This window comes from Cornus florida, unplaced genomic scaffold (assembly GCF_030987335.1).
Source record: "Cornus florida cultivar Cherokee Brave unplaced genomic scaffold, ASM3098733v1 CherokeeBrave_3.0.0_Hap2_Chr03, whole genome shotgun sequence".
NCBI classification, from domain to species: domain Eukaryota; kingdom Viridiplantae; phylum Streptophyta; class Magnoliopsida; order Cornales; family Cornaceae; genus Cornus; species Cornus florida.
The window spans coordinates 39,521,083-39,593,171 of record NW_026775573.1 but is presented as its reverse complement, the minus strand read 5'-3'; the positions used below and the strand labels follow the sequence as shown (position 1 = coordinate 39,593,171).

The 72,089-nt window shown below is 35.1% G+C and overlaps 1 pseudogene; it reads right to left on the bottom strand.

Moving 5' to 3' along the window:
• Window positions 1–25,861: 25,861 nt before the first annotated feature.
• On the bottom strand, window positions 25,862–58,971 carry LOC132300324 (loganic acid O-methyltransferase-like; annotated as a pseudogene).
• Window positions 58,972–72,089: the final 13,118 nt, after the last annotated feature.

The window sequence follows — 72,089 nt, the reverse complement described above, 5'->3', positions numbered from 1 at the left end:
TTGGACATAAACGTTAGGTGGAATGAACCACAAGGATTGATTTATATCAACTTGTGAAACTTGTAAAACTTAGGTTATACGCATGTATATTTCCTCCAAGTAATGTAAGTTACTCACCCCCGTTAAATGCAATTTGTTTCAGGCAAGAAGACGTGGTTTCGGGACGTACAAAATCCCTAAGTTGTTTTGTTAATTTGGAGTACTTCTAATGTATTTTTGCTCACATGCAAGTGTTAACATGTTTAAGTTTTACTTATAAAGTTGTAAGGCTTAGTTAGGTTTAATATGCCATTATTGCCTTGTTTTATGTAAAGTGTACTTTCATGCACTCTTTGAAATTTATTTAACATGTATGTAAAGAGGCTAAGGGCATTTACTTTTAAGTACTTTGGTTTCAAGTTTAATTATAGAAAAATGAAGAAATATGATGCTTTAACATGTCATTTTCATTACAGGACGTGTAAAGTGTGCATAAGCACAACCTTTATGTTTCTTTGTATATGCATGAAGTGTGGCCAAGGGTCAAACAGTCTTTTGAATGCATCTATGATTTTTAGTTTCAAGTTTTTCTTTTAAAAGTCATTTTAGGTAAATTTGAGGTTTGATAGGTCATTTTATGCATTGGGCATATTTGGGGGCTATGAACCATTCCCGTGCACTTTAAAACACTTATTACGTTTGCGTGCACAATCGTTTCAACACATAACTTCATATTTGACCAAATGAACACTTGAAACAAAATTGTATTTTTAAGTTTTATATAAAAATTGAACAAAGGGCATTTTAGGGATTTCACATCAAAAATAATTTTTCCTTTTGATATGGTCAGCTAGAAAACATGATTTTAAAGGGGGTTTCTTCTTTGAGTTTTTCCAAAAAAATTCATTTAAGGGTCCAAAATTAGCTCTCTGTTCTACAAAAATCAGCAAAATGGGCATTGCTGTTGTCACAGCCATGTCGCATGCACAGCTCACGCTCGAGGTGCACAGGGGCATGCGCGCTCGGCCCGCGCGCATGGGGACTGCCTTGGGTGCCCCCTTGGCCACATCGACATTGATTTTTATTTTGCCTTTTCTTCTACGTCCAGACTTCAAATCAAGTGATTTTTGAGTCTAACTTTATTAATTTTTCGTCGTCTATCCAACGATGTGCTCGATAGTACCGATATATTTTTGGAAATGACCATTTTGCACCTAGGGCTAAACTTATCCGTTTTTAAAACGTTGCTTCTACATTTGTTTTGGTTTTGGGTTCACGTGAGTTATGAGAGGTCACATTGGTGTCTTAGGGATGACGTACATCTCTAGAGACTTGGTTTCTATTTTTGCTTTCGCATTCGGGATCCGTTATCGGGTCAAACTTTGGGTCATCACTGGACGCGCTGGCTTGAAAAACCAGGGCTGTCATTGGTGGTATCAGAGCTCCTACGTTCGAAAACCTTGGACGACGAATTTTGGGTGTATATCATGCTTTTATTGACATGCTCTACTTGTTTATATGCTTCTTAATAACATATTTAGTATGATAACATGTTTACATGCTTATGTAGCTATGTGTTTAGAAGCATTTTTTAATAATCACAGCATGACTTATATGTTACATATGGTAGTATGCTTTGCATTTGCTTAGCACTTGTATACTTATGTGCTTATATGATTATATGTTTAAGGGTAGTTTTATTTGACATGTACATTTGTATGCCTATGTGCTTAAGTGTTTCCGTATTACGCGCTTATCTTATTTAACGTTGTTTGTTATTCATGCTCGGTCAGGTGAGATTAATGCTAGGGTATTATCTCTTGGGGTCCGTAGTACCCTTAGGTGCATCTTTGTCTTGTAGGATTCCTACCTTGCATAGGAAGGATCCGTTTTGTTGGGCCTCCACGTTGGAAACCCTTTTGTCCGTTTAACGTCTTAGTAGCCTTGATGTCATGGGATGTTGGTGGTGTTTGAGTCGAGTAATTAATTTTATGGGTGTAATTAATCACTCGCTTTTGTGTCATTATAGGGTGTAGGCATGATGGATGACGAGTTTGAGTTGACGAGGAATGTTGCTAAAGATAGAGCTTGGACTGTCTTGCTTGGCTTCATAGAGTTGAAGCCTCCTTTGTTTTCGGGTAAATCGGGTTCCTTAGAGGTGATCTAGTGGGTGGATTAAATCTCGAGGACATTTGGGATATTGCAGATTGAGGATGGAGACATGAGGTTTAGACTTGCCACTTCATAATTCTGGGGTGTAGCAGGCGTGTGGTGGAAGTTGATTAACAGTACTCGCGTCATTGAGGGAATTGGTTGGGAGACTTTTCAGAGATTGTTTCTTAACAAAAACTTCCCAGTTACGGTCAGAAGTGAGTTAAGAAAGAAGTTTGTCATGCTAATTCAAGGTATGATGAGCGTTATAGAGTGTGAGACAGAGTTTACCTCCTTATCTCGTTTTAGATCGGAGGTAGTTGCAAACCAAGACCTTAAAGGTCAATAAGTTTGTGGATGGCCTAAGATGTAATGACCCGGTCATTTTCCTTCTTTTCATTCTCTCAAATTTTACGGATAATTTTTTTTCGTTGATTTCTTTTTCCGAGTTTTCTTTTTCCGTCACTTTTTCACTATCTTTTTATTTTACGTAACCTATCGGGTCGTGCTCGAATTTGATTCTGACCTTGAATGCATTCGTTTTACTTGATTTCTATGTGATCCACATTTTTACTTTTATAGAAAAGCATGTTAGATGTTTACTTTTGCCCGTAGGGGGTATAAATGCAAAGATTCTTGAAAATTATTTTCTTTACTTGGTGTGTTTTTTGTAATTATCTTTTGATGAAATTTTGTATTTACGGTTCTTTTAAATGTATCTTTTGAATGGCACTTCATTTTGAGCTTTCTAAGAAATTCACTTTTTGAGTTATTTAGTGGACGAGTGTTTGTGTAATTATGGAAAGTTTTCAGAAAAATTTCTTGTTTTGGGTTCAAACTTTCATGAAGGGTTTATTTTCACTTTTTATGGACTTTGGCACTTCCGGAATATTTTTTAGATTTTTATTTCATTTATTTTGAATTTTCGAACCTTGTTAGTCGTCAATCTTGTCTGGCATATATCTCCTTGCTTGTGTCTCAGTTTTGTACTCTGTTTCTTCCGTTAACCTTAGAATTTCATTCTGAAACTTTTTCGTTCACGGACCATCGACACTTAAGCACGTCTTCACTTACTTCACTTTTTGGACCTAGACTTCAGGACACCTTTTTAACCTATTTAGGGTTAGTGGATGAGAGAGAAACCATCTCTAACTTTTTATTTCCTAAAATAGCAACAGCAACCACCATTTTTAGAGCTTGGAGGGTGCCTCTTCTCTCTCCTCTTTTCATCTATTTCCTCTTTGAATTTCATCTTCGCGGTTTATATTTTGATCTCTTCGACGACGTGGTCATTTCTATCCGATTGGTTTTCGATTTGTAGCACTTTGATTTTTGGGCTGAGAGTTCAAGCTTGGATTTGGTTCTTGTTCTTGAAGGTTTCTTGCTTTCCTTGTTGTCCCCGCCAAAATCCCGAAGTTTCGTCTCATTTTGTAGAGTTTGATTTTGGTGGGATTTGAGATTTTCATCTCAAGTGAGGTAGGGTGTTTCATGTTTATAATCTTAGTGTTTTACATGTTTTTTAGGTTTATATAACTTATATGCAAGTTTAAAGTTTAGATTTATAAATGATTTTTGTTTTAATTAAATGATGATTTAATTTCATAGTTGAAGCATGCTTGGATTTAATTAATAATATGATATTTGGAGAGCCCATGACTTGTAGTTCATCATATATTATTTTTGGACGACTTTTGAAATCAAGAGATTTTTAATTAATTAAGTTAATTAAAAATTAATTAAGTGTTTTAGTGGCTTAATTAGACTTTTGATTTGATATTTGAGTTCTTCATAATATGTTGCTTATTATGTGTTAATTTAATATCATTTGGTGATGTTTTGCAACCTTGAGGAATTAACTAATTTTTATTTTATTAGCTTCCATTTAATGAAAGTATGATTTATTTTCACCTTTGATGTTTTCAAGGCCTATTATGTTACATGCCATAGTAGTTGAGGACCTAGAGCATGTTTTGTATGTTTTCACAATTTGATTGTGTATGATATTTGATTAAGTGCATTTAGTATATGTGTAAATACTTGTTGTGCACTATTTGTTGATTTTGGAAGCTTCGGGATGTCATAAGTTTGACTATGGCTAGGGCTCGGCTCTAGTACAGGGGATTTGAGAGCCCTCTATTTTAGTGCGCACTTAGGGGCAAGCACCCACGGGCTAGTAACCCTAATGATGCTTAGTGTTGGTTTTATTCCAGCGTGACGTCCAAGATTCCACTTGTTTGATTTCGTATTTTAAATTCCAAGTTGTTGAATTTATGAATTTATATTTTGTTATTTGGCATTTGATGTTCAACGTTGTTTAGTTGTTTATATATTGTGATTTATGATATGAATGTTCTAATGTAGCTTAAGATGATCCCTTAGTTTCACCTTGGACATAGACATTAGGTGGCATGAACCATATGGATTGATTTATATCAACTTATAAGGACTTGCAAAACTTCAAGTTATACATATGTTCATTTCCTACGAGTAAACTTGTTCACTCACCCTCGTTGTTGGGACATTTTTCAGGTAAAGAACCTTGTTTTAAGGATGTACAACATCCTTGAGCTTACTTATGGATTGATGAGATTGGAGTATTTCCGTTTATGCACTTACTCGCATGATTTTGCTTTATTTTGGGTTAAATATGTCAAAACTTGTAGCTTCTATTTGGGTTATGTAATAAGTACCTAAATGCATCATTTAAGACTTATTTGACATGTATGTGATGAGGCCAAGGGCCAAGAACCTCATGCTTTACTTTTATATTATTTGATATTATGCTTAAAAATGAGAAAAATTGAAAAATGCGAAGCTTTAACATGACAATTTCAGCTTGGATGGTGGGAATTGTGTTTTATCATTTTTCATAGTGTTCTTATATCATAGATGACGTGTGGTCATGGACAAATAATTCTTTAAATGCATCAATGATAGTTGACTTCAAATTTTGCTTAAAAGGGCCATTTTTCATGATTTTGGGGCTTCGACATGTCATATTTTGCATATGGTGTATTTTGAGGCCATGGGATATTGGGACGCATTTTATTATATATATTACACTTGCTAGAATGATCACATTACACAAAATATCATTGTTGTACGTTATAGTTGATGGTAGGCTTCAAATTTCCCATTTTAAGGCATTTTTGAGGTTAAATAGGTCGGATTTTGCATTGGGCATAATTGGGGCTCATGGACCATTCCCGCACACTTTAAAACACTTATTACATTTGCGTACACAATTGTTTTAGCCCATAACTTCATATTTAGTTATTTGAATACTTGGTTACTCTCATTTTTACATTTTTCGCAAAATCTGGTTTAGGGGCATTTGGGGAATTTTTATTCAAAAATAAATTCTTGTCTTGACATATTCACTTAGAAAATGTGATTTTAGGGGGGGGGGGGGGGGGTCTCTTTACAACATTTTTCCAAAAATGTCATCTCGGCCTCCAAAACCCCGCGTCAAATTTGATTTCTTGGTGCGCACTTCTTCAAGAAAAAAAGTGTGATCTCAAGGGTATTTTGGGAATTTTACGTAAAAAATAAATTTCCTTTTGACATGGTCAGCCTGGAAAAATTATTTTAAGGGGGGTTTCTTCTTCGTATTTTTCCAAAAAAATGTCGTTTAGTACCTCAAAATGGCACAATGTTTCAGCATTTTATTTGCCCAGCACTATTCACTGTTGTCAAAACACTATTCATGGCTGCGACGATACTCACTTTGTTTCAACTTTTCTCCTCTGTCCGGAATCTGAATCAAGTGAGTTTTTAGTCTAACTTCATTAACTTTTCGCTGTCTATCCAATGGTGTGCTTGGTAGCACCCATAACTTTTTAAAAATTACAATTTTGCCCCTAGATATAAACTTGTCCGTTTTTAAAACTTCATTTCCGCATTTGTTCTTGTTTCCGCTTCCGCATTCTGGATCCATTATCGGGTCAACTTTCAGGTCACATTGACTAATCCGAGTTGTGAAAATTCGGATCGTCACATAAGATTTGGCATAAAAAGAAGGATTGTGGCTTTAGCTTTGCCTACTTACTCAGTAGTGGTTGAGTGGGCACAATTGATTGAAATGAAGGATTTGGCGATAAAAAGGATTAAACAGGCAAGGAAGGATAAAAGGAAAGAGAAAAGGGAGTTAGCTTTGCATCGTAGTAGTGTGAGCTTGGCGTTTTTAGCAGTACCTGGGCATGTGCCTACGGGGTCTTGGCGGACTATTGTGGTTTGCTTCTGATGTCAGCAGTCTAAGCACTATGAAGTTAATTGCCCGCTTTCTTAGTCTTCACCAATGGTTAGGGTGGAAAGATGTCACAGGTGTGGTTGGACGAGACACTTTAAGCGGAAATGTCCCTTAAGGAAGGGTGGTCGTAGTACCTCTGGGTTGTATTAGGACTTGTGGAGTCTCAACTAAACTCATCTGTGTTTTAGGGTACGTTCTTCTTCTTTGTGAGATAGTCCATTCGAGAGGCACTTCATTTTCTTTACGTTTGATTTCGTGGCATTACTTTTACGTATTCACCTTGCATGTTTATATGCGCCTTCATTTTCGAGCATGCCTTAGAAACATGTTTAGGATATTTGACTATATGGTAGTTTGTGTGATGATATAGATGATGTGTTTTTCATATACTATAACTGTTTATCATGCTTGTGTCATTTGTGACGTATAGCGTGTCATTGCTTAATTGACCCCTATGTGATAGGTAGCTTATTTGATTTGCCTTATGTATACTATGTGCTTAATATTAAGGTATTATTTGATTTATGTGATTTGATTTTGTGAGTATGTGCTACGTGGGTGTCGAATGCATACATGGGTACATTGTGTTGCATTAGAGTTGCATACATAGTGTACATTTACCTGGAATTGTGACTTGGTCACTATATTTGTTTTATGACGGGGGACATGGTCCTAAGTCAACATTTTCGGTGTTTCATCATAACATGGGCTCATAACTGCATGTTACATCTGGTTCATACTGTTTTATCTTTCCTGCACTGGCATGTGGGGTTTTGTGATCATAGTTATCTAGATTGTAATGTGTGAGCTTCGTGGTAGATTCGAGTCCTTGAGGATTTTTTTGTTTCCAATAATGATTTGATCCAGTATCTTGATTCCTATGTGTAGCCTCGTCGTGGGTCTACCTTAGGATGGTGTGTAGGATCTTTGATGTAGTACCCTGTAGTGAAAGTCCTTATGACCAGGGAGGTGATGATGTTGTTTGATTTTGTAATATCCGATCCATTGGCTTGAGGGCACAGACTTATCAGGCTTTGGATTCGGGATTGGTGTTGTTAACAATGATGTTTTGAAACGTGGGAGTTGCCGGTTGTTCTAGATTGAGGATTTAAGGCCTTAAGCGTAACGGTGCCTATGACATAGTTGTCAGAGTTTTGGGATTGGACCAGAATGGTCCGGCCGGACATCTTTGGACCATACCCCAACTCTCACAAAATGCTTGGTTCCCGTAGTGCTTCTGGTAATGATTATTTTCAACATTGATGCCATTTGTATCAAGAGGTTTCACGGGTAAACTTAGTGGGGGCATGTTATGAATTCGGGTTATTTACTGTCAATGCTACCATATCAAGTTGCATACTATGGGCGGGTGTTAGTCATTGGCAATGTTACCTAACTGACGAGTTTATGTGGGAGGGTGCTAGTCACTATCAATGCCACCAGCATTGGGGTACGCTGTGGGCGGCTACTAGTCACTATTCATTTTACCAATTCACCTTTAGCTTAGTGCCTTCATACTAGGCATTTGTCGTTCGATTCGTATGTCGATTCAGTAGGTGATGTGTTTCATAATTCAGTGATATGTTCCCTTGTTTAGTTTTGAGACCTTAGGAGTTGTCCTTTAGTATTTATTGATTCATTCCTAGGTATGGCCTTGTGTCAGATTCTTGTTTCGCCCTCCATAGGATGTGTCTGATTTCGGAGACAAAATCTCTTTAAGGAGGGTAGGTTGTAATGACCTGGTAATTTTCTCCTTTATTGGCTATTTTCTTTTTCGTGAAATTTTATTTATTTATTTGTCGGTTTCCTTCGTGTAACCTCACTTTTTGTGCTCAGATTTGGTTCCGGTTTTGTATGCATCCATGATATTTAATTTCTATGATATGTGTATTTTTACTTTTGTAGAAAAGCATGCTAGTTGCTTACTTTTTCGTAAAGGGCGTGGATGCATAGTTTCTTCGGAAACATTCTTGTTTTGGGGGTTTTAATGTAATTAAATAAAGTAATTATTTTTCGTCTTAGAGACCATTTTATAAATTAATTTGGAAGATTTTTGGAAAACGACCTTTTTGCAATTTCTGAAAAGTGTGACAAGAGTCACACTCTCATTGGTCCACTTGTAGGCATCTCAATGGTTTACACTTGGGAGCCTTGGATGATGACATGTGGATAACGAGGATTGACTCACTTATAGACCTAGGATAGGTGCACTTGTTGGCTTGGATAGTTGACAAGTGTACGCTTAAGATAAGCCTAGGAAGGATACTTAGGATTGCGATAAGTGTAGGCTCCAAATTATGTCTTACATTTTGTGTGTGTGAGGAGGTAGTGTATGTGTAAATGTTTGACCAACAACCTTTAGTTAGTGGAGAAATACACATTCTCCACTAACTTTGCTTCTTCCTCACAAAACCTCTTAGCTACCATTGAAGGAAAACTTAACCTAGGCTTTGAACCTAGTTTTAGTTCCCTTCCACTCACCTTAGACCTAAAAGTTCGGAATATAAAAGGTTCCCCTCACCTTCCTCTACAAAACTCTTGAAGGATTCCTTGGAATTCCTTTGCTTCCTTTGGATTCAAGAGAAACAATACTCTTGTGAGGTAGGGGATGATATATGTTTATAATCTTAGTGTTTTAAATGCTTTTGTTGCTTAACATAAATTGTATGCATGTCTTTAACTTAATTATAAAAATTATTGGTAGTAGTACCTTGTATGAAATTAAGCTAAAGAATGATATTATTAAAGGTCATGACTTGATCTATAACTCGTGTTAATCTGAGATCATTTACAGTTGTTTTGAATTATAGAGAAATTAATTAATTAACTTAATTAATTTTTATTTATATGTTCTTTTGATTTAAATTAAGTTTTGATATGATATTAAATTAGGCATTGACTTGTTCTTTAATATATATTAATTTGAGAATATTTGGATTAGTGTTAAAATCTAGAGATTTTAATTAAATGAATTAATTAAAATCTATTTAATGGTTCCATTAATTTGATTATGCTTTTAACTTGATTTATGTAATGACCTTGACTTATTCTTCATCATATATTAATTTGGAATCATTTAGAGTTGTTTTAAGATCTAAAGATTTAATTATTTTAATTTAATTAAATTATATTTAATTGTTCAAATGATGTAATTAAGTTTTTGAGTTGATATATGTAGTAATCATGATACAATCTTTGACATATAATTATTTGAAGTCATTTGAAGTTGATTTAAATTCTAGAAAAATTAACTAATTAGTTTATTTAATTTTTATTTAAGTGTTCCATTCATTTAAATAAATATTTGACTTGATATATGTAATGACTATGCTATAATCTTTGACATATATTAATTAGGGATTATTTGGATGAGATTTGAAATCTAGATAAATTAATTATTTTATTTAATTAATTTCCATTTTGTTGTATTAACAATTTAATCATGTATTTTGTAATGTGGACTTGAAACTTGCTTCATAATTAGATTAATGTATTTCATAAGTTGACTTATATTGTAACTTAGATATTTACATTATGACTTGTAGATATATAGTGTTAATGTATAAATTATGTTGTGTGTGTGCCACTCGGACATTAGGAGCATTGTGGTCACCATTCAGTTCATAAACATGCATTTGATTTTAACCTTTGTATGCATGCCATACATAATGAGTTTGAAGGATGGATGCCATCTGAATATTGAAAAAAGTGGACATCGCGTCCAGTGGATTGGAAGTCCTGCAATACACTTGGCCAGTAGGGTGTGGAAGTGCAACACTTTGTTTTCGTGTTCTACATTTGATTCCGACATTTATCATTCATCACATTGCATCATGGAGTACATGTGTGAGTTGCATCATAGTAGAGTCTATGTGCAAACTATGTGGTTACTCTTGACGTGTTATATACCTTACATTGATTTGCTTTCAATTAGAAGTTAACTCTGCCTTGTTGTATATCTTCTAGTTCTACTAGCTATGTGGTAGTTATTTGTATAAGTATATGCTTTGTGTTTGATTCATCTTCATTTACAAGTTAACTATGCCTTGTCGTATATCTTGTTTTTTTCTACTATGTGGTAGTTATTTGTACAAGGACGTACTTAGTGTTGATTTCGTCCATTTTTCTTACAATTTTGCATTGCCCCTTTAAATTGTAATTTGTGTTAAATTGTTCTAATGTAGCTTAGGATGATCCCTTATTTCATTTCGGAGATAGACGTAAGGTGGAATAAACCACATGGATTGATTTATAACAACTTGTGAAACTTGTAAAGCATAGGTTATACGCATGTACATTTTCTACGAGTAATGTAAGTTACTCACCCCCGCTGAATGCGATTTGTTTCAGGCAAGAAGACGTGATTTCGGGACATACAACATCCCTAGGTTGTTTTGTTAAATTGGAGTACTTCTATGTATTTTTGCTAACATGCAAGTGTTAGCATGTTTAAGTTTTACTTATAAAGTTGTAAGGCTTAGCTAGGTTCAATATGCCGTTTTGGCCTTGTGTTATGTAAAGTGTACTTTGATACACTCTTTGAAATTTATTTGACATGTATGTAAAGAGGCCAACGGCCATTTACTTTTAAGTTGGTTTTTTTTTTAGCACTTTGGTTTCATGTTTAATTATGGAAAAATGAAGAAATAGGATGCTTTAACATGTCATTTTCATTACAGGAAGTGTAAAGTGTGCATAAGCACAACCTTTAGGTCTCTTTGTATATGCATGAAGTGTGGCCAAGGGCCAAAAGGTCTTTTGAATGCATCTATGATTTTTAGTTTGAATTTTTCTTTTAAAAGTTATTTTAGGCAAATTTGAGGTTTGATATGTCATTTTATGCGTTGGGCATATTTGGGGGCTATGAACCATTCCCGCGCACTTTAAAACACTGATTACGTTTGCATGCACAATCGTTTCAATAGACAACTTCATATTTGACCAAATGAACACTTGAAGCAAAATAGAATTTTTAAGTTTTATGTAAAAATTGAACAGATGGGCATTTTAGGGATTTCACGTCAAAATTAATTTTTCCTTTTGAGATAGTTAGCTAGAAAACATGATTTTAAGGGGGGTTTCTTCTTTGAGGTTTTCCAAAAAAATTCATTTAAGGGTCCAAATTAGCTCTATGTTCTACAAAATGGGCACTGTTGTTGTCACAGCCATTCCGCGTGCACAGCACGCGCGCGGCGCTCATGGGGGCTGCCTTAGGTGCCCTCTTGGCCGCGTTAACACCAATTTTTGTTTTGCCTTTTCTTCTACGTCCGGACTCCAAATCAACTGATTTTTGAGTCTAACTTAATTAATTTTTCATCGTCTATCCAACGGTGTGCTCGGTAGCACCCACATCTTTTTGAAAATGATCATTTTGCCCTAGGGCTAAACTTGTCAGTTTTTAAAACGTTGCTTCCGCATTTGTTTTCCTTTTGGGTTCCTGTGACTCACGGGAGGTCACATTGGTGTCTTAGGGATGACATACATCTCTAAAGACTTGGTTTCTATTTCGGCTTCCACATTCGAGATCCGTTATCGGGTCAAACTTCGGGTCATTACAGGACGCACTGGCTTGCAAAACCAGGGTTGTCACATCATGGTTATCACACATATCAAGTCAAAAACTTAATTAAATCATTGAAACCATTAAATAGAATTTTAATTAAATTAAATAATTAAGTTCTCTACATTCCAAAACAAGTCCAAATGATTCTAAGTTTATATATATTAAAGATCAAGTCAAGGCCTTTAATAATATTATGTCAAAGCTTATTTTCATGCAAGGTACAACTATATACTGTCGCGCTCGGATTTTTCCGACTCCCTATAAGGGTTATACTAAACTTGAGGGAAGAAAAGAGGCTCAATGCGACGAGTGGCTATTGCCAAGTATTATTTATTTTTGGAGTCGCCACCTAACATGGGGTTTTGGTGTGTTAGGTCACCCTAGGATGTCTAAGGACTTTAGAAAATATTTAAATATTATTATTTGACCTCCATTTTAGTTTATGAAACCAGAGTAAAGAGTTCGGGGGTTTGATTGTGTGTGGGGAAGGTGTTAGGCACCCCACGACACCCGTGGAACACGGTTACCTTATTTTTTATATTGTATTCCTAAAAGATAAACATGTGTATAATTTGGTAATAAAGATAATTTATTTAAATAAAATTAACCTTACTTATATGAAGATAAGATCATTGTTTATGAATTTTATAAGAAAATATAAACAAATATAAATCTTAGATGATGACATGACCGAACCTAAGAGTGACCCAGGTTGCCTACATACCTCATCGCATAAATGGATAGGATTAGGTCAAATGTAGTTCAATTTGTATTCACTAAATATCTTAGGAGAATTATATTAAAGAATAAATATTTCTAAAGAAAACTTGTACTTCAGGAAAAATATACATATTCCAACCAGATTTGTATTTTTTAAAGATGTTTCTAAGGAATCTTTATAATGGAAGAAAGTATGTCCTAAGGAAACTTGTATCTTTAAAATGTTTAAAAGGAAACTTTATTATTTAAGAAAGTATATATATTTGTAAATAAATTTTTGTATCTTAAAAAGGAACATGAATTTTGGGAATACAAGAATAACTAAACTTTAAGCATAGTCTCTCAACATTATTTATTTTATTTTTATAAGAGGACCTTCTTATTAAAAGGTTCAGGAGAAAATAATATTACTTGCAAAACTCTACACAAGGGACTTAAAATATTCTCATATGTCTATATACAAAAAAAGGCATACTGTTTAAGTAAATTAACAAGGTGGATCTAAAGATGACTTCCCTAGTGAGGCGAGGAGCTAGGTAAGAGATAGTATAATCACTCAAAAGTGATATTTCAGGAAGATGGCAATTAAAGTTTAGGAGAATTGTTACCCAGACTGTGTAAGTTATATTATATATATATATATATATATATATATAGAAGTATATCAAAAGTGATAACCATTATGCAATTCTAATGAAAAATATCCTTTATGAACTTTAGAAAGGTTCTAGATGACGTTAAACAAGTTCAATAAAGAGGGAAAGAAAAAATAAACAAATAATTTATATGAATTTGATCTATTAGTCTTAAAATTGATAAGGCGAATATGTTTAAAAGTATATATATTTTTTAGTTACCTTGAAAGCAAAAACCTAAAACAAATAGTTTATTTAACAAAAATATAAAGAAAGATATTACTTAAATAAAACTGGATTATAGAAAAATAAAATACCCATATATAAATTGGATTAGGTAATTTTTCTTAGATATAAGATTTATTCGTTAGGAAAAGTAATGATTGTTTTAAAGATAATACTAATCTTTTTTTAGGAAAAGAGATAAGACCACTTTTTTTTAGTTTAGAAGGACAATTCTAGTTCCAGGATCAATTTGCTGATAGAACATGCTACTGAGGAAACACTATTTTTCAGTACAAATTGGGTTAAAAAAAGAAAAAAAACAAAACAATAAGATGATTCTTTTTAAAGTCAAAGAGCATTGGCTTATACTTTAATGACCATTTAGTATTTTAAAACAATTTTTTCATGGTTTGAAACAAATATCATTGAAATGGGTTATTTCTAATTTAATAAAAAAACAAAACATAGTTCAAATCATGCATTCATTTCGGACATAAGAGATCCTGTACATGATAGTCGAATTTAATAAGCTTAAATTGCAAATGTAGCTTGACTTGGGAGATGATATATTAGAAAACTCCAATGGTGACTTACCATATACACACTGGGAATAGGACTTACAAACCAAAGTCAAATTCAATATGTAATATAACTACCTTATTTGTTTAAACAAAGTTATTTCAAAAATCAACCATACGATTTACTAAGAACCCATCATGATTTTAAAAAAATAGGATTTTATCACCCTTTTTTTTTTTTTTGTTTTAAAAGATAAAAATTATTTTAGAAATTTATGAAAATAAACTCACTTTGCGACAATTTAAACCGTTCACCTATTATTATTTGTGATAGTTTAACGATCCAAGTGAAGGTTTTAGTACAAACCTCACATTAATCATAGGGCTCCGGTAGTATGACTTTAATGACGACTGAGGCGTCACAAAACCATACTCCCCTTTAGAAAAAGAATAGTAATAATATAACATGATAATTTGAATATATATCCATAGTAAATATTCTATACAAAAGAATGTACAAATATAATAATAACATGTAGAAGGTACCAGTAGTACCCAAGCGTCCCAGAAAAAAACAAATGGATAGACAAATGTATGCCAATAAAAGGAAACAATAAATAGACAATGTTCATATGTATTATACATCAGAGAATAGGGATAAATAAACACAACATAAAATAATGCCAATGGAGATATACATGAAACATAAGAGCAATACAAAAGAGCAACAACTACAAAACGTGAAGAAAAGTCCTAAGAAGGGGTACCTTTTGATTGGTACACAACTTGTTTTTTTTTTTGCTCTTGATTCCGGGAGACTGCCAAGCCGATCGTCACCAGGCCATAGGAAAACAAAGATCAAAATGGATGGAGGATGGCTAAGCCTTCAGGAACAGAGAAGGATTTTTGCAAATAAAGGGAGTATTTATGAGTATCTCTAATGCTTTTTTTCTTTTTTTCTTCTGTCTCCTTCCCCTGTATTTATACTGTTCTAGTGCGTGGGCAATAAGAACTTAAATTTCTAGAGATATCTGTCACTAACAGAAATGAAAGAATGAATTGAAATTTAACTTGCTCCTATATATCTGAGATTTATCTTGTTTCTATATATCTTATTAGAAGACAATACTTAGCTATTATAATAAAATAATATATAACATAAATGTAATAATATTGTGAAATATGATCTATCACTAATGCTACGTTTGGTGTGTAGGAATGGAATGGAATGTAAGTGAGAATGAAATGAGAATGGGAATGGAATGGAATGGTCATTCTCATTCTATTGTTTGGTTGTAAATATGAAATGTGTAGGAATGGAATGATAATAACCATTCTAGTGTTTGGTTGGACCAATTTAAAATTTAGAATGGAATAAATTTCTAATTGAATTCTCTAAAATATCATTCTTAGTAACAAATAAATTAAATTAAAATAACAAAATGATATTCTCTAATAATTTTTTTAAAATAAATGGTGGCAGTGGCGGTAGTGGATGGTAGAAAGCGGTAGTAATGTAGGTGGTGGTGTTGGAAGGCGGCAGCGGTGGCAATGGTGGAAATTGGTGGTAGCAGTGGTGGTGAAAGGTGATAGTGGTGCTGGTGGAAGGCAGTGGCAGTAGTGTGGTGGTTGTGGTGGAAGGAGATAGTGGTGTGACTATGGTGGTGGTGGAAGGCAGTGGAAGTGGCGGCGGTGGTAGTGGTGGAAGGTGGTGACAATGGTGGTGGTGGTGGAAGGAGGCGGCAGTGGTGATAGTGGTGGCGGTGGCGGTGGTGGTGGTGGTGGTGAAAAGTGATGGCGGTGGCGGTGGCGGTGGTGGAAAGTGGTGATGGAAGGTGGTAAAAGGTGATGGCGGTGGTGGAAGGCGATGGCGGTGGCGTTGGTGGTTGTGGAAGGCTGCGGCAGTGACGGTGGTGGAAGGCGATGGCGGTGGCGTTGGTGGTTGTGGAAGGCTGCGGTGGAAGGTGGTGGTGGTAGTGAAAGGCGGTTGCAGTGGTGGTGGTGAAAGGTGGTGGCAGTGATGAAAGGAGATGGCGGCGGTGGTGGTAGAAAGTGGTGAAAGGCAATGGCAGTGGTGGTGGTGGAAGGTGGTGGCGATAGCAGTGGTGAAAGGTGGCGGTGGTGGTTGTGGCAAACAATGGCGGTAGCAGTGGTGAAAGGCAGTGGCGGTGGTGGTGGTGGAAAGTGGTGGGCGATGGTGAAAGTCGGTGATGGTGGAAGGCAGTGATAGTGGTGGTAGTGGTGAAAGGCGGAGATGATTGTGGTGGAAGGTAATGGTGGTTTTTTGACTTAAAATATGAGGGTGTTTTGGAAAGTCGATTTTTTTAAATAAATTACTTGGGAATGGAATGGTCATTCCATAGGTTTAGTTATGGAATTGATTTTCATTCCCAAGAATGGATTTTCATTCCAATGGAATGGCCATTCCCACTTTAAGTTGCATACCAAACAAATGAATGGTTGAAATGAATGTTCCATTCCATTCTATTCCTGCACACCAAACGTAACATAACAGAAATGAAAGAATGAACTGAAATTTAACTTACTCCTATATATCTGAGATTTATCTTGTTTCTATATATCTTATTAGAAGATAATAGTTAGCTATTATAAGAGAACAATATACAACATAAATGTAGTAATATTGCATCATTTAGTTATTTAGTTTAAAATTTTATTATTGTTATATTCTATTTATTTACTATTGTCATCATATTTATTTTATTATCATTGTTACTATATATATATATATATATATATATATATATAATGAACAAATCGATTTGCAAATAACTAACATGTCTATGGAGCCTTGGTCACACCTTTTGGACAAACCAAATTTACACCTATCTAATGAACCTAATATAGCATGGAGGAATTAGACAAAAGGTTGAAACATAAGCCCATTTTAATAACTGGCATTGGCAAAAAATGGAAATTAGTAGAAACCCTAGGCATTATTTTCCTCATTTTTTATTTTATCTTATTATATAATATATAAAATGCAAAGATCATTTGTAAAGCTTTGCAACGCCTTTAGTTGTGTGCCAGAATATTAACCAACAACAACAATATTATTACTCTATTTTATTATTATTGTTTTTATTATTATTATTATTATTATACTATTGTTTTATTTTTTCATTTATTAATTCATATAAACCTACTCCTGAGAAAATGATGGAGTCCATTTATTAATCTGATTATATCATTTTTCTTAAGTTTTAATCAGATTTGAACGAGTTTAGGGTGTAAAATTATGCACTCGCCCTTTTCTTAATTGAGCCCTACGAGTTCGATTACGAACAAAACTCTAAGTGCACCCCAAGGTTTTTGGGACTTTTCCGGACTCAATAGTGACATGTATTTTATAATCTAGCTAATCGAATTTTCTTATTATTCTATTTTCTAATTTGGCTAAAGTAGTAAAAATTTTCACTAATGTGAAAATACAAACAACAATAAGATTACGATCCTTAGTAGGTTTTGTAATAAAATTTGTAGGGAAAAATGGGGTGTCTACATATACAATTCAAAAATTCATAAATAGACATGCATACAAGTTATATAAACTCCAAAAATAATTAAGACACTAAGATTGTAAACATATAAACACCCCTACCTCACTAAAGAAGTGTCTCTCTAGAATCCAAGGCAAACTTAGGAATTTCAATAATTTCTTCAAGGGTTATGTAGAGGAGGATGAGAAGAAGCTAAAGTCTTCTAAGACTTAAGCTCAATGTCAAGGGAATGTGGCTTAAAATCAAGGTTTAAGGCTAGGTTAAGGCTTACAACAATGGAGGCAAGAGAAGGAAAATGATGAAGAAGACTAAGCCAAAAAGAAAATGTGTATTCCTCCACTCACATTTGTTGGTCAAAAATATACACTCACACACTACCTCTCACACACACAAAGGTAAGACACAATCAAGGCCCTCCATTTGTCACCATCCAAAGTCCCCTCTCAAGGCTTAATCCTAAGCCTACACTTGTCAACCATCTAAGCCAACAAGTGCACCTATCCTAGGCCGACAAGTGGGTGAATCTCCACCCTCCACATGTCATCATCCAATGCATCCAAGTGTCTCCACACAAATGCTTACAAGTGGACCAATGAGAGTGTGACACTTATCACACTTTTCGGAAATTACAAAAAGGTTTTTTTCTAAAATATCTTCTAAATTAAATTACAAAATGGTCCCTAAGATGAAAAATAATTACAAAATTAATTACACAAAAATCCCAAAACAAATAATATTTTCGAAGAAACTATGCATTCATGCCCTTTATGAAAAACTAAACAAGTAGCATGCTTTTCTAAAAAAGAAAAACTTTGTATTTCATAGAAATTAAATATTATGGATGCGTGCAAAGCGGAGATCAAATCATGTAATACCTCTGATTTTAAAAGGATAGTCTCGGTATTATTTTAGTTATTTTAATTACATTCTTAATTGTTTATTTGATTTCTTGGCTAATTGTTTACTTATTTAATTTATTTGATTGTTTATGTGTTAATTGATAATTGAATTATTTGTTTAAATTAAATTGTGTGCTAAAATTATGTATATTTGATTTCTTTGTTTAATTTAAATTGTATTTGATTGCCTGTATTTGTTTAGAAATTTAATTATTTTATTTTTATTTTTATCTTATTTTATTTTTATATATTTTTATTTTTTTTAAGGAATTGGTTATGGATAGTAGTAATGGACCAACCAATTGGGTCCCACGGACTACTTTGATAAAGGGTTTAATGGGTACGGATAATTACCCATGGATAGTTGTATGTGTATATATAATAAATAAATAAATAAATATATATATATATATATATATAAAACGAAAGTCCTTTAGTAATAATATGATGTATATTTATATATTATATAAAAAAAGGAATATACATAGATTATACATAACAAATATTTTAGTTACCTTTTTAATATTTTTTTTTATTTTTTTTATTAGTTTGCTTGGATTAAAAAAGGAGTAGAGTTATTATTTAGCTTATAAATATATAATTATGGGGTTGGAAAAGAGGGCTAGAAATATATCACGTAATATATTTTAGAGAGAGAAAGAAAGAAGAGAAAGAGGAAGAAGGAGGTTAGGGTTTTTATCAAATCCCTAAATGCAAGTTTTAATTCTTATATTCTCCTTTGATTCATACCCTATGCATGCTAGATTAATTCTAGATTCTAGAAATAAATTAATTGGATCTAATTACATGGGTTGATTTGGAAATTTCAGTTCATGTGTTTTAATAATGGGTTGTAATGAATTGTTATATCTTCATAAAAAAATGCATAAATTATGGTTATGATATTCAAGTTGTGTTTATATAATGTTTAATTGCTATTAGGACAATTCTAGAACATAGATTGGTTTATAGAATAATTAACAATGTGAAAGAAAAATAATAATAATAATAATAATGAAGAAATTAGCATGTATCAATTCGCATATTGTATCAGTTTGCATGTTTATGTGAGAACTCATAGGCACGCCGAACGAGGAAGTGAAAACAAAAGTCTAAGGCTGTTATGTGTTAATATTTGGTTTGTATCAGTTTGTAGCTTTGTATACAATAACTAAAGTCAAAAAAATTGTGATACTTCATAGACTAGGAGGCACGCCGAACGAGGAAGGCTCCAAAAGTATCAATTGGTGTAAATTAAATCAAAATTGGTATTTGCCTTCATGCACGCTGAACAGGAAGGAATGAAAAATCATTGATATAATGAGATTTAGTTAATTATTTAAGTAACTCTTTAAATTGTCTATGTATATTTGTTTATTTGGTTTGTATCAGTTTGTAGCTTTGTATACAATAACTAAAGTCAAAAAAATTGTGATACTTCATAGACTAGGAGGCACGCCGAACGAGGAAGGCTCCAAAAGTATCAATTGGTGTAAATTAAATCAAAATTGGTATTTGCCTTCATGCACGCTGAACAGGAAGGAATGAAAAATCATTGATATAATGAGATTTAGTTAATTATTTAAGTAACTCTTTAAATTGTCTATGTATATTTGTTTGTTCCGTTTGATTAGATGATTTTTGCATTAAATAAATTTGTATGCGAATTTGATTAGTGCTGAAATATTAAATTAATATTTTTTTTAATTGATTGATCAGTATTAAATATTATTTAATGAAAATAGATTCATTAAGAATTGAATTGCATGATTTAATGTAAATAAATTCATTAAATATTTATTTAATATATATATATGTGATTGATATTATGGTTGCACCATTATGGAATAGGGGCACCTTAGGAATGGATTAACGGAGTAGTTAACTCCTATATTTATAAGGGAACGGAATTAACTATATAGTTAAGTCCTACTTATTCCTGTTAGGTCAACGGAATAGTTGGATGACATATTATTAAAATAATATTTGAATAGTTCATTTTAATGGTTGGATAGGACGGATTATATATATATATATATATAATTATACGCCATGATATGAGCTTAAGTCTCAGGATCAGTTGTTAAGGTGCGTATATGGCCAAGGATGTGTAGTTAGATATAGTATAGTTGTGTACCCTGGTAGATCTAGGTAGTCATGCACACTATATGTGTGTTTTGCATGTTGCCTACTATTTAGGTTGAGACAACTCTATAGTCTAGTGGGATTCCTTTAGTGTGAATATATTTATATATGGACTATTTAGTTATTGTTAAATTAATTAGGATGTGTACGTGTATCAGGTCTCTGTTTGGGATGTAGTAGATTAGAACTTGTTTGTGGGCCGACCCACCATTATTTTTCAGGTGTTCGTCAGTTCCAGTCTTAGAGATTGTTCGTGCCGAGCAGAGACAGTCATTCACTCTTCCGACTCTACGTAGGACTCTTCTTCATGTTTTAGTTATTAGTTTTATTTCAGTTAGGAGATTATTAGGGGTCCACAGTATGGATTCCCGAGTTGTAGTTTAATTAATTACTGGTATCAAAGGATTGGAGGATTTTATTATGGGATTTTTAATTATTATTTATTTGAGGATTTTTAAATAAGGATTTATTATTTAGTTCCCTTCAGCTTACTATTTATTTATTTATTTTTTATTCAAATGCTTGATCACTCGTGGCTTTAGAATCGAGGGGTATCACAAATCGTAACACAAAAAATGAGGTTGCGCAAAAGGAAACGTTAATAAAAAAAAAAGACGAAAAAGAAAAATGCTAAAAAAATAAAATGTGAAGATGACACGGTCCTGACTTAGATGATATCAATCCAAAAAAAAGACCCTCGGGAACTATTCCCGAGTACTCAAGACAACCCAAAGGGACAAAAACCAGAACTCGGGAAAAAAAAAAAAAAAAAAAAAAAATCAACGGAAAAAGAAAATCCGTAAAAATGGAAAAAAAAAATGAAGGAAAATGACCGGGTCATTACAAATTTGCCAAATTTTTGTGATTGATTAATCTACCTAATCAATATGATTAATTAAATATTCACAATCATAAAGATAGGGTACTTGCAATTTGCCCAACTTGTGCCTCTAGCTTGGCTATTGCTTGAGAATGAATGTGAAGAAGTTCGGTGTTTGCTTTAACTTCAGCAAGAGTACTTATTACTTATTCTTCAAAAATAGATGAATACTTAGGAAGAGTAGGAAGAGGAGCTGGATTAGCTAGATTCCAAAGTTGTGGGGGAAGATATATAGAAGATTGATTGAAAGAATTACTTTAAGATGAAAGATTTGTTGAATTGTGCTACTGTCCCTGAGATTGGGGAACAATATTGCCTTGGCTTTGATTCCTTTGAGATTTCGGATTAAAATCTTAACGTTGTCTTCCTTGATTTTTCCAGCAATTCCTTAACTGTTCACAACTCCTTTGTTGCCCTTGGTTCAATTCACAAGCAACCCTTTTTCCTTACTCCTTGGTCCGACCTTCAATCCCCGGCCAAAACCCTATCTTTCCCTCTTAGTTTTTCTCGCAAAACCCTCTGTAATCTCTTCACCTCTATGTGTATGTGAATAGGGTTTCTAACCCTTGACAAACATATAACGACATATATATAGACTAAAAAACCTAATTCTAATTATACTTAGAGAAGGAAAAGAAAATAAAATAAAAATATAACTAAGTCGGCTAACCCACCACGTGATTTCATAAAAATATATAAAACCCTAATACTATATGATACATATATAATGAATAATAATACTAATTTAATCATTAATAATAATTAATAATTAAACTAACCCTATATACATATATACCCATATATATATGTATAACCATCCATGGGTATAAACTATACCCATTTAACCTCATATCCAAGCCCAACTCCTTAAAATAAAATAAACATTTAATCACATAATTAATTAACCAATTTATTCATTTATTCAAAAAAAACTATTATTTTAATTTCCACATAATCATACAATGTAAATGAAAACAAATAATTAAATTAAACAATTAAACAATTACACAATTAATCAATTAAACATATAATCAAATCATCAATTAATCAATTAAATAAATGAAATGCAAATAAAAGAATTAAAAGAAATACCAAGACTATCCTTTGAACTTAGGGGTATTCCAGCAATGCTACCTTACTGACGAGTAAGTGTAGGCGAGTTCTAGACACTATATATTACCATACATTTGAGTACGTTTTGGGCGGGTTCTAGTCGTTATTCATTATGCCACATTGCCTTTTTCGAGGTACCTTGATTCAATTTGTTGTTGTTTTGGAGTTCTTTAGATAATTGTCTTTGGATTCGTACATTGATTTAGTCGGTGACGTGTTTCACGGTTTTGTAGTTCCCTGTTCTTTTGTTTGCTCTTAAGGTTTTGGGAGTTGTCCTTTGGTACTTGACGATGTATTTCCGGATGTGACCTTGTGGTTGGTCCTTGTTTTGTTCTCCATAGGATGTGTATGATTTTGGAGACGAAATCTCTTTAAGGAGGGTAGGTTTTGATAACCGTGTCATCTTTGTCCTTTTTCCGATATTCATTATTTATTTGTTCAATTCTTTTCTTGTTGCCTTATGCTTTTGTGTTCAGAAATGTTTTCTGACATCGCATGCATTCACTTTAATTTAATTTATTGTTAATGCCTAAATTAATTGTGTAGAAAATCATGCTCATTTAATTTCATTTCCTAGGGGTATGAATGCATAGTTTATTCAGAAACATTTTCATTTTTCGAGGTTAATTATGCAATTAACTTTTTGAGATATTTTGGCTTATGAACCTTTTGTAATTATTTTTGTGAGATGTTTAGAAGAGGGGCCATTTTACAATTTTTGAAAAGTGTGACAAGTGTCACCTTTTCCTTAGACCATTTGTTGACTTTTGGTTGGAGACACTTGGAAGCACTAGATGATGACAAGTCAAGGTGGTGATTGAACATTGTGAGGATGCCCAAGATCATGACAAGTGGAGAGGTGTGATGTGTGTGTGTGAGAGAGAGGTAGTGTTGGCATTATATTTGTGCCTAACAACTTCATTAGTTAGTGGAACCATTGAAACTTGAAACCCTAACCTTGGAAGCTTATTTTCAACCCTCTTCCACTAAGCTTTTGGTCTTGCACTTGGAAGACAAAAGCTTCCCCTCACCATTGTTTTCCAAACCTTGTCTTGGATTTTCACTTTGCTTCCATTTTCCATTGGTTTCTAGAGATACAATTCTCTAGTGAGGTATAAGGTGTTTTATGTTTATACCCTTAGTGTTCTAATGTGTTATTTGAGGTTAATATACATTTTATGCATGTTATTTAAATTCTAGGGTTGCATATAGATGAAAGTTGTATGTAACTAACCTAGGGTTTCATATTGTTCAAAGCTTGTATGTGATTTACTTCTTTTATGGATGTTATTTCATTTGGTGGAGAATTAAAATCTAGTGAATTATTATATTACAGCTATAGACTTTTACATGATTCTTGCCAATGAATTAGTTGTGAAATTGATACTATGTTGTTGTGCGATTAAGGAATTGAAATTCACTATATATTAGCATGAATGGATTTCTTATGTTGATAATTTTGTAGTAGCTTAGTTTCACTCACATTGTGAACTTGTCATTGCAAAGGCCATTGTAGTTTTGAAGACTTAGAGTGTGGATTGTGTTTACATGTTTAAGACTTATAAAACTAGCATGATTAAATCCCTTATGTGAATAACATAATATTCGTTTACATTTGTACAAATTAAGGACTTGATTAAAGGACTATTGAGTAGTCTACATTGTTTTAATTTCACAATTTATACCTGCCTTGTTAAGAGGTGAGTGTACCCATGCCTATCTTGCCCACCACGTTTACTTTTTTTTTTGGTTATCCACATAAATAAATTAATAAAATCTATAAATTTTATACAATGTAAATAATGATATATATATATATATATATGAATACAATAATGTGCATACATCTATAACACATACATACATCTATATATATAGAAAAAAAAAAAAAAAATTAAAAAGTTTAAAGAACGGGACGGGACGGGACGGGACGGGGCGGATGTTTCTCAAAACTCATACCTACCCTGTAACCCATGATGGGTTTAAAATCTAAATTCATACCCACCCCTACAGTAAATAAACAATTCCCATAGGTAATACCATTAAGGGCAGGACAGAGCAGGGTTCCCATATCCGTACCATTAGGGGCGGGACAGAGCAGGGCTCCAGCGGGACGGTACAAATTGTCATCCTTAACTATACATAGAAATCACACTTTGAAAGGGTCAACAAGCTAGAGCATTGGTGCTGAGGTTTGAAACTAAACTTCTATCTAAGTAGATAGATGGGGCAATTTAGGTGAAATTCTTGTAGATCTAACTTTCGATTCACTCATGAGATTTGGGTAGTCCAGTGGGAACCAGCATGGTTAGGAGGCTCTCTCTGGTTATGGCTCTCTCTAGTTATAATACTTTATACTAATTCACAAATGGGAGAAGAAGTGCAAGACTAGAGAGAGCTGGAGAAAATAATTTTGTTTCAATATTACTAAATATGGCTAAGTGGCCTTATAATGTCTTCTATACATGTGCGATGTCATTTTTATTTGATTGGATAGAAATTTGCATATACATTCATATGAATAATTTGTAATAAACTTGTACTTCATATAATTCAACCTTCTAATTAGCAAGCCGAATCATTAATAGTCTATCAAATTTTCAGCTAGCAAATATATATCATCACTATTATCATCATCCTTGCCTTAAGTCCAAATAAATGGGGTTGGCCAGCTAGTAAATAGTACCTATACTCTAAAACTAGTGGATACTCAAACTATCCAAAATAATAAGTTAAATATTTCAAATATAAGAATTTATTGATTCTATAAATGCAATAATAGAACAAGAAATATAACTACATAAACAAGTAAAAGAGTTGTCTGAAAAATGTAATACTTGTTACAGTAACCATATCAAAGGTTTTGAAATCTGAAGAAAAAATTATGTGACACTCCATTGCTTAAATCCAAATATTATAAAATAAAAATAAGAATAATAAATAAATTCTGAGACACTTCTTAGAATGCCAATATCAGTTCCTTTTCCATACTTTCAAATAGATAGTCTTATTATACATATCTATCTTGGTGATGATTTTCACTAAAGAAGTACATATTGTAGTTTTATGTGTTTCCATTTGAACTCAAATCGCATCACAATATGTTTAATTCATCAGCATAACATTGTCCAAGCAAAAGGGTTCTTGCAGAGCCTTTGGGAAAAAAAAGAGGGGAAAGAGTTATCTTCTCGTCAATCAAATTCAAAATCTGCCAAATTCTAGATTTCAACACAAAATCTAAATTTCTTATTGATTGTTGACAATAAATAAGTCACAGGCTTTAGTTTAAACCATTTTATCTAGGCACAAGTATATTATTTCTTTTTTTTTTTCCCTAAATAACATTATATTACTTCTCTATCTACCCAAAAATAAATAAATAAATAAATAAATCCCCGGAAAAGATAGCAACGACATGTAAATTACCCTTATAATGAGGCCAACACCATCCTAACTCACATCATTTATGCTTCAAAACAAAAAATACTCGATTTCTTTCATTGTAGACTTTGTCCAGCAGGCAAGAAAACTCTGCACTTTTTTTAGAAATCCTTTCAAATATTTCGCCGACAATCTCACTTCCAAAATGTTTGGTGAAAACTCCTTCCATGCCAGCTCTTAGGTGCATTATAAATATATGCGCATCAAACGGGGAATTCGTCTTTGACCTCGGATCCATCATCTGCATTTTCTCAATACTGAAACACCCGTTTTCTTCTACAAGCCTTGAAATTTCCTTGGGGGAGGGACAATACATAGGTATGTTAAATGAATCCACTTCAGCGTCACAGACTAATCCCTATAATAACAGTTTGCATTAAGGGGTTACACTGAAAATATAATGGAAATATGATTTAAATGCAACATAGATTTATCAAAATGTAATGCATAATGTATATTCTATGAGATATAAAATTGTAATATTGGAGAGTTTTGGAGTCAAACTTAATGATCGAGTTGTAATATTTGTTTATCTTAAGTCTTGGTCTTTTGTAGCTATAGAGCAAGTGCCTCTTACTGTTGCATCCATTTAGAACATCATGTAGTACAGGTAAGTGTGTGAGGAACACTTGTGAATATTTTTAAGGTTGGGTACAAGAGCTAAGGTTGGAATTGTCATTCATCACAGTCCAACCGGTTGCACTTTATGTTCGAACGTGTAGCATTTTCTGAGCAAAAATAGCTTTCAGGAAAAATACAACCGGTTGCACTTGATAATCCAACTAGTTGCACTTTCGGACGAGCAACACATCAATTGGTTACACCATCAAGTCCAACCGGTTGCATTATCCCGGAGATGCGAAAAATTAGATTTTGGTAACTTTACAGTTCCCTATTTGTACCCAAACTTGTAGGACAGTCCTTTAAAATCTTTTTCCACTTATTGTAAGGACTTACTACTATATATATATATATATATCAGCTTTCTAAAAATCTAGGGAGAGATGCTGCTGGCTTCAATAGAAAATTAAAGTATTCATGTTTTACTAATCATTGAAGCTTTTTGAGAGATTTTTAAGAGAAATCTGATTGTTTATTTTTGGGAGTACACACTTAAACACAAGAGTGATTAGGAGTGATTAGGGTGATGTTCTACTGATCAATATGGAATATTTAGAGTTTACATCATATTACAATTTGATCAAAGCATCATATTTTCTTACCAACTTCAGAAAATCAATTTTTGAAGAAAATGAGAAGAAGATCATAACTTGAAGGGATCAAGACAGTTGTGGAGTGTTGATTGATCTACCAGCGATCTTTCTACAGAAATCAAGAGTAATCCTGAGGTCGAGAGTTGTAGGACGAAAGAGTCGCAAAGTTAGGGATCGTCAGCAATAGGTTTTTGATAGAGTGAAAGTGTGTGAGCCTAAGTCAGAGTCGATTATACTTTGCTTCATACATGTGGATCTTTTTGTTCTGGACAACATAGTTCACGAGATTTTTCCCACAATGATTGGTCTCTTCTGCCAATCAGGGTTTCCTACCTAAAAATTTGGTGTCATCTCTCAAATTATACTTACTTGTTTTCATTATTCTTGTGATTATGTATGTTTAATTGATCATAATTGTGTGACATTTATTCAATCACAAAAATTGGACAAGTTGACCCATTCGCCCCCTCTAGGTCATTTAGAAAGTTAATCACGACTTAATCAACTCACACCTTCCGCACCGTATAACTCACGTGTTCCTACTGTATTAGTGCAATAAGAGTTATAGTTTTAACAAATTTCTCCATTCTCAAAATTGAATTGAACAAAACCTGTCGTTTTATAAGCTTAATGTGATTGTATCATCAGTAATTTCAAAATCATTAACGAGTTATAAAAAAGAAAATCTCAAAATCATTGAGTTTATTACCAATAACCCCCAACATTGTCTAGAAAAGGTTTCCCCTTTATTTTAGGTCATCCCAAACTACTTCACTTTGGGAAGATGTATTTTAATTAGTAGATATTATTTTTTTCAGAAAATTACAACCTTGTCCTACTTTTGCACCCTTGTGGGGGCAAAAAATACCCACCAACCAAAGTTTGACACCAGTACAAATGAAGTGCCAATCACAACCAACGTGTGTCCAGGTTTGAAACCCAAGTTCTAATTACAAGTTTGGCCCGTACCAAGGGAATGGGCCATTCCACCCCATAGCATCAGTTTAACCCAAATAGGTGAGCTAAACAAGCCATTACGTTTAGAAGGAGACCTTCTCCTAATAAAAGACGGATTCAGTAAGATAAGGAAAGAGATAGAAAGGTAAGAAAGACTTGAACAAGAGATTTGAGTCCGAGAATGACTCAATTAGTGTTTTCCTGTATATAAAGAGTTCAAGACCCTCAATGAAAGGGAAACAGAAAAAAGGGCAAATGTAATGTCCCGGATTTTTTTGAAATTTTATTTTATTTATTTTTTGCCCCTCGTTTTGCATTCCACGGGGGTCTTAAGGTCCGTTTTGGTCATTTTCTTGAGCCGTGGATTTTAAAAGGGTATTTTAATTATTTTAATTCAATTAGAGATGCGAGATTGATTTTAGAATCTTTCAGAAGTCAGGACAATTTTCGAGGGTTCGAGAACCTCTCCCTGTTCTCTTATTTTAAGTGAGGGGCATTGTAGACATTTTACACATGTATATATCTATATTTCTACATTAGAGGAGATATTTTGGGGATCTTGTTGGCATTGAAATAGAAGTGCAAGGGCAAGATGGTAATTGGACCATAAGTAACCATAGGATGTTGACACTTGGCAAATGGAGGGCCATACAAGCTTTGGAAGACATGGCAGCCCCCCCCCCCCCCCCCCTCTTTCTTCTCATTCTTGGCTCCTTCCTCTCTCTCTCTAAGTTTTCTATTTATCTTTCTATATCTATCTATAGACCATATACACCAATGTTTAAAATTTAGATTTGGGAGGTTTAAAGTGAGAATTTGAGGAAAAGCAAGAAGGGAGAATTGGTCTATACATTAAGGGCTTTCTTTTGTGACCATTATTGCTAGGGCTTATAGGGATTTCAAATTTGGGGTTATAAATAGGGCTTGTTTAGCTAGCCAAGGGCATATTTAGGTACACACAATTAAGGTAGGGATTCCTAATATTCTATACTTTGCCTTTTGTTGAGTAATCTTCCATTGATTCTTTACTTGGCTATATTGAATGCATGGTTATGAATGGAATGAAATAACTTTCCAAAAAAAAAAAAGTTATGAATGAAATGATAATTGAAGAAGATGTGATGAAAGCATGCTATCAATGATGTATAAAATGTTTTCATTCCTTGCTAATGAAGTGTTGTTATTGAATAATTGAAGAATTGTTTAATTGTGCCAAGGTGCTAGCATGATTTTGTTGATATGATTTACATGGGAAGCATGTTTTTTATTGAAGTATTGAGAATGCTATATTTGTGCTTAAATTGTAAGGAATGCCATGCTTGTGCTTGAATTCTAGAGAATGCTATGCTTATGCTATGGTTATCAAAGATATGAAATTGAAAGTTATTAGATTCAATTAAATCATATGCATGTCATGGCGGGAAAGATGTAATTAGAGGGATATTAGGCCATCTTAGAATGGTGAGGAAATTGAATAAGATTTGACAAGCTAACCATCGTAGGATGGGCATAAAAGAGAAAAATTTATAAATGGACCGGGTATTGTGAACCCAGTGCTAACTCGACCTAGTGGAGGCGCGGTCCGGTGTAGGACGTGAAAAAGTTGATACTAGGTTCCAAAAGGTCAAGTGTCTAAGGATAGTGTCAATCCTAGCTCAGGAAAGTTGGTTAGTGTAGGTGGGAATTAGGGCCGATAAAGACCAAGTTTTGGAGTCGGTTAAGACAAAGGTTGGCAAAATATGGGAAATTGCATTGCATTCTATGCATACTTGTATTAAAATGCCTAAACACCATTATTGAGATTGATTTGTAAATTAGATGTTATGAAATCCCCAAGTATGATCCCGACTTTCTTTTATACCAGATGAGTCCAAAGTTGGTGCCTTAGGCATCTTTTACTGAACCTCCTCCGTGCTTACCCCTTCCTTCAAAAAAATTTCAGTCATGATGGTGACGTGGTTGATGACAAACCCTCATATGTGTAGTTAGGGTTGACAGAAGCTTACTTTTATTATTTTTGTATCAAATGTATAGTTGATGTAAATCCTTGTAAAGCATTGTAATTGTGACTAGAAGGGTCTAAACTTGTATCTTTATTCCATTGGACTATGTTTTAATGTAAATGATGTAACTCAAAGGTTTAAATGGATTTCTTGCTTACATTTTCCATACTTATGCATGTTGATTATATAAGTATCTAAATTGATGAGTTATGTTGTCAAATGCATGCTAGTGAGTTGGGACAGGGGCAAGGAGGTCAAAAATGACCAACGAATGTCTTGGAATGGAGTCGGAAACAAGGACGGGACAAGAAAGGACAATGAGCCCATTTTTATTGTAGGTCGAGCACTCTAAGTAGGTAGACGAGCGCTCATCTAGCAAGGCCTGCACGCAGGGAGGGGCTGGGGTGCCCTACGAGCGCTTGTAGGGCACTGAATGAGTGCTTGTAATTAGGGGTTAGGTATTATTTTTTTTAGGTCTTTCTGAGGGCTTGAAAACTCCTCATATGGGTGCTACAAGGTATTTGAAAGGTTGGGATTCCTACGGCCCCACCGGGAAATGAGCAGAGTGGCCAAAAATGACATTCTTACCCTTTTTAGCCCTAAATGGGGCAACCTTGAACCAATTCATTTTCCTTCAATTCTAATTGACCCTAAGTGACCACACATGGCCTAGAAGACAATTATAAGGTCCCCAATGCAATGAATGATCCAAAAAGACCGATTTACCCTTGTAACCCTAAGTGACTTGAATGGTGATCGATGTCGGTTCCTTTATTTGTAAGCATTCTAAAGTGATTAAAAATGACTTCTAATACTTCATTTAGATTTTGAATGCTAGGTGCGGGTCATATAGACTATTTTACACTTAGTGTTCTCGGGTTAGGTCGGGTCAGGTCATGACCCGGTTAACGATTCGGACCCTCGGGTTTGGGCCGTTACAGATTTAGTATTAGAGCGTGATTCGAAAACCTTTTGGACAATGCATAGTGCTTACTAAGATGGGGTAGAAGTTTGACTTGCATTAAATAGATGTTTTGTGCTTAAAAGTTTATGATTTTAAGAGGCATGCTAACTTATTAAGTGCTTTGGTATTTAAATGCCGGTATATGTTAAATGCATGTCTATGTGAATGAAAGGATGACTTGATTCATGAAAATAATTAGTCATTTAAAGAATGATCTTTGAACTACGCGTTTATATGTTAAGTTGTTTATTAATGACAAAAGTATGTTATTTGTGATTAAATAGCAAGTAGTGAGCATACTTTATTCAAGCATGTTATGCATGGGAAGATAGTGAAGATTAAAGTGATGTTTAATTTCACATGATGATTTAATGATTCCGGAATTTAATTAAATGTGATAGGACACGATTATGTCAAGTTGTATGTTCCTGTAATGGTATGCAGACATGTGTGTATAGACATATATATATATACATATATGCGGTTGAGCATTTGGTATACACTACAATGGTAGGGTGCTTGATGGTATGTAACTTACTGTGTGGGCTATGATTTGAGTACACAGGGAGCTCGGTCGCTCCAAGGGTTGTTTGGGGTGCTAGTTCTTATTGAACGAATGGCGTGGGTTTCTTGCTCGTGGATTGAGCTATTGAGTGCGTGGTTATTCCAGTATTCTCATTGTTTTCATAGTGTGATGTTTGGGGCATGACTTTAGAATGATTAAATATCACATAGTGCGGTGTCCAGGTTGATGTGTGTGAACTTCATGTGTTAGCGTATAGGGTCTTATGACCGTGGAGGTCAGGCATACAACATTGGATCTTCAAAAGGGACGTGTGATTTTAAGAATTCAGTGTTTGTGAATTAGGCCACGATTTGTGGTAAGTATAATAGAGATTAGGAGAGTTGGGAGTATGGCATAGGGATGTTTGTTTCGGGTACTTTAGTACGATCTAATGAGACGCATTGGCTATAGTTAGTAGGAGGAATTGTTAGATCCTAGTAGGTATAGATTGACCTAAGTGTTGTATGGGATTATGCCAGTGCCAGGTAACTGACTAGTTGATAAAACTCGTTTAGTGGTCTTGTAAGAGTTTATTCTAGAGATTGATTAGTTAAAGGGTGGTTTTCATTTTGGAAAGCTACAGGGATGTGTTAAGGATGTTTTAACTCTTGGTGAGTTGATTGTATAGCGCGATTGTCTAAAGAGTCTTGAGGTTATGTGTAGTGATCAGTTTTAGTTGGGCGATGCGAAATTGCATAAGATAGTTAGTATGTGGTTGTTGAAACGTCCGGTTGTTTACAAGTGAGGTAAGGGATGGTAGGTACTATGTTACTATGTAAATCATGTTTTAGAATTTAAAAATTGTGAACAGGAGTCGTATTCCAGATGTGTTTAGAGTATCGGAAGGTAGTACTAGTGGTTGAGGATCCAAAGGGATAGATTATTGAATTAAGTGATTTCGGGCGAGTATGACCTCGTAGGTTTAGCAGGTGGCCCCATTTGATCTTTTGTCGGGGCCAATAGTGTTCTAAGGAACGGTAAGGAGAAAATGTAATGGTGTTGACACTAGGGCGTGAGGTTTCTTCGACTGGGTACTTAGGTTGCCTTGTGAAGAATAGTTCGGGTAACCAGTTATGTATTAGCAGCTGATTATTACTGTAGTTGGTTTTGAGGGGACGGTTAAGTGTTGAGCGCTCTGGCTACTGTGCCCATTTCTCTTTTTGGGATTTGTCGGCATGGCGTTGTCACATATGTATTCTTTTTCTCGTGACGGGTTAATGGTCACTGTGGAGAATGTCGAGGGTAATATATATATACTCTCGCATTATGTTTATATCATCTTAGTGATGCTAAAGGGAAAATAATCTAGTGAAAGCTCATTAATTTGAGTTATCATTCGGAAAGAATGGGGATAGAGGTGATAAAACGTAAGGTTCTTATGTTGTGTAGAAGGACGGTTGAGAATATAATTCGAATTTTTGGCTAAATTAAGTGGTTGCTTGCTGGCCATAGTCAAGCATGAGGTTAGTTATGTGTCAGTTGGGACGATGGTGGACTATTTCATTTTTTAGAGCCACAAAGGGCGGTATTACCATATAGGCACGTCATTCTTCTGATGGGTCAGTGGGTTGCTATAACTAAAGTCACAAGACTTATGTACGCAGTGTTCATGGTTTTATCATCTGGGAGGTCGAGATGAAAAAAATGTCGAGGTGTCATTTTATGGCACAGAGGTTACCATTTAGGGAAGATTGTTTCTACGTAGAACAGGATGCAGTGTCCGGTAGGTAGTGATCGTCCTTAGTGTTAAAGTGTTGCGAACATTAATGATCTTGTTTGGTAGTCTCGTTGCGAACGGTATTCTAGCACTTGGCGTGCAGATGTTGCGTATCAGATTTGTTTTGTCTAGCATCTGTATTACGGTATTGCGTATGCGAGGTTTCGGTGTTGAGATTCCTAGGTGTTTTCCAATAGGCATTGACAGTGCGAGATGGTTGATTACTAGCGAGATCACCTAGATTTAAGTCCGTAGTTTCATACGGGTATCATATTTGGTTCTCCTCATTATGTGTGACAGGGTATTAGGTATGCCCGGATTCAGTTGTCAATCAATTATAAGAGCGAGATTTGTTAGCCTTTTTGTTTGCTCTGGTCCTGACAAGGACATTGACGGTACAAGTGTCGTTTCTCCATTTAGGAGTTGTGCACGGCCACATATGAGCGGGTCTATAGAAGTTTATCTCTATTGTATGAGGTATCCGATAAAAGTTGGATTTGACTTACTTCCACGAAGGGAGGCGAAGTCTCTAGGTTTAATAGTGTCTGATTTAAGGATGGTTTTAACCGGTAGGGTGTGAGGCATGAGTTGTAGAGTTATGATTGTATGCTTCTGTTGTCTATTGCTAACGGTGATGGCTAGGAGATGTGTCATGAATGGTAAGTTCGAGGATGATGAAGCGATGTGATGTGGGTCGTGTACCCGGATGCATTCATAGAAGTTTGGTTTATGGAGTACTTTGAGGACAGGTGTCGATATAGTCTTAGGACTATGTAATTGGAGGTGTGAATGTAGGATTCTCTTGAGGAGTATTTATGATGATTGATTTTGGGTTTGAGATTCCAGGCATGAGATAGTCTTATGAGGTGTTTTGATGAGGTAAGTGTTGGATCGAATGATGTCATGGAGTTTTTCTTTAGTATGGGTTGTTAGGAGTGGACCAAAAGGCTTTTACGTATGGTCGATGAGTGTGGTAATTGGTATTGGGTTGTTTTTAACTCGTTGTGAGTTATATGATTAAGGTATGATTGAAATTTTTAGGGTAAGATATAGGACAGTATAGCTATTGAGGTTACTTAGAGTGATGAATGGATCATGAGTGAATCTCATGGTTGTCTTGTGGTTGTGTGAGACTGTATTTCAGGTTTGGACATGACAACGGGAACGATATTAGTGTTAAGGTCGGATTGATGATGAGAGTGGCCTGGACGACCATTTTTCCTGAATCAGTCCCTCTTTAACACGATGTCGGGTCAAAGGTTAACAATTATTCTAAACGATTAGTGACAATGAGAGCGTGGTGTGGCATGTTATGTAAGTGTAAGTGTGATGATATGAATTTGGTCTGAAATAGACTTTTAATTAGTGACAATATTTTTTATAGATTCATGTTAATTGTCTCAGATGACGAGGTACTTTAGACGGGACTACGTGTCCAATGAAGTTGATGGATCAATCATTTGATTATTTAGATTATGTTTTGGGGATTTGTATCCTGAGTACGTGATAGTACATTTTGTGGTTTGTGTGACTCATGCTTACGTTATCATTGAAAGATTTTATGTTTACCCATTTTGAGAGATGTTAAAGATAATGAAACTAGAGGTTGCGATTGTTAATCGCTTGTACGGTTATGTGATGGTGTAACTACACATTAAGTAGTATAGGAGTGGTTGTCGGGAATGTGTCGACCGGTATTTGGGACTTGATAGGTAGTAGTCGGGATTCCTTTGTCTCGAGTTTCATGTATCCATTAAAGGATGAGTTGAGGTTGGATGTCGTTAGTCTAGCGACCATTTCTTTGTGGTCTAGCGACTGTTTCTTTGTGGGCCTCGGAGCCTTGTGTAGATGTGTAGGGTGTGTTGGTGGTAGGGTGTCGTGTGATGAGTACCCACATAGGGTGGTGAACATTGTGTTGTCGAGGGCAATGGTGTGTGATTACCTATTAACATCTGGTGTCACAGGCAATAAGGTTGTGAGCTCATTATCCTTGCAAGTTTTATGAGGTGTTCTCCGAGAAAGGGAACGGTTGTAGGCCTCTTTCTTAAGGTGGGTAGATTTTGAGGATGAAATCTCTTTAAGAAGGGCAGATTGTAATGTCCTAGAATTTTTTGGATTTTTTTGAATTTTTATTTTATTTCTTTTTTGAGCCTCGTTTTATGTGTCACGCAAGCCGTTTTGGTCAATTAGAGGCGACGAAATTGATTTTAGAATCTTTCGAGAGTCGGGACGATTTTTGGGCTCGGGTTCTCTCATTTTAAGTGGGGGCATTTTAGATATTTTACACATATACATATATTTATATCTCTACATTAGAGGAGATATTTTGGGGATCTTGTTGGAATTGAAATAGAAGTGCAAGGGTAAGATGGTAATTGGACCATAAGTAAGTAACCATATAATGTTGACACTTGGCAAGAAGAGGGCCACATAAGATTTGGAAGACTTGGCAACCCCCCCCCCCCCCCCCACTTTCTTCTCATTCTCGGCTCCTTCCTCTCTCTCTCTAAGTTTTTTATTTCTCTCTTTATATCTATCTATATACTATATACCACAAACATCAATTTTAAATTTTAGATTTAGGAGGTTTAAAGTGAGAATTTGAGGAAGAGCAAGAAGGGAGAATTGATCTATACATCTAGGGCCTTCTTTTGAGACCATTATTTCTAGGGATTGGAGGGATTTCAAATTTGGGGTTAGCTTTAGGGCTTGTTTGGCTAGCTAAGGACTTATGTTAGGTGCATACAATTGAGGTAGGGATTCCTAATGTTCTATACTTTACCTTTTGTTGAGTAATCTTCCATTGATTCTTTACTTGGCTATATTGAATGCAAGGTTATGAATGAAATGATAATTGATGAAGATGTGATGAAAGCATGCTAGCATTGATGTATAAGATGTTTCCTTTCCTTGCTAATGAAGTGTTGTTATTGAATAATTGAAGAATTGTTTAATTGTGCCAAGGTGCTAGGATGATTTTGTTGATATGATTTACATGGGAAGTGCATGTTATTGAAGTATTGAGAATGCTATACATGTGCTTAAATGGTAAAGAATGCCATGCTTGTGCATGAATTATAGAAAATGTTATGCTTATGCCATGATCATCAAAGTTATGAAATTGAAAGTTAATTGGATGCAATTGAATCATAAGCATGACATGGTGGGAAATATGTAATGAGAGGGATATTAGGCCATCTTAGAATGGTGAGGAAATTGAATAACATTTGACAAGCTAGCCATCTTAGGATGGGCGAAAAAGAGGAAATTTTAGAAATGGATCGGGTATTACAAGCCCCGTGCTAAATCGACCTAGAGGGGGCGCGGTCCAGTGTAGGACATGAAAAAGTTTATTCTTGGCCCCAAAAGGCCAAGAAGCCAGGGATACTATCAATCCCACCTCAGCGTAGATGGGGATTGAGGCCGGTAAAGGCCAAGTTTGGAGTCGATTAAGACTAAGGTTGGAAAAATATAGGACATTGCATTGCATTCTATGCATCCTTATATTGAAATCCCTAAACACCATTGTTGAGATTGATTTGTAAATTAGATGTTATGAAATCCCCAAGTATGATCCTAACTTTCTTTTCTCTCGTATGTGTGATGTGTGGCTCAAGGGAGTCCAAAATAGGCGACTTAGACATCTTCTACTGAGTTTCTGTGCTCACCCCTTCCTTTAACATTTTTTAAGGTCATGACGGCTACGTAGTTGATGACAAACCCTCATATGCGTAGTTAGGGTTGACAGAAGCTTACTTTTATTATTTTTGTATCAAATGTATAGTTGATGTAAATCCTTGTAAAGCATTGAAATTGTGACTGGAAGGGTCTAAACTTGTATCTTTATTCCATCGGACTATGTTTTAATGTAAATGATGTAACACAAAGGTTTTAAATGGATGCATTGCTTTCATTTTCTATATATATGCATGTTTGATTATATAAGTATTTAAATTGATGAGTTATGTTGTCAAATGCATGTTAGTGAGTTGGGACAGGGGCAAAGAAGTAAAAAAATGATCAAGGAATGTCTGGGAATAGAATCAGAAACAAGGACAGGACAAGAAAGGGCAAGGAGCCTATTTTTAGGGCAGGTCAAGTGCTCAAAGTAGGCAGATGAGCGCTCGTCTGGCACGGCCTGCTCGTGCAGGGAGGGACAAGGGTACCCTACGAGCGCTCGTAGGGCACTGGGCGAGTGCTCATAATTAAGGGTTAGGTACTATTTTTTTGAGGTGTTTACGATGGCTCTGAAACTCCTCATATGGGTCCTACATGGTATTTTAGAGGTTGAGATTCCCATGGCCCCGCCAGAAAACGAGCGGAGTGGCTGGATATGAAATTCTTACCTTTTTTAGCCTTAAAACAAGCGACCTTGAACTAATTCATTTTTCTTCAATTCTAATTGACCGTAAGTGACTACACATGGCCTAAAAGACAATTATAAAGTCCCCAATGCAATGAACAGTCCAAAAAGACCAATTTACCCTTGTAATCCTAAGTGACCCGAATGGTGATCGATGTCGGTTCCTTCAGATTAGAAATGACTTCTAAGACTTCATTTAGACATCCAATGCCAGGTATGGGTCATATAGACCATTTTACCCTTGGTGTTCTCAGGTTGGGTCAGGTCGGGTCGAGACCCGGGTTTGGGTCGTTATAAGAAAGCCCCCAAATAAAAGAGAGATTATTGACCTTGAATCTAAGGCTTTTAATGATCATAATTCATTAATAATGTTCTATGCGTACTAATGTCTACCTTGAGCAAAATTACAGATCTAAGCTTTAATCAAGACAAACCATTACACAGAAAAGCAAAAATGAAGAAGCATCATGAAGGCATGAGAAAAGGTCAAAGGAATCAAGATTTAAAGACTAGTCATCAACATCTCATTAAATGGGGTTAGCTAGGATGGTGAGCTTTCTAGGAAACTTTGTTAAAGTATATACGAATATCTTGATGCTCTCACTCTCAAAATCATGCATAGAAACTCATTCATTAAGGTTAAGGATCATTGGACCAAGTTTAAACATCATCAAAACATGTTCCTAAAATATAAGTTCCATTTTGGTCGACCGAAATGGAAGGACACATTGAATCAGTCGACCGATGTAAACAAGGAGCTTGGAATCAAGCCTCAAGCTATTTCGGTCTACCGAAATAGAGCACCAAATTAGTTCGGTCTACCGAAATAAATTCATGAAATTTAACCTCTAATTGTTTCGGACGTCCAATTCTCATAGAATGTTTAGAAATAATGGAGAGAGGTGTTTCAGACGACTGAAACTAATGAAAATTTGCATCAGTAGTGTTTCGGTCGACCGAAACAAAAGGAAGAATCCTTCGGTCTACCGAAATAAGTATGATGGCCAACCTCAAATAGCTTCAGTCAATCGAACCTCAAGAGTGTTTTATTTTGGACTACCGAACCAGCGAGAATTCAAATTTTGAACGGCCATATTTCCTCGAAGTGTGTGTCCAACAACTAGAATTCATATTAGATACATCTGAAAGTCTATATAATAGCTTGTGGTCTTCATAAAAAGGGATTGCATTCATTGAGAAACATATCCTTGCAATCTTATAATCTTTTTATCATCATACACATACTTCACATCTTCAAAGAGTATTGAGCTTCAATTTATTCATACATACTCTAGAGTGAGCTGAATCTTGTACTTTAGATCTAAGAAAGATCATCTTGTACTTCAACAATCTTATTCAAATCTTGTAAGGGCTAGTGTGGCCCAAGGAAGACTAAGAGAAGGTGTTTCTCTTAGCACTTAGAAGCGAGGAAGAGCTTCTTGTAAAAGGTTTGCTCTCTACCCGCAAAGAGAAACTATAGTGAATTGGGAAGTCTCAAGAGGGGTCTTGAGCCTCAATTTATTCATACATACTCTAGAGTGAGTTAAATCTTATACTTTAGATCTAATCTTGTAAAGGCTGGTATGGCCCAAGGAAGACTAAGAAAAGGTGTTTCTCTTAGCACTTAGAAGCGAGGAAGAGCTTCTTGTAAAAGGTTTGCTCTCCACCCGCAAGGAGAAGCCATAGTGAATTGGAAAGTCTCAAGAGGGGTCTTGAGCCGAGGAGTAGGAGTTTCCGAACCTCGCTAAAATTGCTGTGTACATGTTTGCAATTTCTATCTCTATCTCTTATATTTATTGCCTCATGTTTGGTTGATAAATTTGTTGAAAAATAGTGTCCATTGAAGCTTAAAATTCATTTTGCTTTATTCAACAATTGACTAAGAAGTTAAGCCTAGTACTAGCTGTTTAAATCAAAAAGAAAAATTGACCTTAGTTTGCTTACACTCTATTCGCCCCCCTGCTCTAAAGTTTATACTTGGCAACATATACTATTCTCCATATCATAACTAAGTTTTGACCTGATTCCCAATAAAAGGGATATGTAGGCAACCTAAGTAATACTAGGTTCAGTCCCTAATCTAAAGATCATCTAATTCATCTCTGAGTAATTCCTAATAATGTATTGAATGTTATTTTATAAAATTCTCTGAGTTTCTATTAAGTGTTCATGGATAAAATTTTTCGTTTGAGCTTATCCAGAGATTTTATGCACCTACAGCCCTAAAGACAAACAAGTCTTAAAAAAAATATAGCACAAAGAAGTCCTACTTTTGAAGTCTATTTCCAAACAGTTCTATAAAAACTATAGGGCTAATTACACTCACATGCCTAAGGTTTTCCCTATTGACAGCCAGATGAAAATTGATTCATTTTTTAACAATAACACCCCTTCACGTTTGGAAAAGTTAACAATAACACCCCACCACCTCTGACACAAAGTGAATTTACCTTAGTACCCTTTAACTTGTGAATTGACTTATTTGAATAATGAAATTACTATTTTAACCTTTTTCTAATTATTTAATGGACAAAACTAACCCTCTATATATATATTGTGTGTGTGTGTGTGTGCATACACATGCTCTCTGTAACAAATCAACCCCAAAAAAATTAACTCAATTTCAGTTCCTATAAATCCACAACAAAAAAAAAAAACCAAGAACAAAATATATATAATACACATTTATATATATATGAATGATAGAACAATTGAAAGCACAGGACCAAGTCCTATAAACAACCATGCTTCTTTAACAACAGAAATAGATTCCTTTATATTCTTCATATGGCAATCAAAATTCATAGCCCATTGATTCAAATTGTATGCACCGACCTTCAACAACGTAATCTCTTTAAATCCATAGTGAAGGAGGCGATGGTGGGTGGTGTTTGGGTATACAAAAAAAAAGGTGAAAAAAAAATCCCTATTTCAACTCATATATATACAATTATATAATATTATATTTATATATATAACTATACACAAAGTAAAAGATACATAAGATAATAGATACAGAGAGAATATCCAGAAGAAAATCACCCATCCACTGCCGGCAATGCCGAAGACGGCAGCAGTAGAGTCGCCGCAGAAATGAATAATCAAAAGACCCAATTGTAAATCCCAATCCAACAATAGTGACTGACAGTTGCTAGTCATGAAAAGGAAAGTAAAAGGTTGACATTATTCATAATCTTCAATTCTATAGGATCTGTTTGATTACTCCAGCACCACCACCATCACCACAACTTGGGCCACCAATACCTACCCAAAATCCGAAATTGACAACAAAATATGCAATCGTTCGGTGACACTAAGGTGGAGGAGCACAAATGCGATGGTGATGCAGCCGACGGCTGTGATTTGGGGTGGAGGTTGAGGTGGAAAGAGAAAGAAGGGGTGGGCTATGGTGATGGTAGGTGGTGTAAGGATGGACAAAAGGTGGCCACTGTAATGACCCGATCATTTTCCCCCCTTTCCTTTTTTCTCAGAATTTTACAGATTAATTTTTTTTATTGAAATTTCTTTTCTGAGTTCGGTTTCTTATCACTTAGTGTCGTCTCGAGTGTTCAAAAATGGTTTCTGAGACTTTTTCCTTTGGATTGATAACTTCCTTTAAGGACCGAGTCATTTCCACATTTTTCGTTTTTCGACACTATTCATTTTTCGTCCTTTTCCCTATTTTGTCTTTTCCCCGTTCATCACTTTGTTGGCATAACCTCACTTTTTGTGTTTAGAGTTGGTTTTTGACTTTCTATATTTTCATTCTAAGTGGTTTCCATGAAATACGTATCTTTACTTTTGTCGAAAGGCTCTCTGGTTGCTCCCAATGTCTATAGAGGCATGAATGCATAGTTCTTCAGAAATATTTTTGTTTCTTGGGGTGTTTTTCGTAAATATCTTTTGAAGATATTTTATTTTAGGGGTTTTTTAGAAAATATTTTTGGAAGATATTTTCATTCTGGATTATTAGTGCAGTTTTCACTTTTTAGAGGGGCCATTATGCAATTAATGAAAGTTATTGCAAAAATGTCTCGTTTTGAGCCTGAATACTCGTACGTGATTCATTTTCACTTTTCTTTAAGTCCTGTACTCTTAGAATTGCCTTCTGGTCGTTTTCCCCCAGTTTAAGGGTTTTTGGCCCTAGTTGCCGCTGAACTTGTTCGGGGCATATCTCTCTGATCGGGACTCAGTTTTCGACGTTGTTTCTTCCGTTGTTTATATTTTCTCATTTTAGTTCTTTTTCGTCCACATAGTTTTGCCGTTTGAGTGCGTCTGCTCAAATTCCACTTTGTCGGACTTAACGGGGCCCTTTCGGGACACTTTTAGGGTTTTCCTATAAAAGAGGAGTGAGACATTTCATTTTTGACCTTCTCCTCTCTTCATCCACGACCAGCAGCTGCCACCCTTTTTCTCTCAATTAAACCTCCTTCCCTTTGTTAAAAAGTCATAGTACCTTTGCGTTTTGTGTTTGTATTGACGACGCGCATCTTTCTCCCTTATTAGAATCCGTTTTTGGCCAATATTTGAGTTCGGGTTTAAGGTCAAGATAGGATTTTGGTAGGTCCTCTTTGGAGTTAATGTTCACGGCGTTGTCCTTGACAAAACCCCGAAATATTGTTGAATTCAGAGCGGTTTCATTTTAGTGGCTTTTAAGATTTTCATCTCAAATTGAGGTAGGGGATGTCTTAGGCTCATTTAAATGTTGTATTGATGATTTTAGATACTTATACAACTTGTATGCATGCTTAGTTCAAGTTCTAGAATTTAATTTAATTATTTTCTGTATTTAAGATTTAATTCTCATGAAGGTGTGTACCTTAGAATTAAATTGTGGCATGCTAGTAAATTAAGCCTTGGTATGTATATCAACATATATTAAATTGAGAGCATTTGAATAAGAAATGCAAATTTTATTTAATATTTATCTTTTGTGAAAGATTAATTCATATAGTTGTAACGAGCATGAAATCAACTTGTAATGTGATATTAAAATAGGCCTTGGTATGTTCTTCAACCTATGTAAAATTGAGGACATTTGAGTTATTTTGGAAATCTAGAGAAAATTAACTAATGAGTTTAATTACTTTTATTTTAAGTGTTTTAATCCCTTGATTCGATATTTGATGTGATATATGTGAAGACTATGATATGTCCCTTAACATATATTAATTTAAGATTATTTGGGATTAATTTAAAATTTAGAGAATTTAATTATTTTAGTTAATTAAATTCTATCTACTTGTTCCATGGATTTAACTATGTCTTTGAAATTGTTTCTATGTTTAAATCAAGGAATTGGACTTAGCATGATATAGGATATCATTGTCATGCATGACTTGGTTAAATATATCTTGTGTAGGTATATAGCTTGTTAGAATATTACAATTGTTTACCTTGAAAGCTAGTTACTAAATTGTAGTTTATTTAGTACTTATGACTTAGGATGGAAATTTGGTTCAATTGTTGTAAAATATTCTTATTTTGGGTATAAATTGCATATTAAGGACATGACATGTCATATGCTATATAGACTTGAATTCTAGGACATGGTTTTTATGGATTCAACCTTACTTGTGTATGAAATGTGATAACTTGCATTTGATTTTGTATAAATTTTGAACTTATTGATTTTGGAAAGCTTGTGAGGACATAATTTATGTGATGGCTAGGGTTTGGCTCTAGTACGTGGACAAGTGTCCTCTAAGTCATAAATACGCATTAGATGCTACCTTGTGGATCGTAATTACCCGAAAATACTTGTTTGGTCTAGCGACCGCATGTCCTAGTCTTTCCACTATTTGATATCGCATTTAATTTCAAGTTGTTAATCATGGATTACTTGTAGCTTAAGAATTGATGCTTACCCTGGGTATTTGAATACTATTTAGTATACTTGAACTTGTATATTTGCTCTATGAGTTTAAATTCCATTTAGTATACTTATGCTATGTATACTTGTCTTACGTATATTTCATTTAGCATAGTATACTTGTGCTTGTATACTTGATTTATGAGTACTCTACATATATCGAACACTTGTGTATGTATGTTGATATTGTTTATCTTGCTTAACACGATTTAAGGGTACTTGAACATGTATGCTTGTATGTCATGTATCATATTTTAATACGGTTTGGTGTACTTGAGCATGTATACTTGTATGTCATTATTCATTTCAATTGCATGAGTAGCTTAGGATGCTCCCCGAGCCTCATCTTGACATAGACGTTAGGTGGCATGAGCCTCTTTGACTTGTTTCACCTTAAGGTGATAATTTTGTAAAATGCTAGGTCGATGCATGCTCATTTCATACGAGTAGCTTTATGTTACTTACCCTGAAGTTACTGGGGATTTGTTTCAGGTACGAAGGCTTAGTTTGTGATGCTCATCATTCCTTGGATGACATGTAGTTTTTGAATTTCCATTCATGCAAATGTTAGCATGAAATGTCATTTTGTAGCCTTATATGTCAAAACTTGTAGCTTTGATTCCATATATATAATGTGTACATAAGTACACCTTTTACGATGTATTTGACTTGTATGAGATGAGGCCAGAGGCCAATGACATTTATTTTGCATCTTATGTAATTCTTGACTTTATGAAATATTGAAAAATCCCAAGTCATTGCTTCACCATGTTTGCATCAGGTGTGAAAATTCCATTTTTATTCTTCCATAGAGTCTCATTAATCATGTATGAAGTGTGGCCAAGGGCCAAACGGTAATTTGATACCATTTTGTATTTTCAGTTTTCAAAATTTTGATTCCGAGTTCATTTTTATCATTTTTGGCCGTTGGGGGGTCGAATTTTGAGTCGGGTCTTCTCGAGAGCCGTGGACCATTCTCACGCATTTAGACTCATTTATTACAATTGTGTGCACATTCGTTTCAACCTAGAAATGCATTTAGGGTCAAATGTATACTTGGTGCAAAGATGTATTTTCTGAGTTTTTAACCCTTTATTGATCTAGGGGCATTTTGGGCATTTCACAATGTGTTTTTTTTTATTTTCTGTTGCACTGTCGGGTAGTAAATTCGATTTCGGGAGGGGTTTCTTTTTTGTGTTTTTCCAGAAAATGTCGTTAAGGGCCCCGTTTTTGCTCTCAGTTCTGGCAAAATTCAGAAGTCCCTATAGCAGCTTTTAGGCACCCTTGACCTGATTTTCTTGGGAGCATTCTGGGCATTTTATTGCGTATTTTATTTTCTTATTTTGATATGGACAGGTAGAAAACGTGATTTTAGGGGGGGTTTTTTATTTGCATTTTTTCAGAAAATGCCGTCTCAGTCTCAAAAACCCCGTGTCAAATCTGATTTCCTGTGCGCATATGCACTATTAAAAAAAGTCTGTTATGAGGGCATTTTGGGGATTTTACGTCAAAAATAAATTTTTCTTTCGACATAGTCAGCTTGGAAAAATTATTTTGAGGGGGGTTTCTTCTTTGTGTTTTTCCATAATACGTCGTTTAGTACCTCAAAAACGTACACGTATTTCAGCATTTTGCCTAGGTTACTATTCATTGCTGTTAAAACAGTATTCACGGCCGCAGCGACGTTAAAACTTTGTTTTGACTTTTCTCTTCCATCCGGACTCCGAGTCAAGTGATTCTTAAGTCTAACTTGAATAATTTTTCGCTGTCTTCCCAGTGGTGTACTCGGTAGCACCCGATTTTATATTTTTGGAAATGACCATTTTGCCTTTTGGGCTATTTTTGGACCTTATGGAAGGTCATCAAAGTGTCTTAAAGGTATGTTATGCCTTGGGAGACCGTTGTCTTATTTTCTTGCTTCCGCATCTGGATCCGTTATCGGGTCAATCTTCAGTTCATCACAGGACGCACTGGCTTGAAAAACCAGGGCCATCACAACCACGGTGGGGGGAGGTGGTAGTGGCCATGGTGATGGTGGTGACTGTGTGTGTGTGTGTGTGTGTATATATATATATATATATATACATATAATAGAGATAAATAATAATTTATATTTCTATTTTGGCAGTGGCGGTGGCAGCGGTAAGTGGAGAGATATAGAAGGGTTGGACGGAGGTGGATTGTGGTTGTGGTGGCGGTGGCGGTGGCAGAGGTGGGTTGTGGTGGTGATAGTGGGATGGAGGAGATTAAGAGGTTAGAGAGAGAAAGTAGTGAGATGGGTTAGTATTGTTTTATTTCAAAAATAAGGGTATTTTGATCAGTTAATGGTTTTTATATTTGAGATTAAAGATAAGGGTTAATTATAACGACACCCCCTGAGGTTTACCATATTGATAGTCATATACAAGTTGACTCATTTTTGGACAATAACACTCCCTCAGGTTTAATAAAGTTAACAAAGATACCCCTAATAGTCACCACACATGGTGAATTGACAATGCTACCCTTGACCTATTTGAAATATGAAATTAGTTTTTTTAATCTTTAAAATTCATTTTTCTTAGACCAAACTACCATTTTAAATAGGTCAAATTATCCTCAACCTCCGTACTTGCATCACTGCCTCATCCACGTTGCCGCATTACCCATATTCGCTGCCATCTCTCTCACCACTTACCACTATAACCACCACCCACCATTAAAAACATAACCCACCAAAATAAGTACACACTCAAACCTCCCATAATCATCTTCAAGGTCGAAACAGATACTCTACGATAGTGGTGATGATGAGTAGTGGTGGTCGTGGTTGTGCATGGTGGTAAGAGGTGGGGAAAGTTCAGAGCAATTTGAGTTGTTTATGTTGATAGGTCTATAGATCAAACAGAGACACAACATAGCCCTTTCATCTTGATTTTCTTTGGCAACAAGAGACCCATATAGAAAACCCAAGTCAGCCGTAGTTGTTATTGAAGATCAGTCAGAGTAGTTGTAGTCTCAATTGTTGCCGAAAAGAAGCTTGGTCGAACTGAGAATTGACCGGAGCTGAAGTCTCCATTGTTGCCAGACTGAAGATCCATTTAATTTGATGAGAGCACAGAGCTACAGGGACCTCAACATGGGTTCCAAATAAACTCAATAACTACAGCGATTGTCCACACAGCTCTAGTGAGAGCTTTAGAACACATCTCGGTTCAGTGAAGACAAATCCAACTGGTGACAGCCACAACATAGATTTGAGAGTTGGTGCTAAATTGATATATATATATATATATATATATATATATATATATATATATATAATTATGAGAGACCAGAAAGCTCATCAGCGTATCGCCGGTGTGAGCCCAGAAACTTCAACAATTAACCGATGAGAACAGTTCTGGCAAGGCCCAACAACTACCATTGAATCTGGTGAAAGATTCAAATAACAGATAGAAAATGATGTCAATTAGGGCATACACAGTGTTGCGTTTGGAACCGATAATGGATCGGTACTCGTCGACGGTTAAGAGGTTGTAGTTGGCGACGGCGGCGGCAACGGGCGGTAAACTGGGCAACCGGGAGTGCTGGTGGTTGCGGTGGTCTCAGCAAGCGCTAATCAAGCACGTGGTAATGATAGAGAATTTTTTTCCTAGCTATTGTGGTGGTGGCTGTGATGAGTAGTGATGGTAAGAGGTGAAGTAATCCATGGTTATGGGTACAGAGAAATGGTGGTTGTGATTATAATTAAAGAGGGGGGGAAGAGAAGGGGGTGGATGGCTGGGCTTGAAAATCCTAAGTAGTATGGACAAAGTTGTCATTTTACAAGTTGAGATATTTTTTATTTTTATTATTAAAATGAATTATATATTAAAGGGTAATATTGTATTTCCAACCTTGTATATGGCTGTCATTATGGCAAACTTCAGGAGGTGTCATTGTAATTAACCCTAAAAAGTAAAATATTAAATGGTAAAATAGGTATTTCACTCCTTTTTAGACGCTGTTTGGATTTAAAATCTGAAAAGGGTGTTATTGTTCAAAAATTATCTAATTTTCATCTTACTGTCAATAGAGCAAACTTCAGGAAGTGTAAGTGTAATTAACCCAAAATTATAATAGCTCTATTACCCTTTTCATTCATCACTCTTACAATTTTTTGTTTCGCCTTTTCCTTTGATCTTCGCATCTTTTGGTACTCTTCTTTGTGTTTTCATATTCTTCTCACATCTTCTTCTTTCATCATCATCCACCATTTTTTTTCCCTAGTTGGTACTCACACGCACTTATTTCTTCTTAGACTTGAACTCTTGATTTTCTTTTAGAACGTAAGAGACTGATATCGCTAGACCACTGGTCATTGGTTCCACAATTATTTCAAGCCATTTAAGTATGTAATATTTGTATCCACTTTTTGTTTAAAATTTGTTTTTTTGATTTGGGTTTTAATGGTTTTTAGTTTGCATTCATCATGAACCCACCCCAACCAAATGTGCGATACGAACCATTCCAAGAGCAGACTCATTCGACAAACACTAAGTTCAGGTCTAACTGGGTTCTGGAATATAAGTTGTTGTGTAACAATACAATGAAACAAATATGGAATTCTTTATGAGCAGTTTTGGAATTTAAGTTTACATATGGACCGACTTTAGTAAATGGGAACAAAGTTGGATTATATTTTAAATTTGGTAAGGTCTACAGGATTGCGTAAGGAAAAAATGGATGACAAATTTGGATTATATTTTTAATTTGGTATGGTCTACAGGATTTAAAATGTGTAAGGAAAAAATTAATGATTGGTACTTTGTTACCGAAGGGCAATACTGGAAAAAATAGGAAAAAAAAAGAGTCCAAGTTTGAACTTACTTCGTATTTGAAAATAAATTTTAAAAGTGGAACTTCATTGTCCTAATAAAAAATTTGTAGGACTTACTTGTCTTTAAATTGCAAAATTTGGACTAGACTGCAATTTGTTAGCTTCAATTGAAAAGCTGATTATTGACTTACCTCATTCTACCATATCCACGAGTGTAGACCCAATGAAATCAAACACCCGACCTGCCGAGAGCTGAGAATAATGGATATCATCCGAAAGACCGGGCATGAGCACTACCATCATCCCTCCAGCCACAATCTCTTTAGCTCTAGCATTCAGAAAGTTCTTCATGTCTTTTGTAAATTGAGCTGCATAAGCATTTGCTACTTCCTCTGACGCACTTGTGTAGTAATTCTTCCCTTGTTCCATGCTTGTGAGTTTTTGTCGAGCAACTCTTCAGGCGACTTAGAGAGCCAGTGGAGTGCAGAGGAGGAACGCACAAAATGGAGAGAGGACTCCGGGAATAAGCGGCCATAGAAAGAACCTGGCACTCCAGCAGCAAAGTATTGCCTATCATGAGGGAGGGATGCGAAAAGTGTATTGAAATCATTGGTTGCATGATCGTTGAAGAACACTTGGAATTCGGGCTCTTTATAAGCATTGCCTTGGGAAAGACACCTTTTTTCCATGGCTTCAAGTACATTTTTCATGGCAGTTAAGGTATTTGGCCCAACTGAACATCCCAAGTCTGCCACGCGCAATGTGCTTGAATTGGAAATGAGGCTTTTTATCTCAAGCTTCTTTGCAATTGCCTCATTGATCATTTCTTGAGCAACATTTGAAGATTCTCTCTGTAAAATTGGAAAAAGATGTTACTGCCCTTGTTGCTAGAATCATCATTGTCATTGCTATCAGATTCGGAATGCTTTGATCATCAGTAACAAATCCAATTTGTACTTGCAATAGTGAAAACTACTTGATTCAACCAACACCCCCCCCCCCCCCCCCCCCCCCCCCCCCCCCGGCCGCCCGCGGGGCGCTGGGGCAATAGCAGAGCTCATTTATGCTACAGTTCTTGAAATCCGTTATTCAAATTGGGAGAAGGGCATCCATAGTATAATTAACTATTATAAAACACATTAGTAGGAAAATAGAGTAGAATTTGGCCACCATTTTGACAAAATTTACTTAACTCAAAATGAGGGTAACTTAGCAACCGAATGTTAGCTAGAAGAGAGATGAAATAAAAATTGACTAAAAAAAGGTTTTGAAAGCAATCTTTATTTAATTAAAAAAAAAAAAATTATGTTTTGTCCGTAAAAGCATGGGTTAAACAATTCCGATATAATGTCATGATGCTTGTCAAGTTCACATTAGTCACATGGAAGGAATAGATTTCTTATACGAAAAAATTATTTTTAATTATTATTATTTTTTTTTTTATAAAAAATATGTAGGAATAAATAAATTAAAAAAGGAAAAATATTTAGCCATTATTTAGGGTGTTTTAAATCCACAAAACAAAAGATAAATTCATAAATAATTCTTAAATATTATTAATAAAAGGTTAAATTATGCTCTTGCAGTACATGCATATATAAAATAGAGAAACCATAATACCTTAAAGGAAACTAATTGCTTATGCAAACTAAAAATATAAAGAAATTAATGGTAGAAGGAAGTAAGAACTTAAAATAAAACTCCCTAAAAAAAATAAAAATAAAATAAATAATATAAAACCTACTAAAATTGTCCCACTTCAGTCTACCCCACTCCAATAAAACTCGTCCTGAGTTTCCCTGCGACTAAACATATATTAATATAATCAAAATTACATACCACTGACTTGACCTTGATGCCTAGTAAGAATCCAGGCTTTGAAAATACCGTGGTTTGTTCTCTATTTGCTTCCCCAATAATCGTAATTGAAAATGATCCAAATCCATAGGCATAGAATTGCACGAGTCATCGATCCTACTATAGTGTTATGGAATTTTCGACATTTTTGGTTCCTATTTATTTTATTTTATGGTTAATTTCACTAATACTGCCTCAAATTAAGCTAAATATCACATTAAAACACTTTTGAAAAATTATTATCTTTAAGATCCAACTTTACTTTTTCGTCACTGGCATTATTAAAAAAAGACAATTTTACTCCTAATTTTTTAATACTTTTATTCCAAAATATCATAAAATTGAAAGGACCAAAATGCCCTAATTAATTACTTTGACAAACCATTATGCCCTTCCTCTCTCTTGATGTTATGTCTCTGAAGAAACCAGAGAATAACCTACAGGATTCCCCTCGCATTACCGTCTCCTTGCGAAGGAGTAGGTTAGTGTTGTTGGAGGGTTTCCGCTGAGTGTACTTTGCAGAAATATCAAAAAGAGTCCAACGGGAGGAGACAACCATTTCGATTCTATGGTGCTAAATACCACTCGTCTTCTCAATAGAGATTGTGAATTGAAGGGTTTGATTATAACAGATGATGATGATGATGATGATGGGTAATTGTGCTGCGAAGGAGGGGGCTGCATCGCGACGGAGGGGCTGGTGGTGTGGGGGATTTTGGGTGAGTTGCTTTATGTGGGAGACGATGAACTTGTATGGGTCTCTGCATTTAAGGTGATATATATATATATATATATATATATATATATATATATATATATATCGCTACATTGTTGGCGAAGATGGTGGATGGTTTGGGATGCGTGCTGACACTTAGTTGGCAGTGAGGTCGGCTGCAAGGTCTCTGACCACGGTTCATCAAGACCTAGAAGTGGAGAAGTGGGTGTAGTTTTAATTTGATTTTCATTACTCTCTCACATACTCACACACGGCTACAACATAGTTAGCAAAATTCAAAAATTGCAATTGTGATTGTGATGGTTGTTGTGATGAAGCCCAAATGTATAATTATATATATATATATATATATCCCTCTCTGTGTATATGAGGTGATATCCCTCTCTCTCTCTCTCTCTCTCTCTCTCTCTATATATATATATATATATATATTCAAGTACGGGATTTTGTTTGTGGGGTGAGAATTTTGCGATTAGGATCTCTCCATGGTTACAATCTTCAAGTTTATATGTATATATATTGTGGAGTATATATACAATGGATGTTCAGGCAGCATCTATTGTGGTTGTGGTAACACCGATAGTGGCGATGCTGCGAATTGTTTAGTTCCCTTTCTTGATTGATTGGCAAATTCATATGCCCAACAGAAGAGATTTTTCCCTAAAAGTAATGATACTTTCTTATTAATTCCTATATTGAAATATAAAAAGAAAATTATGATTATAGCTATCTAAATAAATAAATATGTCAATAAGGATTCAATCAAGCCACAAGTTTCGGCAGTAACAAACAATTCATCAAATATTCATGTTCATTGGAGCAAAAAATTTCTTGTATATATAAGTAGTTATATATATATATGGTGATTAGTTTTAAGAATTAATTTTTTTTTTTTTTGGTACATTTAAATTCCCTTCCTTTTTGTAAAAAAAATTTTACTTGCTTTTTAGTTTGTGTAATTGTGTGTGTATACAAATAAGTAGGAAAAATAATATATATATATATATTCATGCATATTAAATTAGGAGTAATTGGGTCATTTTATACATGCAACAACTTTTTTATAAGTCAATTCAAAGTCAGAAGGGTAGCAATGTCATTTTATATGGAAAAATTGCTCTGTAGTTATTTTCGAAAGATGTATCCATGTGATATTTGGCCAAACCTGATGGGTGTTAGTGAAATTGACTCTTTATTTTATTTTGCACCGATTAGTATGCTACGAGGGTTCCGGAGTTCATTTAGGGCATTTCTTTGAGTTTAAAACTCTTAGAAATACATCTCATGTCTTTTTACCATTTTTTGGATTTTCGGTCCAAGAGGTCCTATGTAGGCCCCACGTCCAAAATTTTCGTGCTAAGGTAATCTTGTTGAGTCCATTTGCATTTGTATTGAATTATTCAGTGTAAATATATGTATTTATGTGTTTAAATATATATTTGTTGCATGTTATAGTGTGTTTTTGCATGGAGGGACATTTTAGGCCATTTGTGGGTCAAAATGGGAACCAAGGATTCACCAAAACCAAGACTAAGGACCACACCACCAGATTTTAGGCCATTTTCTTCTTCTTCCAGCCATGGGTTTAGTTCTTCTCACTCTAAAAATCTCACTCTCTCTCTCTCTCCCAACACAACTTTTACATGCTTTGACCCTTTATTTCAATCATTTGCACTAGGGTTTGATCTTTGCCATAAAAGGAAAAATTGGAGAGCTTGATGAGAGCATCGATTTGATCGGAGCAAAGTTTCATTTGGAGGTCTTTGAGGAATTTCTATTTTGGGGCTTTTGTCTTCCTTGAGGTAGAGTTGTCTAATTGTCATAGTCCTTAGGTTTTGTAGTTAATTTCATGTTTTTCCTTTTGAATAACATACTAATTTGATGCTAATTATGAAAAGTAATTCTAGGATTGGTGTATGTTTGAGTTCTTGCCTAATTGGTAGATTTTGTGTGACTATGTAAATTGTTGACAACATGATATCAATTTTCTATGTATTGAATCCCATGATTAATTGATGCCAAATTGGTGATGATATTGTTGTGCTAACATGCCAATTGCTTATAGTATTTCCTATAGGATGTTACACCCACAAATTTATGATTCTTGTAAACTTAATTTTCCTTATGAGTTGTGAAATTTTGATGAGAAGTAGAATTGTTCAAGTATTACACATTTCATTCTCCTGACAGCATTGGCATTCCATGGATATTATGGTGTGGGTGTGTAAAGACTTGTGTGTGGGAAATGGGAAAAGATGAAAACGAATTCGAGAAGTTTTTGTGAAAAAGAATTTGAGAAGTTTTTGAGAAAAGGTTTTTCTCAAATCGGCCTTGGGAAGGTACCCTTTGGTCAGTAATGCTAGCTAGATAATAGAGTCGACACATGAGGTACCTGTGAGTAATTTTAGCGACTCAGGCTCCAAATGACGATTGGGAGGTACCCTTCCGTCAGGGATGATAACAAAATTCTCCCTAGGGACCGAGGGATGTACCCAAGGTCAGCTAGTTAGTACATTTTCGTTGTAGGTGTGTGAACATGCGAGGGTGTGTGTGTAGTATGTGAGTTGCATAGAGCATTCTATGCATTGCATACATTAGTTGATGATGGTGACCAATTGATGATTTAAATGATGTTGTACACCCTTAGCGTGATCCTATTATCTCATCTCCATTCTTTGTTGTGCAAAACATGTGGTTTATTACTTTGATTGAGGAGATGCCACTTAGACAATCTCTGCTGAACCGTTGTGCTCAGTCCTTTACTAATATTTTTAGGAAACAGAAAAGAAGTAATGGACGATCCACAACCCCATCTTTGAAGCATTTGAGGATTCCTTTTGTAGCCTAGATGCTTAGTCTATTTTGAAGTGTGTAAATTTTGATGTACATGGCATTTTAAAATAAAATGATGTACCATTTTGACAAGAAGCACACTTGGTGATTAATCACATGTATCATGAGGATATAAATGACTTTGGGACCATTTACCCGTCTTTGGTGGTCTTATTGTGATTTCTAATCTATCTTTTGGATTTCTAGTCTTTTGAAATGTACTTTAAAACATGATGTATTTTGAACCATTACAATGTATGGAAGTTATTTTGGTGAGGTGCTTATGCCTTTATGTATGTTTTGGGATTAGTTTGACTTGGTCTAAATGACCAATCTATGATTTAGAGGAGAGCACAATATAAAATAAAAAAAAGGTTATTAAGGCAGTTTCTGGTTTCAGTCCGATCAATCGGATTTCAATCTGATCAATTGGATTTTCCAACTTAGAAAATTTTGAAATCCCTCCAAAATCTACTCTCGATCGGATCGATCGGATTTCAATCTGATCAATCAGATTTTCCTAGGCACAGAAAATTTTGAGGTTGTTAAAATCGCTCGCATTGACTAAACTTCAAACAATCATAACTTGGTTATTTCGAACCCAAATTAAACCATTCTTGAGTCAAGATTGATGCATTTTGAGCCACCTTTCTATTGGCATCAACCTCATTTTATAATTCTAACTTTAAATAACTATTTTACCCTTCGTAATCCTACGGTTCCGGCATGAACCCAAAGTCGGAGTTACCATTCTTTAATGATCCAATGTGGTTAGAAATGACTAGTATGACTTTATTATGACTCCTAACTAATAGTAAGGTGCATAAAGACCATTTTGCCCTTAGTGGACCTCAGGTTAGAATAAGGACCTATTAGCATTTTGGATCCACAGAATCGGGTCGTCACACCTACTGTAAACCGGAATGGCCAATTTCTTCATTGAAGGTACCAAAGATAAAGGCCTATTAAGATCATTACATGGCAGCTTGCACCCAATCTCATACTCAATATGCCAATTACTCACAATCAAGTTCTCATTGTAACCTTGATAATTACAGCGTGAAAGAAGAAATTGGAGTAAAACAATTATTATCACTTGATTTCAAATTGCTAATGGAGGGCCCCACTACGGTGACACTAATAAAATCACAAGGATCACTTAGATGAAAGTACTTTGTTTTATCAGTAATAATGGTAATCTCTAGACTTGCTACCCACCAATGAACCCTTCCACATCCTCCCCAACATTTAATTTGGAAATTTCATCAATTGGATCTTCAAATAAACCATATTGCTCACTTTTAATAATGAATTTTTTTGCCATTATCCGCTTTTTCAATAACAGATTTTTCTTCACTTGAATCAAAGCAAGCTTCTACATTATTTTGGACATTTAATTAGGAAACTTCAGTGACCTCAACGTCAATTAATTTTTGTTTCTTGCTTTCGGCCTCAGATTTCTTGTCACCATCTGCTTCTGTTGCCGTTTGGAATTCTATAACTACATCAACTTCAATTACAAGAGGTGAAGCAACACAATTTTTCTTCAGACCAATCTCTTGAGAATTACTGCTTGCTTTAATAAAATTATCACTATTCTTGATGCCATCATCGTTCGACTCATTAACAAACCGTCTCTCTTTCCTATAACTTTGATATTGGTGATAACTTGGTGGTAAAAATTTAGCAATTAACAACCTTCTCATATTTGACCATGATTGTACAGGTTGTTTTCCTTGACACCTCCGATTAGTTTTTATCTATTCCCACCAAGCTGAAGCACATTTCTTAAGCATGATTGCTACAAAAGGAACTTGCTTGTGTTTGGGTTTATCAAAATACTCAAAATGTAATCAACTTCATTAAGCCAATCCAAGAAATCCTCAACACAAAAACTCGAAGTAAAAGTAAGTAATTCGAGTTTTTTTTTAAACTTACGATTGCCCAGATATCTATAGTTATATCTATAGTTCGATTAACCACAACTCCTCTAAATCTGAACTTCTCATCATTGAAAGAATCCGCATAGGCTGGAGATCTACGTGGATAAATAGGAAAATAACTCATGCTTGGTTGGCTACGAGACACATCATCAGCGTGGACACGAACTAAATCACAAACCTGATTGCCACCAATCCTAAAACCTATTACTGCAAACCGATCTTGAGTATGCATGACTACCCAAGGGGCGTGCACTCCCCGATCAACATCGCGGGAGCGGTTGCTACCAAAACGATCAACCACTATCAAACCAAGGTATTACAAGGCTCTGATACCAATTAACGTAGCAGAAGTGATTAGACATTCACAAGGGTTGGGTAACTTTGAATCCACAAAGTAGGTGTTTTGAATCCATAAAGCAAGAGATAAATTCATAAAGAATTCTGAAATATTATTGATAAAAAGTTAAATTCTGCTCTTGCAGTACAAGGACATGAATATTTATAATAGAGAAACCCTAATATCTTAAAGAAAACTAATTGCTTATGTAAACTAAAAATATAAAGAAACTAATAGTAGAAGGAAATTAAAAACTTAAAATTAAACTCTCTAAAAAAAATAAAAAATAAAAAATAAAAAATAAAATAAAATAAAATAAATAATAGAAAATCTACTAAAATTGTCCAACATCAGTATGAAAATCAATAAAAATCATAAAAATGAATGCACAATATAATTCTCAAAAAAAAAAAAAAAAAAGTAGATAAATTTCGAGGAAAACCCCATATTCATACGGGTCAGACGGTTAGTTGGAAATACCAATATAGTGTTAATAATAATTAATGGTACATAATATATATAATATTATAATGATAATATATATCTCATGGGTAAACAAAAGAACCATTAGAAAAAAGAAGTGTACGTGCAGCAATGGTAAACTATACGTGGCTAATAGTGATAATAGAATAGATATACATAAAATAGGCACAAGGTCATTTCTATCCCAAAAATATATTAGAAAACTCAATGTTCAAGCTCCCTTTCAACTAACCTTCATCAGTAAAGTTACTCTCTCGAATGGTTAAGGGGCCAAAAAATAAAAAAGAGAAGTTTAGTGCAAAACATTAAAAAAAAAAGAAAGATTTAATACACTTCACCCTTAAAAAAATATAAGGGTTAATTTCACTGACACCCCCTTAGGTTTAGTCAAAATACTATCACTTGGGTCCATTTCTATTTTTCCGTTAAAAATATTAAAAAGACAACTTTACCCCATATTTTTTAATCCTATTTGTTTCAAAATACTCATTATACCTTCAGGTATATGGAATATCTTGCTTTTTGTTCCATAATGATCATTAGATCTATCTAAAGAAATATGTTTCAATCAATTCCACATCTTCTTCTGACTCCCAATCCCTTCTGGTTGTGGAAGAGCCCTCAATCCCAGACTCATGCCCCAGCTCCCAAATGTTTGGAGAGATTTCCAAGCGTAGGCACTTTTTCGGAATCTACTTACTGGCAAAGGCTACGACGCTTCATAGGGAGGAGATGATTGAAGTAGTAAAGGTATTTTTGAATATATATATATATATATTGTTTAAATCCATTTTTTAATTTGTTTCCTAATTAATTGATATATATATATATATACATATATGGATGGTCAAACAAAATGGGTATGTATATAGGGTATATAAAAATGGGTCTGTATATGGGGTATATATATATACGCGTATATATATATGTATGTATGTATGTATATATTTTTAGAGATATTTTAGTATTTTATATTGATTCTTTAGGCTAAAGAGTTATGAACTGTGTCTTTGTTTTCCTCCATTTGATGACATACCAAACAGAGTACTTTAGGATGGTTCTGATTTTAGTATGTTCACTTAATGCAGGACATCCATCATCCATGGATAATTAGTGGAGGAGAGACTCCATCGATGATGGATCTGAGCTGAAAAATAACAAAAAACTACTTGAGACTTTGCTGTAGATACACCCACTAGCCATAAACGATGGTGTGGCTCCAAGAAGCCCAAGGTTGTTCCGGGCATAGTTAGAGAGAGAAATACAGAGGGATATAGAGAGAGTCTTTTCCCCCTTTTTAGGGATGCTGTGTAAACGATATTACGTAATATATATATATATATATATATATATATATATATTATTGTAAATTTGTAAAATATTTAGGGATAGTTTAATCTTTTAGTATATTTTTTTATGCTAAAGTTTTTTTTGACAAAGTTAAAAGGTAATTAAGTCATTTTACGTGATGTTAGATGTCTAATTTGGAATGTGAATGAAAAACAAAATAAACGTTTGTAGTATAAGTGATAGTACTTTTTAAAAGTTGTTTCAGAGAAAGATTTGACCAAATTTAAAAGAGTATCAGTGAAATTAATTCAAAATATAAATATTTAGCTGCAATCCAATATCCTTAGGTTTGTGTATCTGATGCATCTTACATACATACCAACATCCCAACATCCCATGTAACATAGGCTTTAACGTGATAAATAACAAATAGTTTTGCAAATAATTGAAATATGAAAATTATGGTTGAATTGATTCTGCTATGTATGTATTCCTCATCTTTGAAGCAACAGTTAGAACGGCAATACCATAATGAATAATAGTACTCACAAATTGATATAGTAATTTTCACAACCAAGTACAAAATGAACTTCAACACAACCTCCACCCCACTAATCATAAAATAAAAAAAACAACACAAAATTCAAGATTTTTACTTCAGTCAACAGATTAGTTATATTTAATATTTTGAAATTTATATTTATTGCGGTCACTAAGTCGGCCAAGTGAGTGAAATGTTAAATTCATCACCACCGTAATAGCCTTTGTAAATCTAATAATTTATAGAAAAAGAGTACCTATTCAACCAAATACCCAGATGCTGATACACACACACATATATAACATGTACACATGTACTCTAGTACGGTAGTACCTGATAGGTGGAGTCCTTGGTGCAGCTATAAGTGCCATCTCCGCCAATCATCGGATATGATTCTGTCATTGCGACTGCTTCCTTGTTGCTCCACTTTCCCCCTCAGCCAAATTAATTGTGCGAGATTTCAGAACTCTCTACTATATATTATATATATAATATATAGACACACACATAATAGATAGTAGATGTATAATATTTACTCACTTTTGACTTTCGTATGAGCGCGGGGTCCACAATAATGCTGAACTATTTACTCGGTATATGTTGTCTGCATTGGCGGCTCCATGCGCCGTGTACCATTGATGATTGTAGTACCATTTTGTCAATTTGTAGGGCCAAAGTTGAGAAATGAAAATGCTTTGTTGATTTAGTATCATTTGAATTTTCAACGAAATTGTCCATTCATTGGGAGTTGCGTACTAAGACTCACCCAAAAAAAAAATGTTACTCATATTGAGAGATTGAGATTTGGGAAGAATTCCATAGGTGGTACTAAGGACGTTTTTTTTTTTTTTTTTTTTGTTTTTTTTATTAGTCGGACAATGCCATCACATCTAGTAATTGTTTAGGACTAAAGTGGAAATTAGAAGGCTTTTTCTCTTACCACCTTGTAAATACAAAATTCCAAACAAAAATACAATTGTCTGAATAGAAAGGTCAGTATTAGTTGAACCATCACTTTCTGAGTTCTCTAACTTCAAGCCAGACAATAAAAATATAAGGGAAGATTAGAGCTTAGCCCTTCTTTTGCACATTAAACATAAAGACAAATGTTTTAAAATTTCGTTTAAGACAAAGAAATCCTACTACTTTTGACGAAGTTTAAATTTAAACTTTATTTCAAAAGATCTTGCTTTTTTTTTTTTTTTTTTTTTTTTTTTTTTTTTTTTATCATTAGTACTTGCACACATGCCTTTACCGATACTCGAATCTCTGATCTTTCATTGAAAAGTAAGAGTCTGGTACCGCTAAGTTACTGACATGTACGTTGGTAAATATTGCTCTTTTATAATAAAGTATCAATAACTAATAAACTTATCCTTTTCTTTGCTTGTTGCCTTCGTCCAACTGGAGGAAAACTCTGAACTTTTTTGAAAAATCCTTTCAAACATTGCACTAACAATCTTACTTCCAAAAGGAATTAAAAACATTTCACTATAATTTATTAATTTTCGTTGGTTAAAGGTTGAATTTAAAAAATGGCACCAAATGTGTGACACAAATTTTACATAATAAATCATTTTAGTAGACACAGTTTTATCAGATTCAACATAACACATACTGTGCAACAATTGATGCATCGACTCTGTTAGAGTTGGAGGAATGCAAGAAGAAAACAATATCCAATTTACAAGAACATCTTCAAATCAATGGAACTCATGATTGGAGCATTTCTACAAACAACTATTAATGTATGAGTTTTAGAGTCACAAAACATCTCCAATCACCTCCAAAATAAAACATTCATTCAACATTCAAAATAACAAATGCTTCAGTAGTATAACAGCGTTAATATAGATCCGAAAAGTAAGTCTTTAAAATCTAGCTTTCAAAATGCACTCAGATGCGTGTGTCGTGAATATGATACACATGCTCGAAGAAAAGAAAATTAAAAAAAATTTAATTGACCTATAAACAGAAATCGAAAATGAAATCAATATTTAATAAGGCCTTTCTCCATCATATCCAGTTGAAGCTTTCTGATGACCTTGGCATCTTCGGTGAGTGGAATAGTAACCTAGAGGACACCATGTTTCACATCTGCCTTGAACTCCTCCATATCCCACATTTTTTAGAGGACTGGAATGATGCCATGGTAGGACCCTCCCTCATACTCATACTCGGGTTCGCTCTTCATCTTTCCTTCGAATGTTATGTCTCTCTCCTCGTTCACCGACAATTTCAAACCCTCTAAGATTAAACTTGGCAGGTCAACCCTCATCACTACTGATAGGGAAAAAAAAACCTAACCTACCTTGACCAGCCGCCAAACCTCTTCGACATGTTTCGTTACCAGAAATATAGATTTCCATCGGATAAGAATGATGACATTTCTTATCCAGGATAATGAATGATGACGTGGTTCAACAGGGTAAGGATAACTTGGGCACAATTTGAGAAAGTCAAAGGAGTAATTCATATCCCCGACAAATCTGGCAACAAACGATCTCCTTTGATCTCGCATAAGCGGATCTCCTGCGGGACCAATTTGATTCCAATCAACAGCCATACATAGGGCACCGAGCCGTTAAAGAAGGTACGAGAAAAAACCCCTAAACAGAATATTACATAATGATTATGTGATATGATTACAAGTACTAACTCGATCGTCAGAGGGTCCTCGGCTGGCACTCCATTTTAGGTGACGTCCCTTTGTTTTGTAGGTAAACGCCGTCATTCCGAGTCACGAGGATTTTTGCATTAACAGCTGGCGCCGTCTGTGGGAACCGATTAGTTCTCTGAAGAAATAATAATCCTGACGCGACATGGCTGAGACGACAAAATGAAAGTTTCCGATCATAGAAACCATCCCAAAGTCATCAGTTGACAATGGGTGTCTATGTTCTTACATAAGGACGGGTCTTTACATCATGATTACCCGTCCATTATATTGGGGGCAAAACGGTAGGTTACATGATGCCACCCAGTGTATGATGACAATAATAAAAATTTGGCACGTCGACCGAGGCAGTCCAGTGTGGTGTTTTCCATCTAGCGATGCTTGGTCCCCTCACTACTGAGGTTTGGTCGTCTAAGACCAAACTCTATCTCATATTTGGCAGTAACCAACTACCAAGGCCTGATTGTTGAAGACTAAGGCCTGGTCCTTCCGCGCCTATATAAGTGAGTTGGTCTCCACCCCTCAAGAGGGTCATTACCAACAAGGGGGTTTCTACCTACTGGTAAAGCCTCTATCACTGAGGATGTCTCTAGTAAAGGAGTCTCATTACTCCGTCCGTTCGTGCAATCAGGGTGGCCTTCTACACCCAAGAATGTATCGAGGACTTTAGGTCCAAGGAGGTCTAATGTCCCTCCAGATCCCATGAGGTCTGTATTTCCAAAGAGTTTCCTAAGTGAAGGGCGATCATTAGACCCAACGAGGTACTGGCCCCCAGACCATCATCTGTAAGCCATTGGACACCAATCCTCCACTTACCAGACGATAGTCGTCACCTCTCTTCCTTTATAGGAATTGCTTATTGATTTCAGATTATGCAGAATTTTGGATTGATAATCCATGGCAGGTTAATTTTTAGTACTCATTTCTAACACAATTTAATATTTTTAGACAACTGTAAATTGTTGCAGCACCAGGCACCCCATCCGCTATATAAACGTTTATATAATGGGTCATCACTCAAGATCCCACCATTGGGGCAGAATAGTGGATCACACAATATCAATCGTCGATCTATATATGATGACAAGGTCTAGAAGATTGACGTACCAACCTTGGTACATCGAGCTAGTCGGGTTTCTAGTCTCTCTCCTTTAGCGACCCTTCGGGGCACTAGTCATCCAAGAAGATAGGCCAACAACACATTCTTCCTTCATTAAAGGGACAAGAAGCCGATTACTCCTTCTACACTGAAGGGTGAGATAATTAAACTTTCCTTCATTTACTAGAAAGACGAGATGACTACCTCTCGTATTAAAGGGATCATCCTCCTTCAGACTGCACCTTTTTCCCCATAAAGGAATAAAGGGTCGACTTTATCTTCTTCCCTCGGTAAAGAGACGACGGGTTAATTACTCCCTTATTAAAGGGAGAGCTCATAACGCTCGAGCAAATCCACTTCCCTTATTAAAAGGGGCAAGAAAGTAATCATCAAGCATTCTTAGCTCAGTAAGACTTGGCATTCCCGACTCTTGACAAAAATCTAATTCCCTTACTAAAGGGATACAAGGGATAATAATGAGTGTCCTGTATTGAAAGGACCCGGCCTAAATGAATCCCGTAATTAATATCTCTGTACTATAAGGGATAGTAAATAAATGTTCTGTATTACAAGGACCCGGGCTGAATGAATCCCGTAATTAATATCCCCGTACTATAAGGGATAGTAAATAAATATTCTGTATTACAAGGACCCGAGCTAAATGAATCCCATAATTAATATCCCCGTACTATAAGGGATAGCAAATAAATGTCCTGTACTACAAGGACTCGGGCTGAATGAATCCCATAATTAATATCCCCATACTATAAGGAATATCAAATAAATGTCCTGTACTACAAAGACCCGGGCTGAATGAATCCCATAATCAATATCCCCTTACTATGAGATATAGTAAATAAAAATTCCTTACTAAAGGGTCGAGCTGAGTAAAGCTCGTAAAATTTAATTCCTTTATTAAAGAAGTGACGACCTGAATAAAGCTCGTACAATTTATTCCCTTACCAAGGGAAGAGTACCCAAGGGTACCAAAAATAGTACCCAGGGGCAGAGTACCTAAGGGTAATAAAAATAGTACCCAAGGGAAGATTACCCAAGGGTACAAAAAATAGTACCCAAGGATACAAAAATAATACCCAGGGGAAGAGTACCCAAGGGTACCAAAAATAGTACCCAGGAGAAGATTACCCAAGGGTACAAAAAATAGTACCTAGGGAAAGAGTACCCAAGGGTACCAAAAATACCAAAAATAGTACCTAGGGACAGAGTACCCAAGGATACCAAAAATAGTACCCAGGGGAAGATTACCCAATGGTACCAAAAATAGTACCCAGGGAAAGAATACCCGAGGGTACTAAAAAGAGTACTCAGGGGAAGAGTACCCAAGGGTACCAAAAATATTACCCAGGGGAAAAGTACCCAAGGGTACTAAAAATAATACCCAACCTAGGGGCAGAGTACCTAAGGGTACCAAAAATAGTACCCAAGGGAAGATTACCCATGGGTATCAAAAATATCACCTGGGGAAAGAGTACCAAAAATAGTACCCAGGGGCAGAGTACCCAAAGGTACCAAAAATAGTACCTATGGGAACAGTACCCAGGGCGAAAAAAGAAAAAAAAAAAAAAAATTACTGTTCACATGAACAATATCCACGGGCATTGTTTCCCGAGGGAACAGTGCCCAGGGCAAAAAAAAAAAAAAAAAAAAAAAAGAGTTACTATTCACATGAACAGTACCCGCAGGCACTATTGAGTGCCCAAGGTAAAAAAAAAAAATTTACATTCCCAAAGCTAGATAAGCAAGCTTGGGAATGGGGGGCAACTGATAGGGAAAAATAAACCTAACCTACCTTGACCAGCCGTAAGACCTCTTCGACATGTTTCGTTATCAGAGATAAAGATTTTCATCAGATAAGAATGATGACATTTCTTATCCAGGATAATGAATGACGACGTGGTTCAACAGGGTAAGGATAATCTGGGCACAATTTGAGAAAATCAAAGGAGTAAATCATATCCCCGACAAATCTGGCAACAAACGATCTCCTCTGATCTCGCACAAGCGGATCTCCTGAGGGACCAATTTGATTCCAATCGACAGCTATAAATAGGGCACCGAGCCGTTAAAGAAGGTACGAGAAAAAACTCCTAAATAGAATATTACATAATGATTATGTGATACGATTACAAGTACTAACTTAATCGTCAGAGGGTCCTTGGCTAGCACCCCACCGGTGCCATTCGAGGTGACATCCCTTTGTTTTGCAAGTAAATGCCGTCGTTCCGAATTGTGAGGATTTTCGCATCAATAACTACCACCCTCTCACCCCACGCTCTATGCCAAAATACCTTTCTCGGCTGACCATTCAGATTATTAGCCACTCCTATATATATATATATATACAGATCAATTAATCAACATACTACTCAATCATATAGATAGATATAGATTGTAAAGGAAACAGTAGTACAGAAGAAGATGAGTATCGAAGGGGTTTTTGGTATATGCATCCATGGAGGGACTATGCCTAGTACTGTACAACGATGGTGCTGGTGGAATCAGCGGAGTGACGTCTAGAACAACTTTGACGCGGTGGTCAGAGCTCTTGCAAACGCCATTGATGCAGCTATTTGTTAAAAATAAATTAATGCCATGTTCATTGTGCATTTTGGTTTATTCATGTATTGTTATTGTACATGTATCAAGAAGGTACATGTATCAACTGTGTATATGTATCAAGTGAGTGCATATATCATGTGTGTGGTTGAGAATTGTCTTAGAAAGTTCAAAGGTTTATGGGAGAATAGTATATATAGTGTAAGGGATTTGTTGTTAAGATATATCAACACAACAAAGAATTCAATACAATACAGAAAAATATTTATTTCTTCATTCTTCTCCTCTCTTCACTTAGAAATTATTTAATTGGTTGAAACTAAAGCCAACATAAGTGGTATCAGAATTTGGTTTCGATTAAGAGAAAACTGGGCGTGAAGCTTATTGACGAGTAAACAAACCCTGAAGAAGATCGATCATGATGGCGACTACATGCAATCAAAACCAAGGTGCCCATTAATCAGCACTTTCCATTTTTGATGAGGAAAATTATGATTTTTGGTATGTGAAGATGAAGACCATTTTTCTCTCATATGATTTATGGGATTATGTTGAAGATGAGTATGATGAACCGAAGGATACAATAACTTTAACAAATGCCCTAAGACAACAATTGAAAGATCATAAGAAGAAAGATGCAAAAGCTTTAGGCTTGATTCAACAAGGAGTTACTGATACAATCTTTCCCAAAATTATCAATGCTTCTAAAGCAAATGAGGCATGGGATATCCTCGAGAAGGAGTATAGAGGCAGCACGAAGGTAAGAACTGTAAAACTCTAATCTTTGAGAAGAGATTTTGAAAATATGAAAATGAAAGAAATGGAGTTGTTGAAAGATTATTTTTCTAAACTTATGGAGGTGGCAAATCAAATGAAGACCTATGGGGAAGATATTTCTAATCAAAGAATTGTTGAAAAAATTCTAATTAGTTTGCCAGAAAAATATGACTCTATTGTTGTTGTTATTGAAGAGACTAAAGAGCTTGAAAACTTGAGTGTTGAAGAATTGATGGGTTCCATAAAAGCATTTGAGCAAAGGTTGAGTAGGCGCTCCGAAAAGACAATTGAAAGTGCTTTTCAATCCAAGCTTAATGTTAGTTCTAAAAATCAAGAAAAATATCCATCAACTTTTGATCAATCCAAAGGTGAATCTTCTAAAGGTGGAAGACACGGAAGAGGAAGAGGAAGAAATAATTTTGAGAGAAGTGAAAATATAGAGTCCACTCAACAAAATTGTGGAATTTGTAAGAGAAGTAACCATGTTGATAAAGATTGTTGGTTTCAGGGAAAACCTCAATGTTTCAATTGCAAGAAATTTGGACATGTTCAAAAAGATTGCTGGTTAAAAACAAATCAGCAAGCTAATTTTTCAGAAGAGAAAGAAGGTGAAGCGAACATGTTTTATGCTTGTCACACGACATCGGAACAAAAAGATGATGTGTGGTTTCTTGATAGTGGGTGTAGTAACCACATGACCGGAGGTAAAAACATATTCTTGGAGATTGATTCTTCATCAAATTCTCAAGTGAGGATGGGAAACAGTGCCTTGGTCCAAGCAAAAGGAAAAGGTACTATTGCCATAGAGACAAAAAAAAGAAGAAAGCATATTCAGGATGTGTTACTTGTTCCGGATTTGGAGCAAAATTTGTTAAGTGTTGGACAGCTTGTAGAGCACTGGTACTCCATTCATTTTGATGAGGAATTTTGCAAAATTTATGATAAAGGAGGACAAAATCATATTGTGGCAAAAATCAAGATGGGCAAAAACAGAAACCTTCCTCTCACTTTTTCATGTTCAAAAAATATGGCCTTGAAGATGGATGTTGTTGATGAGTCATGGCTTTGGCATAGAAGACTTAGGCATTTAAATTTCCAAAGCTTAAAGAATTTACAACAAAATAGCATGGTGTATGGGCTGCCAACAATACAAGAAATTAAAGAAGTTTGAGAAGGTTGTGCTCTTGGCAAGCATCACCGAGAGTCATTTCCGAAAGAGAAGGCATGGAGGGCTAAAGCACCATTGGAGCTTGTTCATACCGATGTGTGTGGACCGATGACAACACCAACTCAAGCGGGTAACAAGTATTTTATTATTTTTGTTGATGATTTTTCAAGAATGACATGAATTTATTTCATGAGACAAAAATCAAACGTGTTCTCTATTTTTAAAAAATTTCAAAAACTTGTTGAAAGGCAAAGTGGCCATCTTATCAAAGTGTTAAGAAGTGATAGAGGTGGAGAGTACAACTCAAATGAGTTTGAAAATTTTTGTGAAAATATTGGCTTGGAGAGGCAATTAACGGTTGGGTACACTCTACAACAAAATGGAGTGGCAGAAAGAAAAAATAGAACAATTATTGAGATAGGAAAATCAATGATTCATGAGAAGGGGCTATCTAAATCATTTTAGGGTGAAGCCATGTATATGGCTATTTACTTGATGAATAGGAGTCCAACAAAAGCGGTGGAGAATAAAACTCCATTTGAAGCATGGAGTGGAGGGAAGCCGTCATTGAACCACTTGAAAGTTTTTGGATGTATTTATTTTGCTTATGTTCCAAGAGAAGTGAGGCACAAACTTGATGAAGCTAGTGAAAAATGCATCTTTGTGGGTTATAGCCCAAAATCAAGGCTATAGACTCTTTAATTAAAGAAGAATAAATTGATTATTTGTAGAGATGTTCTCTTTAATGAGAAGGCTGCTTGGGATTGGAAAGAGAAGAAAGTTCAAAATCAAATCCCTATTTTCAATAAAGAATCAGGAAATTAAGAAAATGAAAATGAAGATTTTTTGAAGTTCTACAAGAAATGTCTCCCGTATCTAGCTTACAATCAATCCCAACTTCTCCATCAAACTTAAATTCTTCATCTCCAAGTTCAACTCCAAGAAGAATGAAAAGTCTTAGTGATGTGTATGCAAATTGCAATTTTTGTGTTGTTGAACCGAAGAACTTTGAAGAAGAAATTAAACAAGAGGCATGAAAGAAAGCTATGGAAGATGAAATTTATGTGATTGAGAAGAACAAGACTTGGGAGTTAGTAGAGAAGCCGGAAGACAAAGATGTGATTGGTGTGAAATGGATTTTTAAAACAAAATTTAATCCAAATGGCTCCGTTCAAAAGAACAAAGCAAGACTTGTAGCAAAAGGTGTTCACAACAGCCCAGAATTGATTTTCAGTAAACTTTTTCACCCATGGCTCGTCTTGACACAATTAGACCACTCATTGCCTTAGCGGCTCAAAATGGTTGGTCTTTGTATGAACTTGATGTAAAATCAGCCTTCTTGAATGGTGTTTTGAAAGAGGATGTCTATGTAGAACAACCTCAAGGCTTTGTTACAAAAGGAGAAGAAGAGAAAATTTACAAATTAAAGAAGGCTTTGTATGGCCTAAAACAAGTACCCTGGGCAATGTATAGTGAGATTGATTCTTACTTCATCAAAAAAGGCTTTCAAAGGAGCAAAAGAGAGCCAACCTTGTACTACAAGACACAAGGTAAAACTGGGATTCTTATTGTTTCTCTTTATGTTGATGATTTGGTATTTACCAGTAGTGATGAAAAAATGATTGATGATTTTAAAGAGAGATGATGAAAAAATATGAAATGAGTGATTTGGGTTTGTTGCATTACTTCTTGGGCATTGAAATTTATCAAAAAGAATGAGGAGTTTTTATTTGTCAAAAGAAGTATGTGAAAACTCTTCTTGAAAAATTCAAAATGTTGAATTGCAAATCCGTTTGCACTCCCTTGGTTGTGAATGAAAAATTGATGAAAGAAGATGGAAGTAAAGAAGCGGATGCATCTCTCTATAGAAGCTTGGTTGGAAGTCTATTATATTTGACATCTCCAAGACCCGACATCATGTATGCTACAAGCTTATTATCTCAGTTTATGCACAATCCAAGCCAAATTTATGTTGGGGCTGCAAAGAGGGTGTTGAGATATACACAAGGTACACTTGATTTTGGCATCTTGTATGAGAAAAATGTTGATGCAAAGTTGTTTGGTTTTTGTGATAGTGATTAGGCCGGATGTGTTGATGATATGAGAAGTACTTTCGGTTATTCATTCTCTCTTGGTTCGGGGTGTATTTTCATGGGCATCTAAAAAGCAAGAAATGGTGGCACAATCTTCTGCCGAGGCTGAGTATATTTCAGCATCATTGGCAGCGTCACAAGTAATATGGCTAAGGAGAATTTTTGAAAATGTTGGTGAGAAGCAAAGAAAAGCTACTTCAATTTTATGTGATAACAAACCCGCGATTGCTATGACAAAGAATTTTTTTTTTCCATAGTCGCACAAGACACATTGCAATCAAGCATCACTTCATTAGAGAAGCCGTGGAGAATGAAGAGATTCAACTCAAGTATTGTAAGACTGAAGACCAAGTTGCGGACATTTTTACCAAAGCACATCCAAAAAATAAGTTTGAATACTTTAGAGAATTGTTGGGTGTCACAACATGGCATTAAGGGGGGTGTGTTAAAAATAAATTAATGCCATGTTCATTGTGTATTTTGGTTTATTCATGTATTGTTATTGTACATGTATGAAATAGGTACATGTATCAACTGTGTACATGTATCAAGTGAGTGCATATATCATGTGTGTGGTTGAGAATTGTCTTGGAAAGTTCAAAGGTCTATTGGAGAATATTATATATAGTGTAAGGGATTTGTTGTTAAGATATATCAACACAACAAAGAATTCAATATAATACAGAAAAATATTTGTTTCTTCATTCTTCTCCTCTCTTCATTTAGAAATTATTTAGTTGGTTGAAACTACAGCCAACATTATTCATTATGTGACTGTGTGACAAGTTGTGAGTGAAGGTGATACTAATGGGTTGATCATTATTGGCTTACCTCATTCACCATATCCATGAGCGTAGACCCAAGGAAATCAAACATCAGACCTGCAAAGAGCTGAGAATACAATTATCATGTCCTTTGTAAACTCCAGCCACAATATTTTTAGCTCTGGCATTAGAAACATCTTCATGTCCTTTGTAAACTGAGCTGCATAAGCATTTGCTACTTCTTCCGAGGCACTTGTGTAGTAAATTCTTCCATTGTTCCATGCTTGTGGTTTTAGCTCAAAATGAGACTCATATAATATTGAATATCTATTTTACAACATTTATTTAGCTCAAAATGAGACTCATATAATATTGCAGACGCAAAATGGACTACAAAAATATAAAAGAAAAGAAAAAAAAAAAAAAAAACCCTAAAATTCAAGATTTATACTTTAGCCACCAATTTATTGGGTTTAGCATTATCTGTTTTAAAATTTTCAATTATGGGGGCAAAGTGTAAAAAAGGTAAATTCAATGTATGAGTCTCTCCTCATCGCAGAATTTCCTTATTTCAAACTATAAAAAAGGTCAATTCAATGGACTAACCTTACACACACCAAGACTCTGCCTTTCTCTGGGGGCAAATTGTGTGAAGACAAATATCAGATTCCTTTTTCTGTTTCTAGAATTTGAATACCTTTAAGTGAAAAAATATAGATGTTTTCCCTTGCAAGTAACTGAAAGAATTATATTTATTTTATTGGGGTCAATAAGACATCCAAATACCTAGATGTTGATATACATATACACATATATATGTGTGAGACTTCAGAGCTATGTTAGTGTATACAGTCAGTCTCTCATACAATTGGGAGGCAGGAACTTCTGGTCTCCACTGGCGGCTCCATGTGCCGTGTGGCATTGACCATTGTAGTACCATTTTTTTTTTCACTCTGTAGGACAAAATTTAATAAATGAAAATGATTTTCTTAATTTTGTATCATGTGATTTTTTAACAAATTTGTCGTTTCATTAGGACTTTTTAGAGCCCTACGGACATTTTACTTGTATTGAACCACCACGTTCTTAGAGTTCTCAAAATTCAAGCCAAACTATTCTTCCCTCGGTGTCTTTGGTTGACATAGATTGGTGTTCTTTGCATTGGTTGAGGTTGGAGCCCTACGAGAATTATGTTGTAATGAGTTTTCACTCAAATTCTCGAGTAAAGTCCAAGCCTCATCCACATTCTTAGACATGAACATCCCTCCACATGATGAGTCAACCATGAGTCTATGTGAGTCGGTTAAACCAGCATAGAAAGCTTGCACCAATTGCCATTTTGGAAATAGATGGTGCGGACATTTCCTAAGGAGGTCTTGTAGTCTTTCCCAAGTCTCATGGAGTTGTTCCCCATCGTTTTGTGAAAAGCTAAGAATGGAACGCCTCATTTGGTTAGTTTTACTCACAGGATAGTACTTTTTTAAAAATTCTTATTGCAATTGAGCCCATGTAGTGATGGAATTTGCAGCAAGGGAGTTCAACCAATATTTTGCCCTATTTTTTAAGGTGAATGGGAAGAGATACAAATGGAGAGCATTTTCAGGGAAGCCCCTCAGCTTGATGGCAGAACAAATTTCAAGAAACTCATCAAGATGCTTATAGCCATGAAAGGATGGAAGCATTTGAATTGTACTAGATTTGATCTCATATTGTGCTGCCTCGATGTTTGGTATCACTATGCAAGAAAGAGAGGCATAAGTGGTAGGGATGAAATGGTCCCTAAGAGTCATAGGAACTACATTTGGAATTTCGGCCCTATCATTATTGATTCCCTCATTCCCGACATTTTCTTCATTATCGGTCATTGTATTAAATTCAAGTTCAATTCCTCTTACGTTTGTAGATTCCCTAAGGTTTTTTTTAAGAGTCCTTTCAAGCGAATTTATGCTAATGGGAGATTCAAGAGTTGGTAAAGATAATAACCTACGGCCAAACATTAACAACACACTTCACAACAAGCATAATACTTCTTCACCATAACATCCACATACAATGTTTCCTTTTTCCTCAATTATCAAAAAGACAGAAAATAAATGGCCATGACAAGGACCGATGCTTTATAAGATAGTAAAACAGGAATAGCCTCGACAAAGGCTTCACAAGTTAAATATCACTAAGTTAAACACATGAAAAATATTCACAATTGTTGAGACTAGAACTTTGAAAAACTTACCTGAAGTCCTCTAGACTTGTGATATTTTCAGTTTTCCCTCGGCAAGTCTTGAGTCCCTAGAATCTCATAAGAAAACTTAGAACACAATGTTACCCAAAACCAACAAGAAAATATTCACAAGACACAATATTCACAATCAAACCAAAATTAATCTTTGAACCTCGGTTACAAAACCATTTGCAATCCC